This window comes from Oncorhynchus tshawytscha, linkage group LG20, assembly GCF_018296145.1.
Source record: "Oncorhynchus tshawytscha isolate Ot180627B linkage group LG20, Otsh_v2.0, whole genome shotgun sequence".
Lineage (NCBI taxonomy): Eukaryota > Metazoa > Chordata > Actinopteri > Salmoniformes > Salmonidae > Oncorhynchus > Oncorhynchus tshawytscha.
This window is the reverse complement of record NC_056448.1, coordinates 23405695-23466642: the sequence shown is the minus strand read 5'-3', so window position 1 is coordinate 23466642 and position 60948 is coordinate 23405695. Positions and strand designations below refer to the sequence as shown.

The window sequence follows — 60948 nt, the reverse complement described above, 5'->3', positions numbered from 1 at the left end:
ATGCAGGTGTAGAAGCACGTTGGCTAGGAAAAACTCCCTAGAAAGGCCAGAACCTAGGAAGAAACCTAGAGAGGAACCAGGCTATGAGGGGTGGCTCTTCTGGCTGTGCCCGGTGGAGATTATAACAGAACATGGCCAAGATGTTAAAATGTTCATAAATGACCAGTAGGGTCAAATAATAATAATCAGTTTTTGTCGAGGGTGCAACAGGTCAGCACCTCAGGAGTAAATGTCAGTTGGCTATTCAGAGTATATCTACTGCTCCTGCTGTCTCTAGAGAGTTGAAAACATCAAGTCTGGGACAGGTAGCATGTCCGGTGAACAGGTCAGGACCCATAGCCGCAGGCAGAACAGTTGAAACTGGAGGAGCAGCACGGCCATTAAGAAGGAAAGAAATTCCATTAACTTTTAACAAGGCACACCTGTTAATTGAAATACATTCCAGGACTACCTCATGAAGCTGGTTGAGAGAATGCCAAGAGTGTGCAAAGCTGTCATCAAGGTAAAGGGTGGCTACTTTGAAGAATCTCAAATATAAAATATATTTTGATTTGATATGAATATGATTTGTTTAACACTTTTTTGTTTGAACCCTTGAATGAGCAGGTGTGTCAAAACCTCTGACTGGTACTGTATATCATTCAGTTAAAGTCCCATACAAACGTTCTCTTTTTTGCTTTCTTGTGTAAGGCAGCTCCAAAATGCAGGTGTTTCAGCCTAACTCAGTGCTTTCTGTGGTTGTGGGGCAGCAAGTGAAAAATACAGAGTGTAGGGGTTAGTAATGTTCTCTAGTTGCTCCGTGACTGGCTTGGTGTTTTGTCACTCATGGGGACCCTATGTCAACGCAGAATCTATGGGTAGAGCTCAAAAATTCAAGCCCCTTGGGTGCTGCCATACAGTTATATTACGATTGCCCATCCAAGAAGGCTCGAGGTCATTGGCCACAGATAAAATGATGTCAAATCACGTTACATCTACAGTAGCTTTGATTGGACAGCGTCAACGTCATACTTTCCAAATCTTAGCTAGGAGTCATCATCATGAATCAAGTCAACAATCTACTGGCAAATCCTTTTCAATCCTTGTCATATGAAGGGAAATAATGAATCATTGGACATAAACATTACCAACAACAAGTTGGAAATCGCAAAATCAACAGTGACTAGTTTGGAAGGAATCAGTGGCTAACTTCAAGCATTGGAAAGCAATCACTAGCCTGCTATTCAGTTGAGTGGGTGTGTGGTCCAAGTCTGAGGTTATGGGTCTCTTTTCCAAGCTTAAAAGGATAAACATTCGACATTGGCCTTGCTGTCAATCCAGCATGACTTCTGCCGTGCTCAAAACAACTGGAAACTCGGAACTGGGACATTTCAGACTTCAATGAGATCAAGACAACTGGGAACTGGAAAAAGAAAATAGCTCCGACTGGGAAAATAGGTTTTGAACGGTCATCCAACTCGGAATTGCAGGTCGGGAACTCTGCCTCTGTCTAGAGCTCCCGACCTGAAGATCACTGACGTCATCGTGATTCGACTTTGTTTTTTCAGAGTTCCCGCGCCACCTTCCTGTTCAAGTGAGAACAGAACAACAAGGTGAGTTCAAAAAAGTATTCTATGCTGCTGCATAAATGATGTAATATGCCAGGGAGATATGTATACTGTAGCTAAGAAAGTAATACTAAGTGTATGTTCTGTAGTAAGCAGTTAGTAGCCCATGTGCCTCACCCTAATAATTTGGTCCCTTTTCCCCACATAATTTAACCTACTGTTCTGACTTGGTGGAGCACATGTAGCCTATAGCCTTTTATTAAGAAATGTAATTATCTAATATTGTAAGAGCTTTCATTGTCTGCTTATGTGCCCCTCTTATTTATCCTACGGTTCTAACTTGGTGTACAGGGAGAATACTGTAAGAACGACCCATGTTCTGAATTCTGTCGCTGTACATTTCAAAAGTGCTGAACAAACAGTTATATTGACTATGCCCGTCCAAGCTCGCTCCTCAATTTCTTAATTGAAATTACGGATTGCCTCTTATGCGCTCGTCGTCACCTTATGCCATAGTTTGTACATCTCAATTGACCGTAGAAACCACATTTGTTAAAGCAAGTCAGTCATATCAGCTATGTTTTTTTTAAAGGCAGCAAATGAGGCTGAATGAACTGTTTTGCTACCAGTCAAGGCTCAGCTGATAGCCAGGTCTAGTAGTGTTGGGACTGCTGTTGGGACAGCTTTATGTTGGCCCTAACAGTTTGTGGGCACCGTTTGTCACCGTGAAAGTGCAATGAATGTATTGTTTAGTGTTGTGTAGTGGCTTTGCTGGCATGCATAGATTTTTTTTCCTGTTTGCCCCAGCAAGATTTACATGCTAAAATCGTCACTGATGATAGACATTTTCGCAATCTAAAAGTCATATTCCTATTAACTTCCAGTGTAGTGAGAGAGACTTTATCATGGTGATCCCTCAAGCATTTCTCCATGCTTGAACGCCAATAACTCAGATACACATGAAAACATGAAATGACCCAGGGAATCGATAGAACATCACTCAGATGCACAAAAACATTTTAACGTTCAAAATGGGTGAACCTTTTCTTTAAGCATTAAGTGATTTCGTCCAAACTGGTCTTCTTTCAATTCTATGAAATTACTTAGTATTTGTTCATGTGGAAAGCTCTAAGTCCGGCTAAGAATATCACATCGAGATGAAACCACGATGGCTGGACTCGCTAGACTGTCATCATTCATATGCAGTCTCCCTGGGCCAAAGATACTTTTGAGGAGATGGGAAACTCCATTGGAATCGTATTAACGGTCATTGTGAACCTTACCCATTCGTTGTCAATGGGCCGTGCGGTTCATTCTGGGCAATTCTGGGACAAGGAGTTCACTCCTTCAAGAAGTGAATGTGAGTCAATTGGACGCTAGCTCAATAAACCAACATTAGCATGAATTACGTGAACAAGTACAACATTACAAATATTTTCAGCAATGTGAGATAATTAACTTTTTCTCTGTAATATTGTATAGCATTGAAATCGTGACATTGCATACCTTTGAGGAAAATAGGCAGATTTCTCAACTAATACCCTAGGCGTCTTTGAGAGGATCAAAACTGTAATGTATAATGGGTGAATTGACTGACTGATCTAAAAATGATAATGTAGTTATTTATGATGCCATGCTCTAGATAATTGCCAGATAACATGTTAATTTCTCTAGTGTAAGCCGCCTCTAATGTCATTTTAGAGAACGTGGCAGTACGTCCAACCGGCATCACAACCGCAGACCACGTGTAACCATACCAACCCAGGACATCCACATCTGGCTTCATCCCTGAGGGATCGTCTGAGACCAGCCACCCAGACAGCTGATGAAACTGTGGGTTTGTGCAACCGAAGAATTTCCGCACAAACTGTCAAAAACCGTCTCAGGGAAGCTCATCTGCGTGCTTGCCGTCCTCACCAGGGTCTTGACTTGACTGCAGTTTGGCGTTGTACCCAACTTTAGTGGGCAAATGCTCACCTTTGATGGCCACTGGTACTCTGGAGAAGTGTGCTCTCTACGGATGAATCCCGGTCTCAACTATGGCAGACAACGTGATGGCAGATGGTTTGCTGATGTCAACGTTGTGAACAGAGTGCCCCATGGTGGCGGTGGGGTTTCGATATGGGCAGATATAAGCTACGGACAACGAACACAATGGTAATATTATCAATGGCAATTTGAATGCACGTGACGAGATCATGAGGCCCATTGTCGTGACATTTATCCGCTGTCATCACCTCATGTTTCAGCATGATAATGCACAGCCCAATGTCACAAGGATCTGTACACAATTCCTAGAAGCTGAAAATGTCCCAATTCTACCATGGCCTGCATACTCACCAGACATGTCACCCATTGAGCATGTTTTGGATGCTCTGGATTGAAGTGTACGACAGCGTGTTCCAGTTCCCGCCAATATCCATAATCGTTGAACAGCTATTGAAGAGGAGTGGGACAACATTTCACAGGTCACAATCAACAGCCTGATCAACTCTTTGCGAAGGAGATCAATCTGCATGAAGCAAATGGTGGTCACACCAGATACTGACTGTCCCCCCCTACTTTTTTTAAGGGTATCTGTGACCAACAGATGCATATCTGTATTCCCAGTCATGTGAAATCCATAGATTAGGCCCTAATGAATTCATTTCAATTGACTGATTTTCTTATATGAACTGTAACTCAGTCAAATCTATGAAATTGTTGCATTCATATTTTTGTTCAGTGTAGTAACCAACGCCAAGGCGGCCCGTAAAGTTTTTCACAGAGCCAGCTTGTCTGTCTGATATTATTATGATGCTTACACAGCATCTGGGTGCTCATTATATACACACTAACTATAGCTAAATAACATAGCAATATTTAATGACGTTTTGCCAGCAAGATTGATCTGTTAGAATATCTCATTTTAAGTCCAGAAGATGGACAATCAAGACTAATAGTGAGAGGTGGAAATGCATTGAACCAGAGGCAGGTAGGCTACAGGTAGCAGGCAGAGGATTAACCTGTGCCCCCACACATTGACTCTGTACCGGTACCCCCTTTATATAGTCTCGCTACAACACCCAAAAGTACTCGTTACATTTTGAATGCTTAGCAGGACAAGAAAATTATCACATTTTTGCACTTATCAAGAGAACATCCCTGGTCATCCCTACTGTCTCTGATCTGGCGGTCTCACTAAACCCAAATGCTTTTTTTTGTAAATTATGTGAGTGTTGGGGTGTGCCCCTAGCTATCTGTAAATTAAAAAAATTAAATAATAATAATGCCATCTGGTTTGCCTAACATAAGGAATTAGAAAATATTTATACTTTTACTTTTGATACTTAAGTATATTTAAAACCAAATACTTTTAGACTTTTACTCTAATAGTATTTTACTGGGTGACTGTCATTTTTACTTGAGTCACTTTCTATTAAGGTATCTTTGCCTATACTCAAGTACAACAATTTGGTACTTTCCGCCCCTGTGTAAATGCAACAAGTACTGATACTGTATCATATAATAGTACTCACAGCTTTCCGAGAAAAACGTGTCCGGAAGTTTAGCAAGCGTGCCCGGAAGTCTTTCAATGTTTTTAATTTTATTAACAGTAACATGCCAAACATAACAGCCAGAGGGATTCCACAAAGAAATGAGAAAAAAATAAAAATGATCCCCATTATTTCAATTCAAATACAGACATGTAGCGAATACATTTTTTTAAACATTTTGTTTTGTATACGTTTTAACGACTCTAAATAGTTTTCCAAATCAGATTTAAAAATTCAGGAGATTTTTCTTGTGTATGAAAATTGTTCCTAATAAAATAAAGAGATTTATAACATACTCACGTTCAATTGTGGAATCAGTGTAGTAAAATGTCAAACTTTGAAATTTCAATGTTTGTATGTAATTTGAGGCCAAGATATAGTTTTACATCAGTCCAGAACACTTCACTATATAAACAATGACAGAATAAGTGTTCAATAGATTGTTTCTAGTTCACAAAAACTGCATTCACTGGTAACATCAGGTATATATTTAGCAATCAAGCTATTACATGGAAAGAATCTATGGATAATCTTAAAGGAGATCTCCTTTACTTTATTGGTCACCATAAATATGTGTGGAGTGAGCCAAGCATGGCGCCAGTTTACATCAAACACTGAAGCCCAACAAAATATCGCAGAGGGAATAGACTTCCTGTAGAAAATATACCTTAATAAACGATAGTTGAATTTCGTATCTAGTAGACCAATGCCATTCACATGGATATCGCTTACAAATCGGAGATGTTCCAAAATATGCATTATTCTGAAGTAAAGTTTTTATCCCACTAGGTATAGCTTTAATAACTGTGTCATATTCCTTGCTTGAAACCTCAACCTTTATCTTTCCATAAATTCTCTCCGTGTAAATAGATTCCCACTAATATTAACTAATTGGCTGACAAGGACAATGTTTTTTGAGAACCAGGAAGTTTACCCACAATATATGGACATTGTAGTAAAAAATTAAGCCCTCTGAACTAGAGTTCGACCGATTAATCGGAATGGCCGATTAATTAGGGCCGATTTCAAGTTTTCATAACAACCGGAAATCGGTATTTATGGGCGCAGATTTGATGTTTTTTTTTTTACACCTTTATTTAATTAGGCAAATCAGTTAAGAACACATTCTTATTTTCAATGACGGCCTAGGAACGGTGGGTTAACTGCCTCTTCAGGGGCAGAAAGACAGATTTTCACCTTGTCAACTCGGGGGATCCAATCTTGCAACCTTACAGTTAACTAGCCCAACGCAATAACGACTTGCCTCTCTCTCATTGCACTCCACAAGGAGACTGCCTGTTACGCAAATGCAGTAAGCCAAGGTAAGTTGCTAGCTAGCATTAAACTTATCTTATAAAAAACAATCAATCATAATCACTAGTTAACTACACATGGTTTATGATATTACTAGATATTATCTAGCGTGTCCTGTGTTGCATATAATCTGACTGTGCATACAAGTATCTAAGTATCTGACTGAGCGGTGGTAGGCAGAAGCAGGCGTGTAAATATTCATTCAAACAGCACTTTTGTGTGTTTTGCCTGCACCTCTTCGTTGTGCATCAAGCATTGCACTGTTTATGACTTCAAACCTATCAACTCCCGAGATGAGGCTGGTGTGACCGAAGTGAAATGGCTGGCTAGTTAGCGCACGCTAATAGCGTTTCAAACTTCACTCGCTCTGAGCCCTGGGGTGGTTGTTTCCCTTACTCTGCATGGGTAACGCTGCTTTGATGTGGTGGCTGTTGGTGTTGTGTTGCTGGTTCGAGCCCAGGGAGGTGCGAGGAGAGGGACGGAAGCTATACTGTTACACTGGCAATACTAAAGTGTCTATAAGAACATCCAATAGTCAAAGGTTAATGAAATACAAATGGTATAGAGGGAAATAGTCCTATAATAACTACAACCTAAAACTTCTTACCTGGGAATATTGAAGACTCATGTTAAAATGAACCACCAGCTTTCATATGTCCTCATGTTCTGAGCAAGGAACTGAAACGTTAGCACATATTGCACTTTTACGTTCTTCTCCAACACTTTGTTTTGGCATTATTTAAACCAAATTTAACATGTTTCATTATCTACTTGAGGCTAAATTGGTTTTATTGATGTATTATATTAAGTTAAAATAAGTGTTCATTCAGTATTGTTGTAATTGTCATTATTACAAATAAATAAATAAATACAATGGTTTTTTTAAATCGGCCGATTAATCGGTAGCGGCTTTTTTGGTCCTCCAATAATCGGTATCGTCGTTGAAAAATTATAAATCGGCCGACCTCTACTCTGAACTTCTGAAAACAAAACAAGGTATAACATTCCAGAAACTATGAGGATTTTTTATGTACCTTTTAATCCAGTTGACCTTTGATATCTGATTGAAGAGAGTGAAGTCTAAGACATTTAGACCGCCATCACAAACCCTGTTGGTGATCTCTTTTTTTATCTTATGTGGCTTGTTTTTCCATATGAAGTTGTACAAAAGCCTAAAGGTACAGCAAGTGGATTTGGGAATGTCAATAGATGAAAAAAGATAGGATGCACGATATAGCCCCTCAGCTTTGGATAAAAGCGCCCTTCCTTGAAGAATTTTTTGTTTTGTGACAGATTCAGTTACAGGGTTCAAATTAAGATCACCAAAAATCTTACGGCTGTGAATGATCTTTACACCGAGGTAGGTTACAGTATCTTTTTCAGAGATGTTACAATCTGATGGATTGACAGCTCCTTTCAAAACAAACATCTCACATTTGGAAAGATTTAATGCCAAACCTGAGATTTTGGAGAACTGCTTCACAATATCCAATGCTAATCTAGTTTGTGACACATTTTATTTTAATTTTAAATGGTGTCATCCGCCAGTTGGGATATCTTGATCTCTCTGGCCTGGAATGTAATGCCTTCAAATGGACTTTTATGAACTAATGAGCATAAAATTTGAGATACTAACAAAAATATAAAAAAAGGTGAAGTTGGACAACCTTGTCGTATTCCTTTGTAAATTTTAAATCTTGAGGATGTTCCATGACAGAGTTTGATACAGCTATTGCCACCATTAAATAGAGTTCTAATAGCATCAACAGCAAAAAACGACCAAATTTCAAATGCTTAAGACAATCAAAGATAAAATTGTGACTTACTGTATCAAATGCTTTCTGAAAATCCAAAAATAGGATAACAGGGAAGTCATCCAATAGATCACAATACTCAACCAAGTCTAACAGCAGCCTCAGATTATTAGATATATGGCGCCCTTTCATAAACCCTGATTGACATTCATCAATCAGATCATTCAAGCAAGACTTTAACCTTTTTTCAAAGATTATGGCTATAATTTTGCAGTTGTTATTTAGGAGTGTGATTGGATGCCAATTATCAATATTTAAGAGATCCTTGTGTGGTTTAGGTAGAAGAGTAATAACCCCTTGCTTCAGAGAGGTAGGTAGTTCTCCCTTCTTTATAGTCTCCTTAAAGGCTTCAAGTAAAAATGTTGCTAATTCTTCAGAGAAGGTTTTTTTCTTCCCAATACGATGAGAGACATCCACAGCCATATCCATATATCCATCGGAGAAGTCCTGTGCCACACGGTTACAGATGTCTCTTACTAAGCACTTCACATTCTCATCCTGGTCCTCGGGGACACCGTAAAGCCGTAGCCCCCACCTTCTCTGGTATCGCTCTGCTTCCGATAAGGGCTCTTGCATGTCTGTGATGGTCTTCTCCTGTGCAGTGCATTTCTCAGAAGTAGCCGTTTTTGCAAGTTTAAGCTCTTCGATACTCTTGTATGCATGACTCAGAGAGGTCTCGAGGTCAACTATTTTTTATGTTTTCGCATATCATTTTCTCCAGACCATTGGCTCTTTCGTTTATCTTTGCAGAGACAACATCGACTATGTTAACCTGTAGTTCGCGCAAAGACAATTCTTTCTTTCTCTTTTTGGGTGCAGGACTATTGACTGGATTTTCAGAATCAACCGAATGTCCAGAATCCTCCATTTCTTCTCCCGAGGTATCAGATGGCGGTTTTTCTCCAATGTATGAGTGCTCAGCTAGAAACTGCCTTCTCTTTGCTCTTTCGCACATTTTTTTCTTACATTTCTCAAAGTTTCAGATCAAATTAGCGGTCAACTAAGCGTTGTTCTCTATTGTGTTTACTATAAGCCAAGTTCTGTTAACTTTTATCCCTCTCAAACGTACTTAAATGTAAGGTTACTCGGAGCAAGCTGAAATCTCGTCTGCACTCGCCGCCATCTTCAGCACCCCCAGTCTCGCGATGTTGCTCCTCTGGGTTTGGAAGCTCTGCGTCACATAGAACCATATGGTATTCACCGGGTGCTTTGTACACCAAAATGTCAGTCGGAACCGGTCCAGACCCGCACTTAATTTCTAAGAAATAAAGTAATGAAAATTGAATTGAAAATGAAATTATTTGCCTTTATCGTTTCTGTATGCTTGTCTATGTGTTCTTGCAAAGACGAGACAGACATTTACAGTGACACAATGCTGCGTTCGAATGGTAGAACGTTCAGATACGTTTATATTTCCCGCCACCGGAGCAACACATTATGGTTGTCATGGCAACGTTGTATGGTAGTAGTGCATGTCCACTAAGGAGAGTGAAAAGGGAAATAAATCGTTGTCGGTAGTGGCTGTGGGTAATCGGTGTATTTTTATTTTTCCTAGCTGTCTCGTTAAATTGTTTCTAAACTTTGCATATTGTGGAGGTGAACAATCCATTTAACCGGGAACGTTTACGATAAGGGGTAATGGCTGCACGATTATGCATGCGGATAGAATGACCTGTTATTTGTTAGTCTAGCTAGCTACTATGTAGCGAAGTTAGCCAGCCAGTTAAAAAAAAAACTGTCGTGTTGCTAGCTAACCGTATAGTTTAGCTATGTCAGGCAACAGTCTTCCGCCTGTGCGAAATCTACCCCACTGGTCCCGCGTTGGATGTCTTGACAAGCCTTGCTTTCCACAACCACGTCCTTTCCCGTTTAACCACCTTGAACCGCTGTCCGATTCACCCCGAGGGGACAGAGGGGGAGAGGTCTCATCTCACCGGGACATGGATACTCGCGTTGCATCGCTTCAGAGGAATATTCAGTTCCTGCAACTACAGCACAAGGACACTCTTCAGAAGCTACACGGTGAAATAGATGACCTCAGACGGGAAAATAAAGGTTAGTCAAACCTGTCCTCGTGTCTTTGCTGATGTTTTTGATTTCCAAAAGCGTCATCATAGGCAGCAGATTTGTTTGTCATGGTTTGAGCACCATCATTTTCATCTTTGCACAGTAACATTATACATCATGTTACTAAGTTAAAATAGCATATACAATGTATGGCCTTTCCCCTTAACTATACCAATGCCACAATTTAAGCTAGACTACTGCCTTTCTTTCCATACAGCCTAATAGGCCTACATTTTATGGGTAGCCACTAGCCAGCAATAATTTGTATATGATAAAGTTCTTTAGTGGAAATCTGTATCTGTAATACATGTTTGTTTGCACGTTTTTTAGCATGATAATCACACAGGGATCTGAGGATGAGGCACTGCTGACAGAGGTGACACACTATAGCCTAGCGCTAGTGGTTGCATAGTGATACAGTTATTGAATGAGGAAAATGAAAGGATGGTGAGTATCTCACCGTGGGAGGCGGTGGAATGCAGTATCATTTTACAGAACAGACAAGCTTCTCTATATCGCCTCCGCATCCTATCCCCCCACAAAGAGATATTTCAATCCAGTTAAAAAGAATCACATGGGTCCTCTGTCTTCACTCTGTCAGAGCAGCGAGACACATAGTGCCAAGGTTGCTCAAAGGACCTTGTTAGAAGAGCTTATAAACAGCACGGCAGTTGAGGTCTGTTGTTGCTGCCACCTGTCATGTCTACTTCTGTTCTGTGTCATGTCTTCTACATGACCTCTCTTTGACTTTGATGTTACAGAGCTGCAGTATAAGCTGATCATGGAGCCTTCAAAGTCTTGCAGAAAAGGTAGGCTTCAATCATCTTTGCTGGAACAAGTGGGCTAGGTCTATTGGGACCAAGAAAGCATTGGCTCTTGGACTTTCAGATCTGTGTTCGTTAGATATTACTTTTCACAACATCTCTTTAAGTTTCCCATAATAGAAATCAATGAACAATGATTGTGTAAGCTTATGTGGCGCATATGCCTACCTATTGGGGAAGGTATTTCTTTAGGATCAAGCCACCGGAGCACAAGGCCACCGACACAGGGCAGTGAGGCCCAGACAGAGAGAGTGATCTACCTGGAGCAACCTTTACAAGACACACGCCCATCTCAAGACCCATGGCTCAGGTAAGCATCCATACCTCTACCCCCTAGTTCATCTTCTCCAAAAGTGTCTCGTCTAAAAACACTTGTTTGACCCCCACGGAAGCAGTATAGCGGGGGACGGTTGTGTGGCTCACGCCTACACTGAGACCACTGGAGTGGCAAAGCTTGAACACGAGTCAGAGTTGAGGGGAGGCCTCATCACCTCTCTACAACCCCTCCGGATCCACAGCAGCCCAGCCCATCCCCCCCGACCCCCCACCCTTCAGGAATGTGAGGTTATCATACGGCAGCTCTACAACGCCAACAGCCTGCAGTCTCAGGAGGTCAGATGTCTTCCTCTGACACATCGATGCTATTGCACAGTCCCTTAGCATTGGCCAACATAACTATGGTTTAGAACAGTGGTAATCAATCTTTTCTGAGTCAAGATCACTTTCACAGTCAAAAAGCAAGTGGCGATCTACTGCTCAGATTGAGCTTTTTTTACATTAACCTCACAGTTTTGTAGGAATTCGGTTTGGGCAGTAGGCCTAAAACATTATCACAGCATATTGGCTATATGATTGGCCTGCCAATATTGTTAATCAGACCATATTATATTTCAAAACTCAAGCTTTGATAATAAAATATATCATTGGTTTAGCACTTGTGAGGCACTGTGGAGCATGAATATGAAATAATTAGGTTTTTTATTTTACTGGGCTGATGGTACCTGCATCTGATGGTCAACCAGGTCAAATCAGGACGATGACCGTTCAAAACTATTTTTCCCAACTGCCTCTCACGGTCCCTGCTCTCTCCTTCCTTTCCTCCGGTAAGACTGACCAGAGAGAGGGGACACCATCTTCCACCTGATGGCGAAACTCAAGTCGCACCGCATCTGCCTCATGCACAAATTCATGTTGTTCCTATGACCAGAGAAAGTTAAATATCCCTTAATATTAAATTTGACACATCGAGCTGCTAATAATAATAAAACGCAGGGCTATCGATACTTGGCTACTCATTCATTGCAGTTGCAGCCTGAAGAATCGTGTTTTATAATAGTGTTGAATATAGACTTAAAATCACTCATAAAAACAGCAGCTCTTGGCTGTATTCGTTGACAGTCTCTCTGTGGTCATGGTTTTAAAAGTTATTAAATCTTACGTAGGCTAGTAGCCTATTAAACTTGGCTTTGGCCAGGGTCATGGAAGCTCTGTAACCACAGTGATTTGAGCTATCCGACTGGGCAGCGCAGTAGGTGCACTCGATTTAGTCACAGATTTGCCGGTCCGCCAGGTAGGCGGAGTTTGTCTCATGGGAACACTTTGCTTACCCGATGCGCAGGACTTTTGAATCAAGTGCACCTGCCAGCAACAGCTCAACACATTTTTTTTTAAAGGAGCGCAAGCCTTTATTGTTCGTTGACTTTTCTACAGAAATATTTGGTGATCGACTAGGAATGCCTTGAAGATCGCGATCGACCGGTTGGCAACCACTGGTTTAGAATGATTCTACTAAAACCGGTAATTTTGTGCAGCAGACAATTAAAATAGATTGTCACATTGTAAAACCATAAACTACATTAATATGTCTTACATTTACAAAGGCATGCATGATTTGTCATTTGCCCAATAGCTAGTTGTTTTCTGACCATGTTCTCCATAACTCAATGTAAAGTTTACATGGAGAACTGAGTGTTTTTTCAGTGAAGTATCGCTCTCCCTGATGGTTTGTTTCATATAGATTATACGTGTGAAGGCTGTCCTCCGAGACATTGTGTTCAGCAAGAAAATCACTCCTGAGAACTACATCATGACAAAGGCCTACCTTGCTGACAGCACCAGGTAAACAGCAGTTTAGTAGGCATCTTGTCCACCTGAATAAGTCATTTATATAAAAAAATATATAAAAAATACAGGTAAATTGTACAATACATTTGATTTCCCCCTCAGCAAGGCAGAGAAGTTTCCCCAACTAGCACTTCAACCACTTCCCAAGAGAATGTAAGTGAATCTTTCCTAATCTCTTATACAGAAACATTAACCTTGGTAGTGGAACAGCTATCATCCATGTCCCTGTACCCTTTCCAGGTCTGGGAACCAGGCAGGGGTGACAGAGAGGGTGATCCTCCCAGCCCTCAAACAGCACCTGAGCTCCAGCATCGCAGAGAGGCAGAAAAGGACCCAGGCTGTACAGAGGAGCAGGCTGAGGAGAACAGTGCATTGATAGGGACAAACAGTACAGCAGGCCAGCCAGCACCGCAGAACCAAAGCCTCTTTAAATAAGATCAGGACCAGCTCCTATTATGGCCATTGAAGGACTTCAATTACCACTGAATGAATGTTAACAGTACCTGTCAAAAGTTTGGACACACCTAATTCCAGGGTTTCTTTATTTTTACTGTTTTCTACATTGTAGAAATACATCTACATTGTAGAAAATAGTGAAGGGAAAAGGGGATACGTAGTCAGTTGTCCAACTGAATGTATTCAACCGAAATGTGTCTTCTGCATTCAACCCAACCCCTCTGAATCAGAGGAGCTACCTTAATTGACATCCACGTCTTCGGCGCCCGGGGAACAGTGGGTTTACTGCCTTGCTCGGGCAGAACGACTGATTTTTACCTTGTCAGCTCGGGGATTCAATCCAGCAACTTTCCAGTTACTGGCCCAACACTAACCACTAGGCTACCTGCATATGGAATCATGTAGTAACCAAAAAAAGTGTTAAACAAATCAAAATATATTTTATTTGAGATTCTTCAAAATAGCCACCATTTGTCTTGACAGCTTTTCACATTCTCTTAACAAGCTTCATGAGCTAGTCACCTGGAATGCATTTCAATTAACAGGTGTGCCTTGTTAAAAGTTCATTTGTGGAATTTCTTTCATTCTTAATGCGTTTCAGCCAATCAGTTGTCACAACACAAGGTAGGGGTGGTATGCAGAATATAGCCCTATTTGGTAAAAGACCAAGTCCATATTTTGGCAAGAACAGCACAAATAAGCAAAGAGAAACAACACTCCATCATTACTTTAAGACATGAAGGTCAGTCAATCTGGAAAATTAAGAACTTTGAAACTTTCTTCAAGTAGTCGCTAAAACCTTCAAGCGCCATGATGAAACTGGCTCTCATGTTGACCACCACAGGAAAGGAAGACCCAGAATTACCTCTGCTGCAGAGGAGGTTAGAATTAACTGCACCTCTGATTGCAGCCCAAATAAAAGCTTCAGGGTTCAAGTAACAGAAAAATCAACATCTCTTCAGAGGAGACTGTGAAATCAGGCCTTCGTGGTTGAATTACTGCAAAGAACCACTACTAAAGGACACCAATAAAAAGAAAACACTTGCTTGGGCCAAGAAACATGAGCAATGTACATTGGAGATCTGTCCTTTGGGCTGATGAGTCCAAATGTGAGATTTTTGGTTCTAACCGCCATGTCTTAGTGAGACATAGGTGAACCAAGGAGGAGTGATCACCCGACCTCAACCCAATTGAGATGGTTTGGGATGAGTTGGACCACAGAGTGAAGGGAAAGCAACCAACAAGTGCTCAGCATATGTGGGAACACCTTCAAGACTTTTGGAAAAGCATTGGGATGGCAGGTAGCCAAGTGGTTAGAGCATTGGACTAGTAACCGAAAGGTTGCAAGATCGAATCCCCGAGCTGACAAGGTTAAAAATCTGTCGTTCTGCCCCTGGACAAGGCAGTTAACCCACTGTTCCTAGGCTGTTATTGAAAATAAGAATTTGTTCTCAACTGACTTGCCAAGTTAAATAAAGGTAAAATAAAAAAAATACAATTCCTAATGAAGCTGGTTGACAGAATGCCAAGTGTGTGCAAAGCTGTCATCAAGGTAGCTACTTTGAAGAATCTCAAATATGTTTTGATTTGTTTAACACTTTTGGTTACAACATGTGTTATTTCATGTCTTCACTATTATTCTACAATCTAAAAATCAAGAAAAGCCCTGGAATGAGTAGAGCACGTTTAAGCTTTTGACTGGTACTGTATATAAAGTTAATATTTCAATGTACATACATTTTTTATTTCTCCCTATTAAACTTATTTTGGTGTGCGGTTGTTGTTAGGTTGGTCAAGTCAGTTGAATTTCGTCTTATGGTAAAGGATGATGGGGATGGATCTGGTTAATGAAAACAGGTGAGCAGAAAAGTATTTATTCTTGATAACAAAAAGACAAATTCCCTTATGAGCACATATACACACTTCAAAGCTTTACACAGAAAAGTGTTTAGTTATTGGTTATACATATTCTCACCTTAGAATTCTTTACAGAACACACCCCAAATGGACTTCCTCATAATACCATTTCGTGTGGAAGCCTCAACAGCACACCCTAGTGGTGGTAGGGGAGAGCTGGCGTTCCAGGGTGAGGTAGCCCACCCCTTTCAGTTTGCACAGTGTGATAAGTTATGTTGTCTCCAGCAGAGGTTTGATGAAGAGGTGAGCCTCTTGTCTACGCTGCAGAAAGACAGGCTTGTCTGACACTCTGGGCCCAAGTATTGAGCAGTGCAGTCACAGAGTGCTTGTCTGGGAGCTGTAGGAGTTTGGAGGTCATGTTTCTATGAACGTTCTTTAGGAAGGGGTTGGCACCTGGAGAGAAAAACAAAGTGATGCATTAATCAACTAGAAAATGCATGAAACCTGAAAAGACTAGCTACTGACATGGCAGTATGGTTCAATTATCATTGTTATTTTGCTGAACATTTAATTTGTTATACATTTTAAACTGTAGGTAATATTGGGCAACATTTCATTACAACCAAAGTTAAAGTCAATTTGACTAAAACAGGCTACATAGTTGAGTATGGGTACAGAGAGAGCCAGTGTGTCTTACCATACACTTGCCCATCGTCTGCCCACTGAGGGCTTTGGTCTGGGTAGTCTGCAGGGATGCTGAGCTGGAGAGGTGGCACACTTGGCAGGTTCTTGTCGTCTGGAAGAGAAAAGCAGAGAATAGCATCAGACATCAATTAACTTTATCTTTGAGGGAGGATAATGTGATTTTCCCCAGCCTTAATTTCTTAACGCCCTAAACCAGGGGTCGGCAACAGGCGGCCCCGTAAGGATTTTAGTCTTGTAAAAATCAGGAATTCAGCTAGAAATTAGTTTAATTTAGGAAATCTGTTCCCACGAATAAAAAAGAGAGACGTGATCATGTCTCAATGCAACCGTGGCTGGATCTAGTTGCCAACCTCTGCCCTAAACTCACCTAGTTTACAGATTAGATGCACCGTGCCGTTGTTACTGCAGAATGAGGGGTCCAGGTTAACCAGGAACTTGGCGTTGAGGCGGGCCACCTCCCCCTGCAGGATGTTGGGGATGGTCTGGCGGTCATCCTCCTCGTGTTTCCTCTTCCGGGCCACGATGGTGGGGCCTCTGTGGAGTGGAGTGGGAGAAAATAGAGATGGGTGTCAGATGACGGCCTGATCCCACTGCTACTGTACTCTTTCACACACTTTCTAAATGCACTGTAGGGAAATGAGGATGGTCTTGTATCAATGATAGAGACGTGGACAGATCTAAAGCAGGGTCGCGCCAAGATATCAGCTGAAAATTTGTCCACCCTGTAGGGTTTCTGGACATGGAGTGGTTAGGGTCAACTCACGTGATTGGAGGCCCGTGGATGGCGGTCATGGCTGGGGCAAAGGTACGGTACAGGGAATGGTTGAAAACAGGAGAGCGGATGTTTGCCATGACGGCATCCAAGAGGGGCTGGCACAGGTACTGCTGCTTGGTGCAGGGCACAGGTGGAGGGGGTGGTGTCGGCTAGAACAAGTTTAGAATAAAGTCTTATTAATATGCTAAATAGGGAAACATTTAGTTAAATAGTTGATAGGGTTTTAGGTTCTTTACAACTAATGATTCACTTTCAATGGGTAACCTTTATGAACTCACAACAGAAAGACATTTTGAGAGCCAAAGAGCAATATAACAGCACAAAGATTTTCACCATGATTGAAAAACGGGGTCTCACGCTTACCACAGCCATATCATTCTTCAGTTTCTCCAGTGCTATTTCACACTTCTGTAAGGTCCTGAGAGGACACCTGCAAGTCAGGGAGAGGAGATACATTCTATAACCATTGTTAAGACCAACATGGATGGGCACTGACACACTCATAAGCAACACACTTGTATTATTTTACCTTGTGCTGGGGTCAGTGAGAATGTTCAGCAGGCTCTTCATCTTACTCAGGTCCTTTTTCCTATCTGTTGGGAACACAAACTCCCTTATGTGAGTGGGAACAGCCGAGAGTGGACATAAAAGTAAGAAAGAGCATGGCATGAGTGTATACCTTCGTTTTTGTCTATCTTGTTGATCATCCTGCGCAGCGGCTCGATGTATTTGGAAAGCTGTTTGAGTTTCTCCATGTACTGTTGGTCCTCCAGTTGAGAGGCCCCGACTGGACTTATCACTGAACTGGGGTTCCCTACACATCACCAGACAACCACATGGGACAACAATCAGAATACTCATATACAGGTGAAGTCAGAAGTTTACATACACCATTGCCAAATACATTTAAACTCAGTTTCACAATTCCTGACATTTAATCCTAGTAAAAATTCCCTGTCTTAGGTCAGTTAGGATCACCACTTTATTTTAAGAATGTGAAATGTCAGAATAATAGCAGAGAAAATTTGTTTTTTTTCAGATTTTATTTCAATCATCACATTCCCAGTGGGTCAGAAGTTTACATACACTCAATTAGTATTTGGTAGCATTACCTTTAAAATTGTTTAACTTGGGTCAAATGTTTTGAGTAGCCTTCCACAAGCTTCCCACAATAAGTTGGGTGAGTTTTGGCCCATTCCTCCTGACAGAGCTGGTGTAACTCAGTCAGGTTTGTAGGCCTCCTTGCTCGCACAAGCCTTTTCAGTTCTGCCTACAAATTTTCCATAGGATCGAGGTCAGGGCTTTCTGATGGCCACTCCAATACCTTGACTTCGTTGTCCTTAAGCCATTTTGCCACAACTTTGGAAGTATGCTTGGGGTCATTGTCAGTTTGGAAGACCCATTTGCGACCAAGCTTTAACTTCCTGACTGATGTCTTCAGATGTTGCTTCAATATAGCCACATCATTTTCCTACCTCATGATGCCATCTATTTTGTGAATTAAACCAGTCCCTCCTGCAGCAAAGCACCCCCACAACATGATGCTGCTACCCCCGTGCTTCACGATTGGGATGGTGTTCTTCGGCTTGCAAGCCTCCCCCTTTTTCCTCCAAACATAACGATGGTCATTATGGCCAAACAGTTCCATTTTTGTTTCATCAGACCAGAGGACATTTCTCCAAAAAGTACAATCTTTGTCCCCATGTGCAGTTGCAAACTGTGGTCTGGCTTTTTTATGGCGGTTTTGGAGCAGTGGCTTCTTCCTTGCTGAGCGGCCTTTCAGGTTATGTCGATATAGGATTCGTTTTACTGTGCATATAGATGCTTTTGTACATGTTTCCTCCAGCATCTTCACAAGGTCCTTTGCCGTTGTTCTGAGATTGGTGCGAAAAGTGCAAATCAAAGTATGTTAATCTCTAGGAGATGGAACGCGTCTCCTTACTGAGCGGTATGACAGCTGCGTGTTCCCATGGTGTTTATACTCGCGTACTATTGTTTGTACAGATTAACGTGGTACCTTCAGGCGTTTGGAAATTGCTCCCAAGGATTTTTTTTTTTTGATTCTCCCATGATGTCAAGCATAGAGGCACTGAGTTTGAAGGTAGGCCTTGAAATACATCGACAGGTACACTTCCAATTGACTCAAATTATGTCAATTAGCCTATCAGAAGCTTCTAAAGCCATGACATAATTTTCTGGAATATTCCAAGCTGTTTAAAGGCACAGTCAACTTAGTGTATGTAAACTTCTGACCCACTGGATTTGTGATACAGTGAATTATAAGTGAAATAATCTGTCTAAACAATTGCTGGAAAAATGACTTTTGTCATGCACAAAGTAGATGTCCTAACCGACTTGCCAAAACTATAGTTTGTTAACAAGAAATTTGTGGAGTGGTTGAAAAACGAGTTTTAATGACTCCAACATAAGTGTATGTAAACTTCCGACTTCAACTGTACATTCAATATGTGTATACATATACAGGGGCACTGAGAATGGGTTTGATTTGGCATAACAGGCAAATGGGAAACTAAAGATGCTCCATACAAATCAACATCTTACATAAAGATAATTAAGAATGTCAACTTTAGTAAGGAAAACAATCATAGGTGAGGTATGAGGTTTACGGGCTTAGAACCGCACCTCTGCTCCAGTGAGGAGTTGGGACAGTACCTGGAGTGTTGAGAGGTCCTGGGGAGGGGACACCATAGTTCTGCGGGGTGCGTGCGGTGGCTGGGCTATGTGAGGGCTGGGGGGACGGGCTAGGCTGGAAGCCCCCCGGCGACGGTGTGGGACCAGAACTGCTGTGAAGAAACACAATACAGGGTCACAGTTGACACCAGAGAATTTCATTTCAAGACTACACCTGAAATAAAACTTTCAAATGCCATATTCCAGTCAATAAGAGAGTGAGCATGCCAACTTTGCTCACCTGACTGAGTTTGGCTGGGAGGATGGGGGCTGTGGCGATGGCTGTGGCTGGGGAGGGGGGGGCATGGACTGGGGTGTCTGCACCTGTACCGGCGAGGGCGATGACATCATCTGGTGCTGCTGCACCTTTGGAGGAGGTGAAAAGAAAAGGGAGCTCACATCAGAGGAACCCAAGCAACTGTTCAGCTGGTTGGAAGCTGCATCACATTACCATCCAACCTTAATAGCAGGGGGAAAAACCTGCTTCAAGCCATTACGCCGATCAGGGCCTGAGTGCCTACTGAGGAAGATGGGAAGAAAATATAATTGAGTGTCTTATTGGTACTTACCAAACACAACAATGAATACTGGCCAGATGCCCTAATACTTAGCAAAATAATACACTACATTTCCAACTAAATCTATAGGCTTACTAGAGCTGGGCAATATGGACAAACATACATATTGCGATAAATTGACCAGTTGTTTGCGATATTGATAAATCATTACTAAATTATTATTTTGTGGGGAGGTGCTAGAGTTGGTGATATGTACAAAAGTCATTGTGATAAATGTAACTATTTTGCTGGATAATAATAAATACAACTATTAAAAAAAGATGTCATGGACAATTACTTTACATTAGCGGTAGGACTCCAGACAAATTTCTTCCAGTACCCAGTAAGACAATAGATGGTAGCTTATGATAAAAAAAATAAGCTATTTCATCTAACATATCCAGGGAATGCATGATTGTTATTTTGATATGCAACCTGTCAAAATAGAATCCAGCATAGGATTAGCCTATCAGATTTAATTTGGCCTCTTTCTGCACATCGGACTACAGGCTAAATATGATATTGTTGCCATGTAGACTAATTAATGAATCTATCAGTAAATGTAGGCTAATGATCTACAAAAACTTTCCAGCGCTAGGCCTAGGCTACTTGATGTAGGCCTATACACTGCAAATTGCGTGCTCCACTCTTCGGGCGCATCAAAACCATACTAGGCTTACAGCCTACTCCAGTTATAAAGTGGTGCCATGAACTCAGTATTAAGAGGTGAGAAATAAATGATATACTCACAGAAAGCTGTGACACTCATCTCTGGAACTGGAACAGTAGTTGCTTTGAAAACGGTATTTTTCCCGCAATTGCATTTTGAGAAACGGTCATATACTTGTGCTTCTCAGAATGCATCTCTCCCTCCTCCGTGCACACAGTGGGGAGAGGGAGTGGCTCGCTCACAGCAGCCAACAGCAAAACAGGGACAGGCAGATACTTTCATAACAGATAATGCATAGGCTATTACTGTGGGAAAAAATTGTTTCAGAGCCATCTACAGGAACGTTGTGTTGCAAAATCACAAAAAAATACAGAGGTACACAAAATGCTTCAGTAAGAGGAAGGCAATGTCGGTGTCGGTAATTTTGGGGTTATTGTCCCAGCTCTAAGGCCTACCCTTCATGGGTTCCAAATTAGAACCTGCTTGTAGAAGGTACAACTCTCTTTTCATGAATCAACTACATACTGAGCATGAGAACAGACATTCACTATCAGATCTAATTCCAATGGTCTGTGTAAGGAGCAGGAGAGGTGGTTTGGGTAAAGTGGGGAGGAGATTAGAGGGCTGCACTGAAGGGTAAGAGTTGGCATAAGGAAGCACACCAGAGGGACATGGTTTTAGGAGAGGTGGTCACCATAGAGGTCAGGGTCAGAGTACTGCCTGGTCACTCTACCTTGGCGTAAATACCTGTGGTAACTGCTGTCCTCCCACGGCAGCAGAGTTTGGAGGTATGGCGGGGTTCGAGGCAGCGCGGGGCAACCGGGGCGGAATTTGCATCCCAAGGCGGGGCATCATCATCTTGGAGGAGGACAGAGGGGACAACAGACATATCACAAGCAAAACAAGAAATGCAATGCATCAGCGGAGATGAGGCGCATGCATGCACAACGCATTTGCACACGCATATGCAAGCAAGCTCCCAGGAACAACACTTGTAAGGTACACAAGAACAAACATATACACGTACACACACTCATTGACACACAGTAACAGTTAGTCATATCTTTAACCCTGGTGTGAGACACACAGCCAGGCAGTGTTACCATGACAACAGTGATGAGGCCTTCCACAGCCAGTGGGAACATGCTCCCTCTGTCAAATGACTACAAATAACAGATAATCATTTTTGGTAATCTAGTATAAATAGCTTTAAGTATTTTAAGTGACCGCCAATGGTGGAACCCCATTGTTCCCCCCAGTAAGAGGTTTGGCAGTGATTTCCCAACTGTGTCTATTGGTCAATTGGATGAGATGGTGGGGGTCCTTCAATAATTGATGATGCCATGTCTTTGCATCTAAGAGTAGCGCTAGTAGATGTAGCAGCTGAGTTAAAGGATGTATTTGGTTTGCAGGACAGAGTAGGCATGCAGTTATAGCATTCATTGCACGAACAGCACACATGCATGAAGGGGGAACAAGACATTCTAAAGTAGGTCTGAGGTATAATAAAGAGACATCCTCTGGGAGAGAAACTTTCATTTCCCTCAGCAGCCCACCCATGGGTTTCATTCTGAGAAACCTTCAATAGGGAGGAGAATTAGCGTTGGGGTGAAGGGGTCTCCATTAATTCTCGTTTGGTAGAGAAAGAAGGGATGGGGAAGTGTCCTGTGGAAATGAATCCTAGCTCTATCACTCCTTTGCCGGGAAGCGATAAGATGAGTACCAAGCCTATCAGGAAATTCTCAAAAAGCACCATACAGCGCCTTCAGAAAGTAATCATGCCCTTTATTCAACATTTTGTTGCATTACAGCCTGAATTCTAAATATATTAAATATATTACTCTACACACAATAATGACAAAGTGAAAACATGTTTAGACATTTTAGCAAATGTATTGAGCATTTTATACCGACATATCTAATTTACATAAGTAAGTATTCACACTTGAGTCAATACTTTGTATAAGCAGCTTTGGCAGAGATTACAATGTAAAAATGTAACTCGGACACTCAGGAACATTGATCCACCATCTAAAGTGTAATGAATAAATTTACCATGCTCAAAGGGATATTCAATGTATTTTATATTTTTACCCAATTACCAATAGGTTCCCTTCTTTGTGAGGTATTGGGAAACCTCCCTGGCCTTTGTGGTTGAATCGGTGTTTGAAATTCACTGCTCGACTACCCCACACATACAGATAATTGTATGTGTGGGGTAGAGATGAGGTAGTCATTCAAAAATCATGTTAAAGAATATTATTGCACGCAGAGTGAGTCCATGCAACTTATTATGTGACTTGTTAAGAAAATTATTACTCTTGAACGTATTTAGGCTTGCCATAACAAAGGGGTTGTATACTTATTGACTCAAGACATTTCAGCTTTTCATTTTCTATTAATTCGTAAAAATGTCAATAAACATAATTCCAGTTTGACATTATGGGGTATTGCGTGTAGGTCAGTGATAAAAATATACATTTATTCCATTTTAAATTCAAGCCATTCCAAAATAAAATGTGGAAAACACAAGGGGTGTGAATCTTTTGAAGGCACTGTACATGCAAATGACAACCAACTAAATTGATTCCCTGTGTTACGTAGGAGATTCATCATTCTGTTCAAACCAAAGAACCCCTGAGCCATTAAGCAGAAAATTTGCCATTATATGAATCAATGCAAACTTAAGTCTCTCTAGCTAATGCTATGTGATATAACAACCACTACTACCTTCTGGCTATGGCAGCAGCTTAAGTATGGCAACAGGCAACACAGAAAACTAAATATGGTCAAAACAGTACTGCCATAACCAAGCAAAAAGGCAGTAACTGCTTATTTCGTCAAAAATGTGTTAATGTCATTTTTACTACATTAAATGCTTAATAATGTGGACAAATATCCTGCCTCTATTGTATTGTGTTTTGGAGAAAAGAATGGAGGTCATGTTAGCAGTAACTGCATAAAGTTACTGTGAGACCAAGGTAAATAAAAGCCATTTTTCTCAGTTCCACACTATGAGCAGTTAATGCCTTTTTGGTTGGTAGGGCAGCATAGAGTTTGCGACCCAAAATTCAATCAACCCTGTCGTCACTCCAAACAGGTAAATCTGAAAGCATGCACTCACTCCAGGCCAGAATCAGTGACCAGTGGCAGTCAATCAGTCCCACCACACCAGCTTGCAGTGCTCTTACCTGGCCAGGTACAGCTGCCGCTAGCTGGGCCTGAGCCGCCGCCTGTTGGGCTTGCTGCGCTGCCTGCTGGGCCTGCTGCTGCTGTTGCTGCTGCTGCTGCAATGCTCTAGCCTGGCCACACACAAAGCACACACACATACAAAGAACACACGGTACATACACACACATAGGGAAGCAAGCAAGCAGAGGGGTGTGTAAACAAGTTACTGGAATATGTGTTATCCCAGATACTATAGATTATGAATTTAGAGTGGACAACAAAGAGTCACCACTATTCTACAGAGATTTAACTAAACTTTAAGTTAATCTTTTTCAATAACACCACCTCTGCTTTACCTGCAAGGCTTGGATCTTGAGCTGCTGCTGTTGCTGCTGCTGCTGCTGACTGAGCGAGCTGATGGGCACATGCTGTGTGGGGGCCATCTGCCCAGCCAGAGACTGGGGCACCATGCCCTGCTGCTGCTGCTGGGAGTGGGGGGGCAGCTGGGTCGGCTGGGGCTGAGACTGAACCTGTTGCTGCTGTTGTTGCTGGACCATGTGCTGGATGGACTGTGCATGCTGCTGTTGGAGTTGTAACTGAATCTGCTGTTGCTGGTGCCTTGATGGGTGCATCTGAAGACAGATGGGGGAGGGTGTGTAAATACTTAAGATGCAGATTATTTTAAACCAAAAAAATATTTTGTCGTCATGTCATACTTGTTTACCAAAAGATAAACCAATTAAATTGCCTTCTTGCATGTCTCTGTTTGCTTTTAATTGTACATCTAGGCAGGCTATCATGGCAGGGCTTTTAAGCTTTTTTTAAAGCTTATACCTGGTTCTGTTGTTGCTGGTTTTGGGCCTGCTGCTGCTGCTGGTTTTGGTGCTGCTGTTGGAGCTGTTGGTTCTGATGGTGTTGCTGCTGTAATTGTTGCAGCTTCATCTGCTGCTGGACCTGAAACTGCTGCTGTTGTATGGCTGTCTGTTGTTGCATTGCTGTCTGCTGCTGCATGGCCGTCTGTTGCTGTTGTTGCATGGCTGTCTGTTGCTGCTGTGCCTGGAACTGCTGGAACTGGATGGACTGTTGCTGGGCCTGCTGCTGGGCCTGCTGCTGGGCAATCTGCTGCATCTGCATCTGCCCTGGACCTCCTACTACAGGGAGGATGTGGACAAAACAGACATCCTCCATCTGAAAACTTGGGGAAAGCCCTGGAGGAAAAGCCCTACACCTGAGCACACAGAAATGAGAGTCTGGAGCAGTGCATGTAAGCAGAGTTGGGCAGTTGGACACCCTGTTCATCTCACAGAGCGCTCCACGTCTTTTCCCACGCTCCAGTCAAACTGTGCCCGCTCAGCTCCCACTCATCTCCGCTCACATGCTCTGAGCCTCACGGAGGACACAGAAATATGAGTTTGGAGGTCCCTGATACAAAATCAAAATGTCATGACTGGTAAGCTATTGATCCAATTGTTTCTGTGTGCTAACAGACAGAATTCAAATAAGTAAGGGATAATCAATGAGGCGTTCTATGGAAAATATTGAATGATGTGGAAGGTGTGTTCCTCATTTCAAAGTTGCATCGTACTGCAGCACCACATGCAGGATGCCTCGGTATGGTACAGCATGTTACAGTGCATGACGTCATAGTATTTTACTGTCAGCCATTGTTGCCGTTAATGCCCTTAATGCTTGTTGAAGCCACCAGAGGGCATCTTTGAGGGCGTCTTCATGAAGCTTGTTGGTGCTTGCTTTCTTTCCTAAATAATCCTACAGAGGTCCATGCAGGCCAGACATTTTGATTGCTATACCCTATCTGAAAGAGCATAACAAGTTAATTAATTTTGTTGACATTTTTTGTTGACATGAAGCAACCATAGCCTCAGCTACTATAGCACAGAGAAATACATGCTATTCTGTTCTTTTGAAATAAATTGTCTTAGTATTGTGTTTTTTTTAATGACCTTAAACAAAATATTAATGGAATACTTTGTGATTGTGTATATTAAATGTATTTATAGACTGGCAGCTATTGGTAGGCTACTTGTCGAGTCCTGGATATTCTACTGTTAATATGCATAGCGCACAGCAGACCTTCATGGTACTTTGATGATATGCTCAGTAAGTTGTCTTTTATAATATTTATCTTAATGTAGGCCTACTACTTGAGTGTAAAATACACATATTTCAGTAAATTCAGGGACAGGTGGGTTTAAGGTTTTTAATTAAATAAAGTTATTGAAATGACATGGAGCTGTAAGCCTACGAGTCCTGTTTACTGTAGCTGTTTTTAGCGTAACTTACTTATTGGCATAAAGGCCGACTTCAATATACAGTACATCAATCAATCATTCCTGCATGTCATCACACAGCATACAAGTCATCCATGTACTTAAATAACTAAGGGACCCTTGAATATTTAAACAATTAATAAACCGCAACATGTGGCTAAAGCGACTGAATTCACGATCGCATTTGACTGTTTTTAATATTGGCTATACTAGAGACTAAAACATTTTTAACTATATGGGATTGATTATAATTTGGTTGTAAAGTATTATTGTATTTGATGTGTTGTTTATACTGTTAGAAATGTAGCTTCATTAAATTGATTCATATTATGGTGTTTCTATTCCAAGAAAAACGAAAATGCATTTTACATTAGCCTATGTAGGCCTCAGGGTTTCCTTTAGGACAATATGGCGCTGTACGACCGGTCGAGAGTAGGTCTAGGCTACTAAGTGACTGGAAGAGAAGAGCAAAATAATCCTAACATTCCCACAGTCTAATTGTAGGCTAACTAATATCCAAATGGAGATATGATTGATTTATCAAGACCAGTCCCCATGCATGTCTAAAAGCAGCGTGAAACGGTGCGGAAATAGTTGACCACACGTGGGTAGGCTATTGCTTCAAATCCTATTATAACAGTTGGATAACTTTGGGTGTTTCAGTATGCAACAATGTTGCTTTCAATTGCATTATCCTTCTTTATTCCACTATTTCTCTCATTCAGTGATTTATTCCCATAGTAATTCGTTATGGATCCATCCAGATGTGGTTAGAAAACAGTGCATGTGGTGGGCTATGCAAAGAGATGGGTGAAGTGAAATGCTGCGCAAACACGCATTAATAAATGTAAAGTCCCTAAACTCGGCAAGAGTCTATTGTCCTGCTAAACCATTTACACCTGGCCCACAGCGTTATTACGTACTTACAGTGCAGTGCACTTTCACGCCATTCTCCACCTGACTCTCTACCAATGCCACCAGAATATTCTTTCTATTGTTGTTCTATTCGGTAACATTCCACAAGTAAATGTAATAAATTAAACACCTACATTTAATAGCTCTGGTTTTCGACATCAACTTGTTAATTTAGCAGACATCACTTGCGTATATTCAGTAAACACATAGTTTAAGAATATAAGACCATTTTCATTTCTATTAGAATAAAAACCGTACAGTGTAACAGTTTTAGTAAGTAATAAGCTACGGTCCAGTTACAGCTTTTTCTGACAAAGTAGAAACAAAAAAAATGTTTTTTTTGTATGTGCGCGAGGGACAGAGGAAGAGCAATTCTTACACTATTGTTCTGAATTCAAACACTTTTCATCAATCAGCTCATTAAAATTCAACTCCAAATCGCTTTTGCATGTGCTCCAAAGGGATAACATGATATAGGTTCATTAAATAATCCAAAGGAAAAATGTGATAATGTATTAGCCTAGTGGATATACAGTACACCTACCCATTCAAGTTGTATTTTCACTATTTTCTACATTATAGAATAATAGTGAAGGCGTCAAAACTATGAAATAACACATGTATTCATGTAGTAACAAAAAAAGTGTTAAATCAAAATAGATTTTAGATTCTTCAAAGTAGTCACCCTTCACCCTGATGACAGCTTTGCACTCTTGGAATTCTCTCAACCAGCCATCCCCTCTGAAGCCATTCTTCTGGGATATAAGAGTGCAGTGAGATACCCTATGGGTTGGATGATACTTTTCTCGTCAATCATCTTGAAAAAAATGTATTCTTACAAATTGAAAATCAACCAAAGTCCGCCTTTAAATGCTTTATCTAAATGTTGAAAGTGCGTGGGCAACGGAGAGAAACAAAATAGTTTGAGGCCATGTGGCGGAGAGTGATACAGGCGCTGGAGATGGGGATGTGAGCAGGTGGGTCTGGGCAAGTGTGATGCAGTTGTCGTTTGTATGTGCCGAGGCTATATGACTGCACCATCAACTTGTTTATTTAGCAGACATTACTTGCTGCTTATATTCAGTCAACAGATATTTTCACTTAGAATAAAACCTTAGTTTAACAACAGTTCAAGTAAGTAATATGCTACAGTCCAGTTACAGCTTCTTCTGATGAAGTAGAGACAAAAAAATGAGATTTTCTTCAGGTGTGCGTGTGGGACATAGAAATAGCAATTCTTACACTATTGTCCTAAATGTAATCGCCCTCTTCTTCATCCTCATCATTCAGTTAATTCAAATTTAATTTAAGTCATGCACAATTCAGTTTCAATTTGGTTTATATCACCAAATCATTGACAGCATTCATTCAGGTAGACACACATTAGCGCCTTGGGACCAGTCTGGAGCAATGAAGCAGTGGCGCAGGGTAATGTACTAAACCACAAATTACCTTTAAGTCCCGCGGCATAATCTCAAAAGTTAATTGAGGAACCACTGTTACCTTCCACGGGGTTGAATTATTTTCCAGAGAACACAAAGAGCCCCGAGTTGATTATCCCTTATATAGCATGGCTTTAATTTAAAGTAGAACTCGCAGCATTTTAGCAACACAAAATCTTGTTAAAATCTGTTCATATACACCCCTGGGAAGAATATTACATTTTCAGACAAGTGAGAATTTAGATATATTCATTTTCATAAATCCATAGAATGTTTGGGAAAAAAGTATAGCATTTGTGAACATTATATAGCAATATAGAGTGGTAAAGCGGCCGTGCGTTTGGGCAATTAATAGACACTGCAGAAAATAAAACCTAAAAAACATCTGACTAAGCAAACTGGTGCGCTATAGCCAATCTGAGCTACAGTAGGCCTATATGCAAATAACCCATTTGCCAAACGGGCCCAATATCTTTCACTTTGAAATGGACTGTTTACAGGCAGCAGCAACAGCTAAACAACATACACCTGAATAGATTTCACAGTCCTATTGATCAAACAACCATGAAAAAATAGTCTCTCTCCCTCAGTTGCCTATGCACATCAACAAGATCAACAACTAATGCTAGCCAGTGCGAGATTAGCTCAAATCTAGAGGGAACATTAGATAAACCCTCTCAAACGTTTTCAGCTAGTTGGCCGTCAATTTCACAGATAAACGATGGGGAATAGTAGCGTGGAATAGTCGCTTGCTCGTCCTGCAGCTTGACTGCCAATGCATGCTTGTCCCAACCCACATTTTGACTACTGAATGGGAACTTGCCAGCCCACCCATTTGATCGATGCCAAATACATTTGATTGATGCCAAATACATTTGGTTGACAACTAAGAGATATGCCTACTGTTGTGACGACCCTCCCACTCTGTCTGCCGAATTCTTTCTCTTTACTTTTTATTTTCCTTAATAGGATGTCGGTGGGCAGAGCCGGGAGGGTCGTCAGCGAAATGGGACACACCTGGGCTCGAGTGTGTCCCAGGATAAATGCACCTCTTTCCCATTCATTGAAGAGTCTCTCTCCGTGCAGACACAGATTTTGGTTGTGGCTGTTTGCGTTGGCACCTTTCAACAACCCTCATTATCACGTATGCAAGAAACCACTCACTTACACTACTGACTACACACACCATTGTTAATTATATTTAGTTTACTTTAGTTATATAAATATATTTTGTTATTCCCCATCTCCACGTTGTCTCCTTGTTTGTTACATGCTTTGAGCTGGTTCGTGTCAAGTGGGGGCTTGCCCGGGATTTCATAAGGTTGGTTCCTAGACATTTTGGTGTATAGCACTTTGTTGCATTATGAAGGACTAATACTAGTGTAATTTGGCTTACTAGTATGTGTGTTGTGTTTGGGAGAAAAATGAGTTAATGTTAAACTCTGTAGGTGCTTAATTTGCATATTTTGTTACATCTTGTTTTATTTGTAATGTTTGGTGCCTAGTACTGGTTGCCTTTGTTTGGTTGGTTGGTAAACTTGCCACTGCAGTGGATAGTTCGTTGTGTGCTGCATTGGAGAAAGTACATTGGTTTGTTCGTCCTCCCCCTCCCCTCTGTTAGGCTTAGCGACGTGTTTCACTTTGGAATACGTTGGGCATGGTTATTTTGTTTTGTGTGGACTGAACAATTGTCTCGGGGGCACATCCGTGGCTTGGGGGAATCTGCCAGTGTGCTGGGTGGTTTATTTCCTTGCCAGCGGGCTACAGTGCGTAATTACCAACCGCAAATCCGCACGAAGCCTAGGGTTGAGTTACTGTAGATTTTGGGGAAGCTCCATATATATCCTCTCTCTTCTGTGGTGCCCAGTGTGATTGTCATCTGGTTGTGGTCTGGTGTGCTCAGCAGAGGGGAAGAGCGAGATCTTTTAATTTTTTTATTTTCTGTTGACTATGGCATCTTACGTAGAAGAGTTCATTCGCTTTCCATCAGAGGAACTGTTAGAATTATGTACTAAAGAACAGCTGTTGAAAGTTGCTGAACACTACAAGGTTGAAATTTGTGATAAACGTCAAATTCTATTTGGTTGATATTTGAAGGCCAATCTGATGGAGTGGTATTCTTGAAGTTACCACTGGGGCAGCCTCTGCTGAGGACTCGCTGTCTCCCCGTATCGTTACAATGACCGCGCCACCGGTTAGTCCTAGTAGTCTTCTTTTTGAACTGCTTCGGTTAGTTCGAGCATGATCGTGAAAAGCTAGAGCATGATTGTGTAAAGTATGAAAAGGAATTGGCGTTTAAACCGGATTTGGAGCGTGCTAAATTCAAGCTGCAACAAGAGTGGTTAGAGTTGGTTAGGGAAGGAAAGCTCTCAGGGGAGAGTTTGCTCTGGGAAGGTGACCCAGATTTACCTAGGGTTCATTCCTCTTTTGGTCGTGCTCCGGACACATTTGATGTTGTTGGGAACTTATGGTTGTTGCCTCAATTTAATGAAAAGGACCCTGAGACATTCTTTTCGTTGTTTGAGCGTGTTGCTGACGCTAGGACTTGGCCTGATTCTGACCGCACTTTAATGTTGCAGTGTGTGCTGACTGGTAAAGCGCAGGATGCAATATCCAGCTCTTAGTGTTGCGGACAGTGTCAGTTATGATAAGGTTAATTTACGAATTGGTTCCTGAGGCTTACAGCCAACGATTTAGAACTTTAAAAAGGGATGATACTGACTCATGTTGAATTTGCACGAGTATTATTGCTTATGTTCCACCTCTGCAGTTATGACTTTCCAAGGGCTGTGTGATCTGATTCTGTTAGAGCAATTAAAGGACACAATCACTGATCGTATAGCCACGTACATTAATGAACGAAAAGTAAAAACTGTTGCTGAAGCTGCGGTTAGGCGAACGAGTATGTTTTGACTCACAAGTGTCTTTGCAGAGCCACGTATTTGGAGAGAGTGGGAGCGTTCGGAGCGATTTGGGCCTCACTCATCGAGATACTTTGGTTCACGGGCAGAGTTTCATTCAACTAGGAGCCTGACTCCCGTGGTAAAGCTGACTTTGGTCAAGAGTGTCACTACTGTCAAGGTTCAGGTCATTGGAAAAACTAATGTCCGGTTCTCAGGGCTAGGGGTAAATTCAGTACACGTGGAATCTGTGTTACCTTTCTCTGTGGAGACTGATTCGGGGAATAGTGTTCTAATTAGGGGAATAGGTTTGAACACTCTTGTCAGTTCCATTGCATGAACTGATGTTGGATTGTGGACTGGTTAAAGGTGAGGTTGTTGTGGGGGTTTGTTCTTCGCTGCCTATTGAGGGTATCGACGTTATCCTCGGGAATAAGTTGGTTGGCGGGCGTGTATGGCCTAGTGGTTTCCACTAAGCCGTCATTTGTAGGGATTCCTGATGAGAGTGAGCAGAGTTTCCCAGAGGTGTTCTTTGCGTGTGCAGTGACGCGTTCTATGAGCCGTGGCGACCTGGTCACTGCGCCGGCTAACGAGAATACCACAAAGTCTGTCACTGCTTTCCCTGTTATCCAGTTCTGTATCCCGCTCCGATCTAATGAATGCGCAACGGGATTGACCCCACATTAGAAGAGTTGCGTGACCAAATTGTGCCTGTGGAACAGTTGGGAGATGTCGCCCATGGCTATTTTCTCCAATGGTATTTATTTTATTTTTGGGTGTGAGGAGAACCTACAATCGCATATTAAGACTATTTCTTTTGGCCTAGGTTAAAGAGGGATGTTTAGGAGTTCATCAAAACTTGTCACACCTGTCAATTAACTGGTAAACCTAATCAAGCCGGTAACACTGTTTCCTATTCCTGTACTCAGCCAACCTTTTGAGTATCTGATTATTGACGTTTGGTCCTCTGCCTCGTTCTAAAAAGGGTAGTAGTTACCTGTTCACTGTAATGTCAGACCACTAGGTTTCCTGCTGCCTATCCTCTCCGGTGTATCACGACTAAGTCTGTGTTAAAAGCTTTGACTCAGTTTCTCTCACTGTTTGGAATCCCTAAGGTCATTCAGAGAGAATAATGATCTAATTTCACCTCCAATCTGTTTGGTCAGGTTCTCCAACAGCTCCATATTAAACACAATTTGTCTAACGCCTATCACGCGCAAAGTCAAGGAGCACTGGAACGTTTCCATCAAACACTTAAGTCTTTGTTGAGAGCTTATTGTACGGAGATGGATAAGGATTGGGAGGGGTTGCCTTGGTTACTGTTAGCCGCTAGGTAGGTTTCACAGGAGAGCACGGGTTTCAGTCCAAATGACCTTGTGTTTGGACATAAGGTGCGTGGACTTCTATCTGTTCTCCAGGATGACTGGAAGTCCCCTCAGTCCCTGTTTATTGTATGCTTGTGATTTCCGGTGACGCCTGTACGCCGCTAGTGAAATGGCTAAAGAGAAGCTGTCATCTTCACAAGAGAGGATGAAGGGCATATTTGATCGGCGAACTGAGTCTCGTCACTTTAGTCCAGGTGACCAGGTTCTTGCTCTGCTGCCAATTGTTGGTTCTCCTTTTCAAGCCAAGTTTCAAGGTCCATATACGGTGGTGCGCCAGTACACTGAGCAAAACTATCTAGTTGCCACTCCAGAATGGAGAAAAGCACACCAACTGTGCCATGTAAATTTGTTAAAACTATTATGCACATTCCTCTGAGACTGAACAGTGGGAGTCAACAGGACAGTAAACCTGTTATTTTGGCCGATACCGTTATTTCCCTAGGTTCTTGTCATGCTAGGTTCGTGCATGAGGAGGAAGATGTTCCTGGTCTTGACGTTTGTAGATTGAAAAATTCAGAGACACTGGATATTTTAGACAGCCTTCTCGCTCATCTACCTGTTGATGGGCAGAAAGAGATGGTTGGTCTGATTCTGAGATTTCCATGTTTGTTTTCTGATACACCTACCCATACAAACTTAATAGAACATGAAATTGACATTGGAGATGCTGACCCCATTCGTCAGCGGTTCTATAGAGTTTCTTTAGAGAAACGGTGTTGTCTGGATGCTGAGGTCAGGTACATGCTGGAGAGTAAGAAGGCAGAGCCTTTCTCCAGTTGGGCTTCTCCCTGTATCTTGGTCAGTAAACCGGATGGGACAAACAGATTTTGTACGGACTACCGGAAGGTAAAGTGTCACTAAGCCAGATTAATTTCCTCTTCCTCAGATGGAGGACTGTGTTAATCAAGTCGGTGCAGCTAAGTTTGTGAGCAAATTTGACCTGTTAAAGGGCTATTGGCAGGTGCCACTGACAAGTAGGGCACGTGAAATCTCTGCCTTTATTACAATCTCTGGTCTGTACTCGTATTCAGTTATGAGTTTCGGCCTGCGTAATGCACCTGCCACTTTTCAGCGACTTATGAACAGGGTTGTCTCCGGTCTGGCCGGGGGCACTCTTTATCTGGACGATGTAGTGATATATGCAGATACTTGGGAGGAACATCTGTCCCGTATTCAAGCCTTGTTCAAGCTCCAAGTCGCCTCACGATCAATCTGGCTAAATGTGAGTTTGCTCAGGCGACCGTTACATACCTTGGAAAGGTGGTTGGGCAGGGTGAAGTGCATCCTGTTTGGGCTAAAGTGGTAGCTATTGATGCTTTTCCACCACCAACTACTAAAAAGGAACTGATGCGTTTCTCAGGAATGATTGGTTATTACTGTAGTTTTTATTGGAACTTCTCTACTCCCTTCGTCGCTCCCTTGACAGTGTTTTATTTTGTGTCTGGTATTGTCCTGTTCTGTCGCTCCTGTCTGTTCCCTTTTGGTCTCATTTTATTTCCTCTTAAAGGTTACTTCCTGTCCAAAGGTTGCTGAGGTCTGGGGAGGACGAGGTTGGCTGGGGCAAAAGGACGCAAAGGCTGGATTAATTTGCTGTGTGACTGGTATGGTGTTCCGGGGTCTTTGTTGGACCCCGGTTTTATTGGGGAGGGGGGGCCAACCCTCCCACTGTCTGCCGAATTCTCTTTGCTTTTGTTTTCCTTAATAGGATGTCGGTGGGCGGAGCCAGGAGGGTCGTCAGCGAAATGGGACACCTGGGCTCGGGTGTGTCCCAGGAAAAATGCACCTCTTCCCAATTCATTGAGACTCTCGCCATGCAGACACAGATTTTGGCTGTGGCATTTTTGTGGCTGTTTTTGGTGTTTACACCTTTCAACACCCCTCATTATCACATTTATGCACGCAACCACTCACACTACTGATGACTGATTACACACACCATTGTTCATTATATTTAGGTTACTTTACTTAAATACATATATTTTGTTGTTCTCTATCTCCACGTTGTCTCCTTGTTTGTTACGTGCTTTGAGCCGGTTCGTGACACTGTGGATAAGTCGTTCTAAGTTCAGCTTAAATAGCTAGCAAAGCGATTCACATTTCTTGCTAGCTAACCAAATGCCACCTGCATCTCTAGCTGTACCTACCCCAAAACAATGAGACAATCACTCACCCACTCCTCCAATGACATGACATCCTCCTAGAAACTAGCTAATGTTAGGCTTTGTGATTTTTAGCTAGCTACAAAAATAAATATGCTAGCCCAGGGGTGTCAAACTCCATCAGCGAACAGGCCATATTAAAAAACAATGAATTTGCGGGCTAGACATAGCTTCTTTGTATTTTTTTTACGTGCAACTTCGACCCAAACTGGCCAAAATATGGCCCTTTATAATGTCCACTTATGTACATAGGATGCCGTATATAGCATTTTGACTTATTTAAACAAAAGATAAATAATATTTGTCCAGCTTTGCTGCTATGCCTGCAGGTGTTCATAATGTTGTGACCCTAATCAAAAAGTATTTAATTACTCCAAATAACAACCTATCTATAGGTTGTTGCAACATTTAAACTTAACATGGATTTCAATTTTTTTGTACTGCATGAATCCCCGGTGCGTTTGAAGGCAGCATTGCTGTATGGTGCACTTAAAATGTATTGTAGTTGTGTAGCCAGCCTAGGCGACTGCTTAATATGTTGCTGTAATAGGCCTGCATATTTCTCCTTTGCATGGTGTTTTGTTGCAGGTTTAATTTTGTCATTCATTGTCCAGCTTTAAAAACCGAAACCAGACTGCAACATTTTAGCAGCCTAGCTAGGACTGTGTCATGTGTCTGTCTGTACAGTTTCCCTGCACTGTAGGCTCTAAATGGGACACACGAAAGCAGCGCAGTTGAATTTGAATTTAGTGATGCAAGCACATCAGCCTGTAGTTTCATAAAGTAGATGACTTAACTGTTGACTCCTTTATACTAGCTTGTGTGCCCTAGTCGGCCCACGGGCTTTGTTTGTTACACATGTGAGCTAACCTATTATCCACCTTGACTGACTTGAGATCATTGCCCTTGCTAGTGTGATTGTAGTTACATTTGTCCATTTCTGTTCAAAATATTGAGTCATTGAAACAAACGGTGAGCCCCGATTGTGTGGAGGTAGCAAACAATGTACCAGGCCATTTGATTTACAACCTGATAGCAATATTTTTTGCACTACCAAGTATTGGTGAATTATATTAATCATGTATTGAACTGCATCCATCTATTCTGCCAACAATGCCTTACTGTATGTCATGGAATTTTTTTGTCAAATATAACCTATTTTTAAAACCTCTTAAAGTTGGTTTTGAAGCATAAACTGGGAATTTTATTGACTATGATTGTTTGTCTCATATCTGCAAAGTATATAGTTAAAATGCTGTCAGTTCCACTTTAACACATTTGCTGAAATAAATTTTAATTTGCAGGTAGAAATGTGTTCAACATCCACTGAAGTAGCTAGCAAGTTTACTAGATAGCTACAGTAGTTGCCTTGCCAACCAAACAGACTTGCTAGTTTAGCTAACCAAACCATCAGTCCTAGCCTGCTATTATGAAAATCTAATTCAATAATACCAATGTTTTAAATTAAACTTTTGCTTTCAAAAGCAGCTCGAACATGTGAATTCTACCGTACGTTATAGTGATAATGCAGGCTCTAGAATGCCCTTCAAGCCAATCAGAAACGAGTATTCAACAACACCATGGTATAAACATGAAATAAAGTGAGAAAATGAAATAGCTTCAGAGATACTCACTCGATTGAGGATTTCCAGCCACTCCTGCCATGGCATGCTGACTCATTTGCATCTGCCCCATTCCACCCATGGGCGCACCAGGTGGCCGAGGCCCCATACCGATGCCCCCTGGAACCCCTGGAACCCCTGGGAGATTTGTCAGGGCATTCATGGGATCTGGAAGAGAGGAGGCAATGTGTACATTTACACATGTACACAAATATGTATATATTCTTCTGAAAGTATTTTAGTAACAGAGAACATGTTTTGCAAAATAATAACACACCAGGACCACCTCCTTGCGCCTTTTTATCTGCAAAACAAAAAAAGTCCATTACGTGACTTGACAGATTAGCCGTCTCGAAAAATATGAATGTGAGCTAGACATACATAGTAGATAGAAAAAGTATGTGGGGTACGTACGAATGTCTCTGAAATGAATGATCAACCTTGCTACCAGGGACAAGTATTCTTCCTGTTCAGAAGTAAACAATAACACACTTAGATGAGAGATGGCCATTATTTACCAATAATTCCAGTTACTCATATACAATGTTAAGAGTTTGATGATCCATGATGAGGTTACTAGGTGTGTGTAAATTAAACCGTTCACTCACTCTAGATTTGGCTTTGACATAGACATGGTTCTCCATATCATTGCTGGACTTTGTGTGTGCAGTCCCAGCCTTTCTCATCGCCTCTTCACTGAAAGAGAAGAAGCGATTCAGATAGATTGCCTGCTGTATTTTGCTAGCACACATGTCAATGATATTCGTTACATTCCTGGCAGATAAAGTGCATTTTATTCCAAGTGAGGCCAAGCAGGAATGTCACTGGGGTCTGTGTTGTAGCTAGCATCTTGCTAACTAACATTAACTAACGTTAGCTGGCTAAATAGTAGGGGAGGATCCAGGAGCATGGATTATGTGGGGACAGTCAAGTGTTAAAAGGCTACAGAGACAAGTGGGAACAACAGGAACTTATGTTATGAGTGTGGGGATTTACTGCCGCTACCAAAGTTGCAGGAGACAGTCTTCTGTTTTTAGCTGTGAGGAATGGAAGAGGAAAAAGAGGAAGGTGTTCAAGAGAATGAGGAAAGCAGTGGTTGAATTTGATGAAGATGGCAATAGAAAAGGAGATAGGGGGTGAAGAAGACTGGTGCCAAGTTGAGTGCTGGAGGTGAAATGGAAGTGAGTGATGGCGAGTTAAGTGAAGTAGAAGGTGTGGTGTAGTGGTCGGAGCCCGAGGTATGCATCGATGGACATGAAAACGAATGATCTGGTCCAGTAGGAGTGAGATTTGTCCTTTTGGTGGATCCATTTGTGGTTTCAGGTTGGGTGAGAAATTATTTGAGTCAGTGATGGTAACACATAGTGGGCTTGAGACATTTGTGTGCGTTTCTTCCAACCAGAGAGAACAGGCACTACGCGTCACGCAACTATACTGTTACAGGTTTCAAACTTATGGGCACGTGGCAGCAGTGTGTAAGAGGTTAGTTCCTAGGTGTGAGAAGTGTGCAGAAAATCATGATACAAAGGAATGTGTAGTATTGGGAAAATAATTGGTATGTGCTAATTGTAGGAGTGGACATGGTGCCGGAGATCATCAGAAGTGTCCGGTGCAAGAGAGGCGGGTTGAGGTTACCAGGGTTAGAGTAGTGTTGCTGAGGCAGTGAAAGATGTAGAGGAAGATGGATCCAGGGTGAGGGATACTGAGACAATCCCTGCTAATTAATAGTAGATCTGTGCCAGCACAGAGGGATAGGTCAATGAGTGAAATGCTTCAGTAAACTTGGATTCTTAGCGTTCATAGCTATGGTTACCAACTGTACAGCAGAGAAATATGTGTGAATACGAGATTTGACTTCAGGAGAGTTACAGGGTGTGTTGAGGTCCTGTCCTCGCAGGCCATTGTCCTGGGGTAGGGCCAGATAGGGTTAAATCGTGTAATAGGGTGGTGGGTTTTAATGAGTGTAGGTTTTCATTTCCCCCATTTTGTGCATCAAATTATAATGGATTTTATATCCCAATCTAGTTGGTGGGTGTAATGCAACATAAATTGAATGCCAACCGCCGATAAACCTCTCCGAAGAAGTTACATAGCAAGCGAAGCAAAGACAGCGAAGACTAGTTAAACTAGCTAGTTTAACTAACCATTAGCTGAAAGCCCAAATAGCTAAACGTCTCAAAACTTCTCGGGAAAAACACTCTAATTAGCTAAGTCTTTATGGCAAATACGGACACATGTAGCTAACTACATCAACCCTGATTAAGCTTGGTTTACGGCCTCATAACAAGCATGTTTCATAGCTAGCTGGCTAATAACCAGAGGAGCCGCCAATGGGCTGATCCATAAAGCCAACTAGCGGCTGCCCCAGCTAGCTGCTAACTCGTTAGCGCTGACTGAAGTTGTGGTGAGCTAGCTAGCCACTGTAATGATAATAGCGGAGTAACTCAAATATCACAACGTTTACAAACAATATTAATAAAACATAATTGTCTCACATTTGTGCAACAACTTTCTGTCGGAATGCAGGGCTTCTCCAGTCGCTATCTGGTCCTGGGACCTCCATTGCAGAGTCTTCTTCTTCGTGTAAATTTCCGGGAGACTAGACGCTGTGTTGCGTATTGCTGCCTTTCGCAGGTCGGAGTGCGGATTGCACATTTTGGTCACTGGGGAATCGGGAAATCTTACATTTCTCTACCATCTAACCCTGCACCTATACACTATCCCCCAAACCCACCACCTCATTCCAATACTTGGACCTAAATAGTTGTGCCAGGCTGTCGACCTGGGATGATGGAACCCCTTCTCTCAACTTCCTGTATATCTTATGCACTTAAACCTCTCACATCCAAAATATGTATCTGCTGCTGCAACCTTGGAGAGGTTGCTCACCATAATAATACATAGTTTTATTAGACACGTTTAATAAAAGATTGACGTTTCAGCCTACAATGGCCTTCTTCGGAATAATAACAAAGGGAAAGAACAAGTTCATATAGGGCATAGGTAAGGCCATTAGGGGAAAACTATGCTGCTGCAACTACCACAGCTATCTCCTGTGACTCCCACTCCATCAGTACAGTGCAGTTGATCACCATGGCTATAAACACAAGAAATCCAACCTTACTAAACCTTACTCTTCAGGCCTACTCACTGGGGGGGGGTGACCCTGGGGTGACCCTGAGCCTACGAAGGCACTGGAACCGGGCCTTGAGCATCCCAGTGGTCATCTCTACCCTGGCTCGTGTCCTGCAGTGAGCCAAGTTATAACGTTGCTGAGAGCCGGGCTAAGGATCAGGGTAAGGGTAAGGGGTCAGCAAATAGGGCTGGCAGGGGTACCCTCTGTCACCAAGCAGGTAACCATCCAACTCTCCTATGATAATACGAGGATATAGTCGACATTTTCAGTTGCATTAGGAGGAAACAATTGGATATAGCTATATATATATATATAACTCACCACAGGCAAATCTAGCGCTCAGTGTATACACAAATGTGCAAGTCATGCACAAACCCAGGCCACTTTGCTTCCACGTGGCTGATGTGGGCTGCATCACATATGATCTTCACAGTGCAGAACAGTAATTAGCTGCAGTAGCTGTATTCTGATGTAACTTTCATTTGGAATGCCAAAGGCTACTATTTAAGCCTACCTGCACATTAATGCTGTGGAAAGACTTCCTATTCACATATTCTTCTTCATTTACTGAAGGAGCTGTGATAGGAATATGAATGCCATCTATGCAGCCAATCACACCTGGAAATCCTAAAATATATCAAATTAACTGATTAGTGCATCAAGTCTCAAAGCTTCATACTAAATTAATTAATTGTTGCTTAGACTGATACCTGCAATTCTGTGGAATTCTTGGAGTCTTGTGGGTCTGTGACTTGGGAACACCACAAAAGTGTACAGTAAACGTTTCAGTGTAAGAGTCACATTTCTGACAGCCCGACAGACGGTTGCCTTGGAAATATGCTCAGCGTCACCGTGGTTATATAGAAACCCCCCATGGCAAAAAAAACTAAGTGCAACACAAAGAATTTGTTCCGAACTGAGAGCATGTTCACGATGTGTCACATGAACAATATGAGGCCTGAGAAAATCGTTCAGATGAATGATCATTTGGGCAGAAAAACGGAAAAAACGGAAATGCTCAAACAGATAATCATCAGGGAATGAGAAAACATCCAAGCGGGGTCTAATCACCCTCTTCCCGACTGAGATTTCTGCTGAGTATTTGTACTTCAATATCAACTGGCTCTTCAAGAAAAGGACACACAATGTCTGAGTAGATGAAACCTTCTTCAGTAGATGACACCTCCTGTCTGACACCTCCTTCAGTCTGCAGGCTTCAGCTAAAGAGGAGGAAAACTCAGGGTTAGTTGAAGAAAACCTGCCAGTGAGCAGGTTAGCTCTTGCCATAGTAACTGACTCAGAGTTAAGCTGAACTGGCTTTGTGGAACCGAAAACCCAAAGTTTCCTTAAACTCTGAGTCAACTAACTCTAAACCCGCTTTCTGAAACAGGGCCCAGGACCTCCTCCTTGCGCCTTTTTATCTGCAAAACAAAACACAGTCCATTGCGTAACTCGACTTGACAGAATAGCTGTCTCGAAAAGTCTGAATGTGAACCAGAACTACATAGCAGATAGAAAAGGTATGTGGGGTTCGGATGAATATCCCTTAAGTGAATGATCAACCTTGCTACCAGGAACAAGTATTCTTCTTTTTCAGAAGTAAACAATAACATACTTATTAGATGAGAGATGGTCATCATTATTTACCAATTATTCCAGTTACTCATATACAATGTTACAGAGTAGTCTGATGATCCATGATGAGATGTGTGAGATTACTAGGTGTGTGTGTAATTTAAAATGTTCACTTACACAAGATTTGGCTTTGACATAAACATGATTCTCCATATCATTGCTGGACTTCATGTGGGTAGTCCCAGCCTTTCTCATCTCCTACTCACTAAAAAAGAAGAAGCGATTCAGATAGATTTTGCCTGCTGTATTTTCCTAGCAACACATGCCAATGATATTCGTTACATTCCTGGCAGATAAAGTGCATTTTATTCCAAGTGAGGCCAAGCAGGAATGTCACTGGGGTCTGTGTTGTAGCTAGCATCTTGCTAACTACCATTAACTAACGTTAGCTAACTACATAGCAGGGGCGGATCCAGGAGCATGGATTTTGTGGGCACAGTAGAGTGGAAAGCGGGAACAACAGGAACATCTGTTATGAGTGTGGGGATTTACTGCCGCTACCAAAGCTGCAGGAGACAGTACTCTGTTTTTAGCTGTGAGGAATGGAAGAGGAAAAGGAGGAAGAAGGCGTCGAAGAGAATGAGGAAAGCAGAGGTTGAATTTGATGAAGATTGCGGAAGAAAGGGAGATGGGGTGAAGAAGATTGGTGTCAAGTACAGAGTGAGCAGTATGCCAAGTTGAGTGTTGGAGGTGAAATGGAAGTGAGTGATGGCAAGATAAGTGAAGTGGAAGGTGTGGTGAATAGGTCGGAGCCCAAACCTGGCATCAATGATAAAGTAGAATCTGGTCTAGTAGGAGTGAGATTTTTGGAGAAAGTGGATCCTTACCTTTTGGCGGATCCATTTGTTGTTTCAGGCTTGATGGAAAAAGAGTTGAGTCAGTGAAAGTAACACGTAGCGGGTTTGTGATATGTGTGTGTTTCTTCCAACCAGAGGGAGCAGGTGCTCCATGTCATGCAACTCAGGGCAAGATCAGTTTAATGCTTTGCTCTTAGGAACAGGGCACCATTGAAAGGAGTGATTATTGGGGTAGCAGTAAATGTGAAGGTGGACCAGCTGAATGGGAAGATTCCCAGTGTTTGTGATGCTCAGTTGGTGCAATGTAGGCACCGCGGCGCGTGTGGTGAGACAGAGGAGTTGTTGTCTGTTGTTTTGAGTTTTGATGTTGATTCTTTGACTGACAAAGTGATGTTTAGATATTTCAGTTATCCAGTAGGAGTTTTTGTGCCAAACCCATTACATTGTTACAGGTATCAAGCTTATGGGCATGTGACAGCACTGTGTAGGAGGTTAGTTCCTAGGTGTGAGAAGTGTGCAGAAAATCATGATACAAAGGAATGTGTAGTATTGGGGAAATAATTGGTATGTGCTAATTGTAGTAGTGGACATGGTGCTGGAGATCAGAAGTGTCCGGTGTGAGAGAAGCAGTTTGAGGTGGCCAGAGTCAGAGTATTGCAGAAGGTGTTGTATGCTGAGGCATTAGTAGATCTGTGCCAGCACAGAGGGATACGCCAACAAGTGGTATATGCATCAGTAATGTTGGCTTCTTAGCGTTCATAGCAATTTAACGTAAATCACAGACAATAGATGTTGTGGTGTCAGACTTCAGAAGAGTTACAGGGTGTGTTGACTGGTGGTGTCCTGTCCTCCCAGGCCATTGGCATGGTGCAGGAGCAGATAGGGTCAAAGTAGTGGAATGGGGTAGTGGGTTTTTATTGAGTGTAGTGTTCTTTGGAAGTTTTTTTGTATTTCCTATAGTCCAGTTAGGGGCTACTGCAACATATTGGATGCCAACCACCATTGTTTTACAAACATACACCCTGTGCCATGTGTTTTTTACGGGTTATCAGTACCAGCTTCAAAGCATCATCATGTAATTGGAATGAGACTATATGCTGAAATATCTCTAATAGTAGCTATAGTTTATGTTCAAGATTTATTGTCAGTGAAATGCTTAACTCGCAAGCTCTACCGAACAGTCCAGAAATCAACATCAACATAGTATCAACATAGTATCATATATATATATATATATATATATATATATATATATATATATATATATATATATATATATATATATACCAGTCAAAACTCATTCAAGGGTTTTTCTTAATTTTTTACAATTTTCTATATTATAAAATAAAAGTGAAGACATCAAAGCTATGAAATAGAACATATGTAATCATGTAGTAACCAGAAAAGTGTTTAACAAATTTAAATATATTTTATATTTGAGATTCTTCAAAGTAGCCACCCTTTACCTTGACGACAGCTTTGCACACTCTTGGCATTCTCCCAACCAGCTTCATGTAGTAGTCACCTGGAATGCATTTCAATTATCAGGTGCGCCTTGTTAAACGTTAATTTGTGGAATTTCTTTCCTTCTTAATGCGTTTGAGCCAATCTGTTGTGTTATGACATGGTAGGGGTGGCATACAGAAGATAGCCTTATTTGGTAAAAGACCAAGTCCATATTATGACAAGAATAGCTCAAATAAGCAAAGAGAAATTACAGTCAATCCGGAAAATGTCAAGAACTTTGAAAGTTTTTTCAAGTGCAATCACAAAAACCATCAAGCACTATGATGAAACTGGCTCTCATGAGGACCGCCACAGGAATGGAAGACCTAGAGTTACCTCTGCTGTAGAGGATAAGTTCATTAGAGTTAACTGCACCTCAGATTGCAGCCCAAATAAATGCTTCACATAGTTCAAGTAACAGACACATCTCAACATCAACTATTTAGAGAATACTTAGTGAATCAGGCCTTCATTGTCGAATTGCTGCAATGAACCACTGCTAAAAGACACCAATAAAAAGAAGAAACTTGGTTGGGGTAAGAAACACGAGCAATGGACTTTAGACAGGTGGAGATCTGTGCTTTGGTCTGATGAGTGCTGTGTCTTTGTGAGATGCAGAGTAGGTGAACGGATGATCTCCGCATGCGTGGTTCACACCATGAAGCATGGAAGAGGAAGTGTGATGATGTGGGGATGCTTTACTGGTGACACTGTCTGTGATTTATTAAGAATTCAAGGCACACTTAACCAGCATGGCTACCACAGCATTCTGCAGTGATACGCCATCCCATTCGGTTTGCGCCTAGTGGGACTATCATTTGTTTCTCAACAGGACAATGACCCAACAAACACACTCAACATCTGTGTAAGGGCTATTTGAACAAGATGGATAGTGATGGAGTGCAGCATCAGATGACCTGGCCTCCACAATCACCTGACCTCAAATGATATTCCTAATTGAGATGGTTTGGGATGAGTTGGACTGCAGAGTGAAGGAAAAACATCCAACAAGTGCTCAGCATATGTGGGAACTCCTTCAAGACTGTTGTAAAAGCATTCCAGGTGAAGCTGGTTGAGAGAATGCAAAGAGTGTGAAAAGCTGTTAGGTAAAGGGTGGCTACTTTGAAGCATCTCAAATATAATATATATTTTGGTTTGTTTAACACTTTTATCGATACTAATCGAGTGTATGTAAACTGCTGACAAACTGGGAATGTTTCACATTCTTAAAATAAAGTGGTGATCCTACCTGACCTAAGACAGGGCATTTTTACTAGGATTAAATGTCAGGAATTGTGAAAACTGAGTTTAAATGTATTTGGCTATGTAAACTTCCCACTTCAACTGTATATATACACACACACACACACACACACACACACACACACACACACACACACACACACACACACACACACACACACACACACACACACACACACACACACACACACACACACACACACACACACACACACAGATTGTATAGAAAATTAGGAACACCTTCCTAATATTAAGTTGCACCCCCTTTTGCCCTCAGTATAGCCTCAAGTTGTCAGGGCATGGACTCTACAAGGTGTCGAAAGCATTCCACAGGGTTGCTGGACCACGTGGACGCCACTGTTTCCCACAGTTGTGTCAAGTTGGCTGGATATGCTTTGGGTAGTGGACCATTCTTGAGTCACAATGTAAAGTGTTGAGTGTGAAAAACCCAGCAGCATTGCAGTTTTTGACAGACTCAAACAAGTGTGACTGCCACCTACTACCATACCTTGTTCAAAGGCACTTAAATCTTTTGTCTTGCCCATTCACCCTCTGAGTGTCACACATACACAATCCATTTCTCAACAATTAAATATCCATCTTTAACCTGTCTCCTCCCCTTCACCTACACCGATTGAAGTGGATTTAACAGGTTACATAAATAAGTGATCATAGCTTTCACCTGGATTCACCTGGTCAGTCTGTCATGGAAAGAGCAGGTGTTCCTAATGTTTTGTACAATCAGTGTATATATAAATAAAACACGAGAAATAAGAAGCGAGAGGAATCTATATATAGGGTTAATGTGATATATGATTTAAATGTTCACTCATGTTAATATTCACCCATGTTAATCCAAGTCTCTCCTCCAGGGATCTCAGTCTATTCAGAATCTATTTCAGCATCATGTGACCTCACTGTGGAAATAATGAAAGTTCTAAATAAATAAATGAAGGTTCATGGTGGTTTCCATTACCCACTAGAGGGTGTTGAAATCGAGGAAACCAGGTGTCTTGCATTCCAGCAGAGTCACACAAACACAAAGATTGCATCTCCCAAATAGCCTAAATGCATACATTTTGGCATTACCAGTTTTAACATAAATTACACGGTATATTGCATGGGTGATTTGTTATTTGTAAAGGGGAAGTGTATTTCAAAGGGACAAAGAAACAGGTCTGATTCTGATATGCATAGGCCTACAGTATATCCATTTTTGTCTGTCCTTACCAACACTTATGACTGCCGTAGCAGTTGTTTTTGTGTGTGTGTTTTATTGTTTTTACAGAATCATTGGTCATTCCAGGAATTATTTTTTTTTGATAGGGAGTCAATGCTGAGACCAATGTCTCTTTTCCATATGAGCCCTGTTTAGCATAACATTACACATCAAAATGCAATATACACATTAAATTACACATCCATACACATTAAAATACATTTTATTATACAAGACAATACACGAAAGCAAAACACAATCATAAAAAACAGACACACTGAACATTCTTCCTTAATTGAAAATTAAAATGAAACAAATAACTTAGAAGGCATTTTTCAAAGAACCATAATGCAGAAATTATACATAAAAACACTAAAAATAAATCAGTAGGTTTGCAGAAATTCTGTAAATTCATCTTTATGGTATTTTCCATCTTGGTCAGTGAAGAGAACAAATGCAATGTGCAATTTGTATAAAGCATCCTAGGCCTATACCTGTAATCCTGAGAAGGCTGGTGAGAGGAGCTATAGGAGAAGATATCGGAGGACGGGCTCATTATAATGGCTGGAATGGAATCAATGGAATGGTACCAAACACATCAAACACATGGAAACAACGTGTTTGATTCCATTCCATCTATTCCATTCCATCCATTAAAATGAGCCTGTCCTACAGCTCCTCAGACCAGCCACCTCTGGTGAAATCAGCAGATATTATACATTCACATAAAAACTCCTGATTGTTTTCATCCAATTTGTTGCACCAGTGAGCCTTTGCGGGAATGTGGGAATTGGCAGGCATTAGCAAGAACCAGTGGGTGCAAATCTATTAACATTCAGACTGTGTTGCAGTGATGAGACCAAACCAGCTGCAGTCTCAAGAGGTGTGGACCATGACAACTCTTCTATTTCCAAACCAAGAGAGGAAGATACAATCTCAATGTGGCCCAATGTTATACTTTTTGCTCTGTTCTATGTGGTTGCCTCATAAAGTCTACAAAACAACATCTCATGCTAATATTAGTCCTAATACCATGCATGAACTCATTTGCTTTATGGTTTGCAAGAGGGGTCTTGGGTGGCAATGTTTCCTGAATTCAAATGCAGCCTGTCCCTTTCTAGAATGTGGGGAGGCCCAAGTTGATCTGTCACGGTTCTGTGCCAGATGACACTTCAGAGAAGCTTGAATGGAGGGGAAGTTGAGAATCAACAGGAATTGAAATAGGGAAATATGCTGCTGGGGACATCTATTCATGTGTAGACTGAATAGTGAATAGCATACACTAGGCTAATAATCTACTGTCAACAGTTACCTGTGCTGAAGATGTCTAAATCGGTCCACTAATACAGGACTAGTAAAGGCCCAGTGCACTACTTTAGTATAAAAAAATAAAACATTAAATGTATTTGAATGTTTACCAGCATTTGTAACTTGAGTCTGATAATTATCTGTACAAAGCAGTTCACCTGATAATACTGCAACTTATTTCTATGTGAAAACTGAAATGGTCAATTGATTCCTTTTTAGTAGACACTCTTATCCAATGCAACTTACTAGTGAGTGCATACATTTTCATACTGGTCCCCCGTGGGAATCAAACCCACAACCCTAGTATTGTAAGCGCCATGCTTTCCCAACTGAGCCACATCATCACATCACATTGCCACAAACCACTAGACTTCTCAATGTATTCAATTACTGTATTATGCATAGTTTTCTTCATGGTGATGGAAAGTCTAATGGTACAAATCTAGATGACCAGGCTATGTAAGATCCAGTAATGTATATTTACAATAAGTGGTTTGTAAGGATGGTAAATTAATACTGCACAAAAAGGGTTTGTTTTCCGTGTTATTTGATCAAGAAAAATATCTAATTTGATGTGGATGTTTTTTGTCTTTGCCCATAACTTTGAACTGTTTGATGTAAATATTTGAGGACATGGTTTTGTTATTTCTGGATTCCATTAGAATTACAATTGCAGAGAAAGGGACAGGGCTTAAAATTCCAACTATTGAATCCTGCAAGATACTGTCCTTAACTATACAACTATTGTACCTTTTTGACAAAGCAGATATGCTGAAAAAAAGTTTTGGCCCACGCTACAGACATTTATATCAGTCTGCTAATACAAGTAATAGAAGCGTGATGTATTGCTGTCTCCACCTTCTTACCCTTTGTGCTGTTGTCTGTGCCCAATAATGTTTGTACCATGTGTTGTGCTGCTGCCATGTTGTGCTGCTACCATGCTGTGTTTTCATGTGTTGCTGCCTTGCTATGTTGTTGTCTTTAGGTCTCTCTTTATGTAGTGTTGTTTTGTCTCTCTTGTTGTGATGTGTGTTTTGTCCTATTTTTCTTTATATATATATTTTTATCACAGGCCCTGTCCCTGCAGGAGGCCTTTTGCCTTTTGGTAGGCCTTCATTGTAAATGTAAAAAAATTCTTAACTGTCTTGCCTAGTTAAATAAAGGTTAAACAACACATTTTAAAAAGTAAAGGCCCCGTGTACTACTTTTTCTTTAGCAAACAATATTTGTATAATTTTTTCATGGGTGCTACTTCCCGCAGTACAAGTTGCCTTCTGAATCAAAGTCCATTTGAAAACTATACATTTGTACAAAGGACCACCATCAAGGTCTTCCTATGATCTGGATATGAAGTTCTCCTATGTTGTCCACATGATTGGATGCAGGCCAAGAACCTGTCTTTACCTCCACTCATTATCAGTGGGGGTTTTCAGGCAATTAGATAAGCCTCAGCCAACTAATAATAAAATCCACTGTGTCGTTTCAGATAGACATCTATTTCATATAGACAGCTGTAGTGATTTTTTTCTTCTTCTCAGAAACCCACATTGTATTTTTTTGTCGCGCCGGGGTGGAGCACTCGCTCGAGGCGACAGTGACGTGCAGATAGACTGGGAGCGCGCAGATCCGCCCTCTATCCGCCATTTTTTTTTGTCTCAGACTCAATCAGGTTGGAGGTGTGGAGCCGAGTATAAACAAGGGAAAGACAAATACTAGTGAGACCTTATTATTGAAAAAAATCAGGGGACAGAAATATACTCAAGAAATTCGACTGTTTTGGGACTCTATACACATGCAGGGGAACCGAGATACTCTTGTGATTTAAATTTGTGTGGAGACGTGTTGCAGGCCGCCATTTTTTGTTACTGCCTCAAAAGTCTGTCGGGACTCAAGAAAAGGATTGAACATATATATTTCGTGCCTTACAGTTCGACCAAGAAGATACAAAGTAACAATTTGGGCTTCGGCGCACAGCTATTTGCAACATTGTATCGACAATGGAGACTCGTTTAATCAAGTAGTGAGGCGACCTTTTCCGTTCTCATTTACTGACAGGGACTGGATATACATTATATTGTTTCATGAGATGTATGTTTGCTTTTTCGGAAGACGGAACTTAAAGAGGAACCTTGATTGATCATTGTTGCAGTCAGGCATTCTGTATATGTATAGCTTCTACTTTTAGACATTGAGAACTGGCATTTGTCATTGACAATAAACGGATAACCGTTACGCTTCAGAGTTGTCTCAGGCTATTCACAGTCTCTGAAACGTCAGGTTACGTTTGTATTGGATTTAACTAACTGAAGCCTGCAGCCTTCGACTTGAAAATCAATTTGGGCGGCTGATTACCCTTCCCTGGATCTTCAAAATCGTTATCTAGCTTATTTAGTTCTGTGTTTTTGTTTATTTATTGTTTTAAACTAATATTTGTTATTTCTATTTTATTTATAGAAGTTAATTTTGATCAAATATGTCATCTGCAAGGTTCGATCCATCGGACCGGTCCAGTTGGTATTTTGGGCCGGTGTCAAGACAGGAGGCGCAGAATAGATTACAAGGACAGAGGCATGGCATGTTTTTGGTTCGGGATTCTTCAACCTGCCCTGGCGACTATGTGCTGTCAGTATCTGAAAATTCCAAAGTGTCCCACTATATCATCAACTCCTTACCAAGCATGAGGTTCAAAATTGGAGATCAAGAATTTGATCACCTCCCAGCACTTTTGGAGTTCTATAAAATCCACTACCTGGATACGACTACACTGATAGAACCTGCCCCCAGGTAAGGAACTGCCAGAGGCTGCGCCTGCGGCCACATACCACTCAATGGAAATAAGTTAAAAGCTCTTATTTAGGCCTCAGGTTTTCAAGATCTTTAAAATTCGAATGATTTGACACATTACCTGCTATGTGATGGACCTCTCAGAAACTGAGTCTGAGGGTTGTATCCCATGTCAATCATAAACTTTACCAGTCTTCTACTTATTGAGTAGTGACTGCATGTAATGACAGGTTTAACAATGACTTGCATAGTTCCTGTCTGGCTAGGGCTACTGTCTTACACCAGTTTGAGTTATTTATATGTTTCATAACAATTTTAACCTTGACTGGTGTGGTATGTTCACAAAGGGGGTGTGACACAAAACAGTAGTGACATTTGGGGAGAGGAATGTATGTACTTTGATCTAGTCCAGCGTTTCCCAAACTCTGTCCTGTGGACCCCAAGGGGTGCACGTTTTGTTTTTTGCCCTAGCACTAGCAAACATTGATTATTTGAATCAGCTGTGTAGTGCTAAGGCAAAAACCAAAATACTGGGAAATACTGATCTAGTCAGATGATTTCAGTATTTCAGCAGTAAAACTTGTGTTCATATTATATTGAAACAGTCGTGTGATAATCAATACTGAACCAAAATACACTTCATGACAAAGTATGTGGACACCTGCTTCTAGTCGAACATCTTATTTCAAAATCATCGGCATTAATATGAAGTTGGTCCCCCTTTGCTGCTATAACAGCCTCCATTCTTCTGGGAAGGCTTTCCACTAGATGTTGGAATATTGCTGTAGGGACTTGATTCCATTCAGCCACGAACACAAGCGAGGTCGGGCACTGATGATGGGCGATTAGGCCTTCCTCGCAGTCAGCATTCCAATTCATCCCAAAGGTGTTCGATGGGGTTGAGGTCAATGCTCTGTCCAGTCAAGTTCTAACACACCGATCTCAACAGACCATTTCTGTATGGAACTCGCTTTGTGCATTTGGCCAATGTCATGCTGAAACAGGAAAGGGCCTTCCACAACGTTGAAAGCACAGAATCGTCTAGAATGTAATTGTATGCTGTAATGTTAAGATTTCCCTTCACTGGAACTAAGGGGCCTAGCCCAAACCATGAAAACAGCCCCCAGACCATTATTCCCCCTCCACCCAACTTCACAGTTGGCACTATGCAATCGGGCAGGTAGGGTTCCCCTGGCCTCCGCCAAACCCAGATTCGTCTGTCGGTGAAGCGTTAGTCATCACTCGAGAACGTGTTTCCACTGCTCCAGAGTCCAATGGTGGCGATCTTTACACCACTCCAGTCGTCGCTTGGCATTACGCATTGTGTGGCTGCTCGTCCATGGAAACCCATTTCATGAAGCTCCAGACGAACAGTTCTTGTGCTGACGTTGCTTCCAGAGGCAGTTTGGAACTCTGTAGTGAGTGTTGCAACCGAGGACAGATGATTTTTATACGCTACGTGCTTCAGCACTCGGTGGTCAGTGTTCTGTGAGCTTGTGTGGCCTACCACTTTGTGTCTGAGCAGTTGTTGATCCTAGATATTCCACTTTACAATAACAGCACTTACAGTTGACTGGGGCAGCTCTCGAAGGGCAGAAAGTTGGCGAACTGACTTGTTCGAAAGGTGGTATCCTATGGCGGTGCCACGTTGAAAGTCACTGAGCTCTTCAGTAAGGCCATTCTACTGACAATGTTTGTCTATGGAGATTTCCTGTCTGTGTGCTTGATTTTTATTTACCTGTCCACAACTGGTGTGAAATACTGCACAAAAAAAATAGCCAAATCCACTAATTTGAAGTGGTGTCCACAAACTTTTGTATATATAGTGTATAAATGCAACAAGAAACAATTAAAAAAAGATTTTACGGAGTTAGTTTGTATAAGAAAATCAGTCAATTTAAATAAATTAGGCCCTAGTTTATGGACTGGAGAAACAGATATGCATCTGTTGGTCACATATCTTTTTTTTTAAAGTTGGGGGCGTGGATCAGAAAACCAGTTAGTATCTGGTGTGACCACCATTTTCTTCATGTAGTGCGACACATCTCCTTCGCATCAATCAGGCTGTTGATTGTGGCTTCTGGAATGTTGTCCCACTCCTCTTCAATGGCTGTGCAAAGTTGCTGCATATTGGTGGGAACTGGAACATGCTGTCGTACACGTCGATCCAGCATCCCAAACATGCTCAATGGTTGACGTGTCTGGTGAGTATGCAGGCCATGGAAGAACTGTGAAATGTTCAGCTTCCAGGAATTGTGTACAGATCCTTGCGATATGGGGCAGTGTATTATCATGCTAAAAGAATGAGATGATGGCGGCAGATGAATGGCATGACAATGGGCCTCAGGATCTCGTCACGGAATCTCTATGCATTCAAATTGCCATCAATAAAATGCAATTGTGTTCGTTGTCAGTAGTTTATGCCTGCCCATAACATAACCCCACTGCCACCATGGGGCACTGTGTTCACAACGTGGACATCAGCAAACTGCTCGCCCTCACAAAACCATACACTTGGTCTGCGGTTGTGACGCCGGTTGGACATGCTGCCAAATCCTCTAAAACAACTTTGTAGGTGGCTTATGGTAGAGAAAGGAACATTCAATTCTCTGACAACAGTTCTGGTGAACATTTCTGCAGTCAGCATATCATTTGCATGCTCCCTCAACTTGAGACACCTGTGGCATTGTGTTGTGTGCACATTTTAGTGGCCTTTTATTGTCCCCAGCACAAGATGCACATGTGTAATGATTGTGCTGTTAAATTGACTTATTGATATGCCACACCTGTCAGGTGGATGGAATATCTTGGCCAAAGAGAGATTCTTACTAACAGGGATGTAAACAAATTTGTGCACAACATTTTAGAGATGAGCTTTTTGTGCCTATGGAACATTTCTGGGACTTTTTATTCCAGCTCATGAAACATGGGACCAACACTTTACATGTTGCATTTATATGTTAATCTGTTTTTTTTTTTATGCTCCCCCTCCTCCGGCCCTCTTCCTCCCCAGGTACCCAAACACAGCTATAGGCACCAGCCCCATTCAGACGATGGGCGGCCCAGAAGACAACCTGGAGTATGTGCGGACTCTGTACGACTTCACGGGCAGCGATGCTGAGGACCTGCCCTTTAAGAAGGGGGAGATCCTGATCATCCTGGAGAAGCCTGAGGAGCAGTGGTGGAGTGCCAAGAGCAAGGAGGGCCGCATGGGCATGATCCCTGTGCCCTATGTGGAGAAGCTGGTGCGACCCTCCCCTCATCCTGGCCAGCCTCCTCACGGCTCCCGCAACTCCAACAGCTATGGCATCCCCGAGCCGGCCCACGCTTACGCTCAGCCTCAGACCCCTTCGCCCCTTCCCCCTGGCACCCCCGGAGCGGTCATCACCCCCCTGCCCTCCATGCAGAATGGGCCCGTCATGGCTAAGGCCATCCAGAAACGAGTGCCCTGTGCCTATGACAAGACGGCCCTGGCTCTAGAGGTAGGAGTCCCTCACTTTCTGTCCCAGCATGGCTTTGTGAAGGGAGGCCTCAATGCCTAAATGTTCCCAGTTGTCTTCTATGCTTGTAGTTCACTAGATTCTGTACATTTCATAAGATTTAATGAGCTGGTAATGGGAAAGTTGTGTTGTAATTTGTCAGGAACTTAAGCCTGCAGACACAGTACCCATTAGCTACACTGGGCCCAATAATGGACTAAAGGAGCCTAGCGTTACTCCTTATAGTCCAAGGACCTTACATGTTCTGTTTGAAGGCGATTTGCTATGTATACCAAAACAACCAAATACTCTATCTAAACGTGAATCGATTCTTAATTGTGGTACGGTTCTAGAAACATAAATCCCTCTACTTTCATATCACATCAAACTAGTTTCACAAATGTAAAATACACACTAACTGTACACTTTTTTAACCCATTTTAACACAGTTGCAGCCAACAGTATTTTTCAGTGACAACTCGTTTAAGGCGTCCATCTTCCGTTTACACACAGGTGTTGTTAGACGCAGATAGCTAATTAGCGGAGGTAGTCCACCTTGTCTCCCATCTGTTTTACATAAACAAGAGCTGTAACATGGAAATATGGGAACCCTAACCCTGTAAAGGTGTAGTAATTTAACCATTTTTTTCTGATGCATGTTAATGTTTAAAGCAAGCAAGAAGATACTATCATCAATAGGTGCTAAAGCAGTTAGGGTCTGAATGCGGAAAGTCTACACAGGCAGCCCAATTCTGATATTTATTCCACTAATTGGTCTTTTGATGAATTGCATCAGATCTATTCACATCAAATCTTTTTCAGAGCTGATCTGATAGGTCAAAAGACCAATTACACAAAAAAAGATAAGAATTGGGCTGCCTGTGTAAACACAGCCATTGTGCTAAATATTATGGATCAAGTCATTTAATGACAGTTGAGGTGACGACAGAATATGCTTGCGGCATCAGAACTGTCTTGCATCCCTCATATTTAGCATTTGGGCTCCCAAGTGGCGCAGCGGTCTAAGGCACTGCATCTTGGTGCTAGTGGTGTCACTACAGACCCTGGTTTGATTCCAGGCTGAATCACAACCGTCCCATAGGGCGGCACACAATTGGCCCAGCGGGATCTGGGTTTGGTCGGGGTAGGCCGTCATTGTAAATAAGAATTTATTCTTAACTGACTTGCCTAGTTAAATAAAGGTTAAATAAATAGCTAGTCTTTTCTCCTCCTCGCCGCCTTCTGTCCTTGCCAGTGGTATCAGTCTGTGTTGATTTTTCGAGAGGAAGTACAAAGTACTCAGCTTTCTGTGGAGTAGAAATGCTGAGTAATCAGTGGCGGCAGGTGTCTCAGCTCTCTCGAATCATCTCTATTTGTTAAGCTAGCCTTCAGGGGCTCCCGCTGTCCCAAAGACCACCCCTGAAGGACAGGCACCCCACGGGGAGGCTAGGGCTGATGACGTGCCAAGTGAGTGTCAAACAACACTACAAGAGCTTCACCTTTGGTCAGTGGTTTAAGCATTGAAGTAAATTCAGGCTTTATTCTCTGTAGACCTTGCTCTGACAGAGGGTAGTATCGAAAACCCGACCCTTGATTTTTGGACATAAGACTGTAAATTCATTAGGAATTCATCTCAAAGTATTTCCACTCATAAATCAAGAGACATATGTCATTGAGGATCAATCTCGTCAAGGTTTGCAAATACTGTATCTGTTTGGGATTCTTGAGTACAAATGATATATACTTATGTTCTGTCCCACCGACCATCCTCTGAAGAAAAAAATGGCCCACAGCTGAGCCTAGTTGATGGCCGCTGGCATAGAGGAACTACGTCACTGCCTACTTCAATACTTTGTCCAATTTGAATAAAATACAAAATAGTAGCTAACAAGTTGGAGATCACTGAGGTTATTTTTAATGAGTGCATTTTGCAAGTGGCTAGTTTGCGTCAACTTGAAAATAAAAGAGCTGCACACTCTAGGAGCTCAGATGCAAAAAAAAATGTAATACCAACGTTTCGACAGCAAAGCTGTCTTCATCAGGGTATAATCACAAACACTGCGGGATGACTCGTTTATATAGTGTCAAAAGACACAGGTGTCTGTAATCATGGCCAAGAGTGGCCTAATATCATTGGTAAATAATCAAATATTAAAATGTCATACAAAGAACAGCATACAAACAACAAATTGATAGCATACGATCATAGATTAATTTGACTACACAAGTTTACAAACAATTACAATGGCAACGAGTCATCCCGCAGTGTTTGATTTTTTTTTGCATCTGAGCTCCTAGGGTGTGCGGCTCTCTGGTTTCTATTCCGCTAACCAGCACCTCGTCTGAATAGGTGTGCGTTTCTTTTTCTTCTAGATAGTTTGCGTCAACTACCTTAAATACTTGAATCTAGGGGGCACTATTTTCATTTTTGGAAAAGTAACGTTCCCTAAGTAAACGGGCTATTTTGTCAGGACAAGATGCTAGAATATGCATATAATTGACAGCTTAGGATAGAAAACACTCTAAAGTTTCCAAAACTGTAAAAATATTGTCTGCGAGTATAACAGAACTGATATTGCAGGCGAAAGCCTGAGAAAAATCCAATCAGGAAGGGACTCTTATTTAGAGACCTCTGCGTTCCTATGCGTCCCTATTGAGCAGTGAATGAGATATCAACCAGATTCCTTTTTCTATGGCTTCCCTAATGTGTCTAGTGTCACAATACATAGTTTCAGGCTTTTATTTTGAAAAATGAGCCTGAACGTCAACATTGCGTCAGTGGTCAGCTGAAGTCTCTCAGAGTGTTTTGTGCGTAAAGGACAAATGCGGCCATTGTTTCTCTCTTTCCTACTAAGAAGCCATCTGTCCCAGGTAGATATATTATCGAATAGATATTTGAAAAACACCTTGAGGATTGATTATAAACAACGTTTACCATGTTTCTGTCGATATTATGGAGCTAATTTGGAATATTTTTCAGCGTTGTCGTGACCGCAATTTCCGGTCGAATTCTCAGCCAAACGTGAAGAACTAACGGGGTTATTTCGGCTAAAAAATATATATATTTTTGGAAAAAAGGAACATTTGCTATCTAACTGGGAGTCTTGTGAGTGAAAACATCCGAAGCTCATCAAAGGTAAACGATTTAATTTGATTGCTTTTCGGATTTTCGTGACCAGGTTGCCTGCTGCTAGCTAGGCATAATGCTATGCTAGGCTATCGATAAACTTACACAAATGCTTGTCTTGCTTTGGCTGTAAAGCATATTTTCAGGGTAATTAACAAAAGGCTAAGCTGTGTTTCAATATATTTCACTTGTGATTTCATGAATATGAATATTTTCTAGTAATATTTATGTCTGTTGCGTTATGCTAATTAGTGTCAGTTGATGATTACGCTCCCGGATCCGGGATGGGTAGTTACAAGATTAACTAAACCCACTGCAAAATTAGCTTTGGAATCGTGACTTTCTTGCATGTCTGCCTCAGTCTTTTCCCCTTATCAACGTAGGCAGTGATGTAATTCCTCTATGCAAAAAAAGTCTATTATTGAAACCAGCCACTGTGTTGCTGAGGGTCGGGTTTTCGAGACTAGAGAGCGGTTGCAAGAGAGAGAAATCCTGAGATTATTCATTAATCAGAGGGGACGTGTTTTGTGCATCAGATCAGTTTGTTCTCATCGTGTATCCACCAGAGCAGACGGCAGCTTAGTGCTTCAGATTTCCATCTGTCAGAAAGAAAGTCTGGGGTTGTGTGAATAGCACCACCTCTTTCACAAACTAGAGCAAGGCTGACTAATGCCTTGGATTACCAGCATACCCCAGAACACAGCCACAATTTGGTCAGTTAATGTTACTGTAGCCTTCACCACCTTGGTTTAAGTCAAATCTGACTTAATCATGGAAACTGTGGGGGAGGGGCTTCAGAGTACTAGACCCCCACACTATTGTAAACCGTTTCTCATTTAAGCATTGTTATTATGTTATAATTAAGTCTAATTTGATAGAGCAGTCTGATTGAGCAGCAGCAGGCCTGTAACCATTCATTCAAACCGCACTTTTGTGCGTTTTGCCAGCAGCTCTTCGCAAGCACACCGCTGTTTATGACTTCAAGCCTATCAGCCTAATGGCTGGTGTAACCAATGTGAAATGGCAAGCTAGTTAACTGGGTGTGCGCTAATACTGTTTCAAACGTCACTCGCTTTTAGATTTGGAGTAGTTATTCCCCTTGCGCTGCAAGGGCAGCGGCTTTTGTAGAGCGATGGGTAACGATGCTTTGAGTGTGGCTGTTGTCGATGTGTTCCTGGTTCGAGCCCAGGTAGGGGCGAGGAGGGGGACGGAAGCTATCAAAGTAGGTGAGAGAGGGTGGCGGTGAGGGGACACAGGAGGTGAGCAAATGTAATTGAGAAAAAAGGTGTCAAACTGTCAAACAATTATTTTTAAGTTAAACAAATTCTGTTGAGAATTGTTCTCATATTTGCGTATTTTTATAGCTTAGACCCTATTTCGCATCTGAGGTTTTTGTGTTGTGCCTGCCATCGGTTGAGATATGACATGCTCTTGAATACTCTTAATTTCAATCATAGAAATACAATTAATAGAATGGACGTATCCCATCATACCACTGCAATTTAGCTGCTACACCATTGAAATTTTAAATTGAAGTTAACTTCTAATTACAACCACAAAAATGATCGCCGGTCCACCCACATTCAAATGTCAACTTAAATGATCATGTCTATTCTATTATTTATGTTTCTATGTTGTCAATAGGTTCCCTGTGGAGGATTGACAGTATAATTTAAAACAACATATTCCCATTCAAGTCAACATTCTCTGATGTGTGAACTCCAACCTTCTTTGTAGTACTATTTGAGAGTTAAAATGTCTATTTTAGTACACAGACAAAACATGACACACACGCTGTGTTCAAGAGTATGCTGTATCTCAACCGATGGCGTGCACAACACAACCCCAGATGATGTAAAATAGGGTCTAAGCTACAACATACAATAATATGAAAAAAATCAGAGTTAAAGTGTTATTAAATCATTGACGTTAACAGTAAAAAAAAAAAATGTTTTTCCAATTTGACAACCCTGTTTGTAAGCTTTTAAATGATATCGAACTCAACTGTTTTTATATTTTCCAGTAATGAAGATATGTATGTCTCATGGTATGGTGGGGTATGCAAAATGGGTCAACTTTGAGCACGTTTATCTCCTTTAATTTTTTTGTCATTCAGGTCCAAACTGTAATTTTCTGAGCACTTCTACAATGGAAAAATATGTATGTAAGGTTTTGTTCAAATTCAAAAGGGGTGCTGTCAAAAAGTGATTCAAATGGATTCAATCTAATACTATCTCTGTCACTCAGAGTAGGTCATGGCCAACAGCAAAAACCTACAATTTAGCAGGCTATTTTGGGATCATCTGTTTCAGAAAATGAACCTCAGTCATTATATAAAAGTTCATCTGAAATTAGGAATATTTTTTATTTACTTTTATTTAACTAGGCAAATCAGTTAAGAACAAATTATTATTTACAACAGCCTACCGGGGAACAGTGGGTTAACTGGCTCGTTCAGGGGCAGAACGACATTTGTACCTTGTCAGCTCAGGGATTTGATCTAGCAACCTTTTGGTTTCTGTCCCAACACTCTAACCACTAGGCTACCTGCCTCCCCCAATATACCCTGTGATATACCGCACCACCCAGCCCCTTCATAACAGAAAACGGCTACTGAAGTATAGTTATTACCAGCCAAATGTTTGGTTATTGAAAATATATGAACATTTGCGATGTCCATTTTAGAATATTGTATCACCACACAACAGGATCATTACTTATATAAAGAAAGTACAAGTAGCCTATACACACAGTGTACGAACACCTTCCTAATGTGGACTGCACCCCCCTTTGCCCTCAGAACAGTCTCAATTCGTCGGGGCATGGACTCTACAAGGTGTCAAGTGTTCCACAGGGATGCTGGCCCATGTTGGCTCCAATGCTTTCCACAGTTGTGTCAAGTTGGCTCAATGTGCTTTGGGTGTTGGATCATTCTTGACACACAAGGGAAACTGTTGAGTGTGAAAAACCCAGCAGCTTTGCAGTTCTTGACACACTCAAACCGGTGGGCTTGGCACCTACTACCATACCCTGTTCAAATATACGTATATCTTTTGTCTCGCCCATTCACCCTCTGAATGCCACAGATACAAATCAAATCAAATTTATTTATATAGCCCTTCGTACATCAGCTGATATCTCAAAGTGCTGTACAGAAACCCAGCCTAAAACCCCAAACAGCAAGCAATGCAGGTGTAGAATACACAATCCATGTCTCAATTGTCTCAAGGCTTAAAACTTCTTTAACCTTTCTCCTCCCCTTCGTTATTGAAGTGAATTTAACAAGTGACATCAATAAGAGATCATAGCTTTCACCTGTATTCACCTGGTCAATCTGTCATGGAAAGAGCAGGTGTTCCTAATTTTTGTACACTCAGTGTGCATTGGATTTTCCTGAGAGGTTATTTCAGGACCCATTCACCCATCACTTTGTCATCCTTTCGAAGTAGTCCAATTAGTTATATTAAATGTTGAGTACATCAATGTTCTTTCATTATGCGAGGTGAGGATTATGGTTATGGATGGCACGTCTATATGACTTCAATGTGCTTGATGCCTCATTCTGATCCATACTTTCTGCTACATCTAGAGCCTGCCCTCCACGTTTAGGTTTTAATCTTCCTCTTAACAATGACAACTTCCCACATTTAATCCTGAGTGAATAGCATATGGTCTGTGCAGATAGGGGTCATGCACAGTGTCGCAAAGCACCAAAGTTATGGCTTTCTGCTCGACCTGTCACAACCATATTACGGTGTCAAATACATGGAGGGTTGAAGATCAATGAGTCTGTCAGTACTTTATTGTGTGATGGAGGCTCTTACACTTATCTTAAATTGTCCACCTCATTTGTCTGTGGAATTAAGGAAAACTTA

The 60948-nt window shown here is 41.6% G+C and overlaps 3 protein-coding genes and 1 pseudogene across 9 annotated transcripts in view; 2 read left to right on the top strand and 2 right to left on the bottom strand.

The window, feature by feature from the left end:
• The first annotated feature begins 9651 nt into the window (after positions 1–9651).
• On the top strand, positions 9652–13836 carry si:ch211-222n4.2 (uncharacterized protein LOC101885505 homolog). The gene is made up of 7 exons (XM_024382253.2): positions 9652–10266; positions 11040–11087; positions 11283–11412; positions 11498–11714; positions 13120–13220; positions 13329–13379; positions 13467–13836. Exons 1-7 carry the CDS (start codon positions 9981–9983, stop codon positions 13600–13602), a joined length of 969 nt encoding a protein of 322 aa, XP_024238021.1. The 5' UTR covers positions 9652–9980; the 3' UTR covers positions 13603–13836.
• A 1704-nt stretch (positions 13837–15540) lies between these two features.
• Positions 15541–39539, bottom strand: LOC112220383 (mediator of RNA polymerase II transcription subunit 15). 4 transcript variants are annotated; one of them, XM_024382257.2, is made up of 18 exons: positions 39315–39539; positions 37428–37515; positions 37234–37285; positions 37097–37123; positions 36832–36987; positions 24943–25259; positions 24465–24740; positions 24129–24239; positions 21685–21795; positions 19952–20076; positions 19693–19820; positions 17699–17833; positions 17549–17612; positions 17383–17449; positions 17008–17168; positions 16612–16778; positions 16237–16335; positions 15541–15992 (listed from the first exon to the last, which is right to left on the bottom strand). In XM_024382257.2, the coding sequence occupies exons 1-18, from the start codon at positions 39380–39382 to the stop codon at positions 15856–15858; spliced, it is 2289 nt and encodes a 762-aa protein (XP_024238025.1). In that variant the 5' UTR covers positions 39383–39539; the 3' UTR covers positions 15541–15855. The 4 variants fall into 4 exon arrangements, with proteins under 4 accessions (XP_024238025.1, XP_024238023.1, XP_024238022.1 ...); XM_024382255.2 differs by having other exon boundaries at positions 19693–19823; positions 24943–25256; XM_024382254.2 differs by having other exon boundaries at positions 19693–19823; positions 39315–39538.
• A 423-nt stretch (positions 39540–39962) lies between these two features.
• LOC112219948 lies at positions 39963–41761 on the bottom strand (annotated as a pseudogene).
• A 7535-nt stretch (positions 41762–49296) lies between these two features.
• Positions 49297–60948, top strand: part of LOC112220384 (crk-like protein) — a 13822-nt gene continuing 2170 nt past the window's right edge. The window contains exons 1-3 of one of the 4 annotated variants that reach the window (XM_024382258.2): positions 49297–49703; positions 50138–50467; positions 53481–53949. In XM_024382258.2, coding sequence (XP_024238026.1) covers positions 50157–50467; positions 53481–53949 — 780 coding nt within the window. In that variant the 5' untranslated portion in view covers positions 49297–49703; positions 50138–50156. The remainder of the gene's footprint in view (positions 49704–50137; positions 50468–53480; positions 53950–60948) is intronic. The other 3 variants (XM_042302383.1, XM_042302384.1, XM_024382260.2) reach the window with 3 other exon arrangements.

Bases quoted from the DNA above. Each gene is read 5' to 3' on its own strand.
- si:ch211-222n4.2 (XM_024382253.2), top strand. From the start codon at position 9,981: ATGTCAGGCAACAGTCTTCCGCCTGTGCGAAATCTACCCCACTGGTCC. The intron at 11,413-11,497 runs GTAAGCATCCAT...CCACGGAAGCAG, and splicing joins TCTCAAGACCCATGGCTCAG to TATAGCGGGGGACGGTTGTG. The intron at 11,715-13,119 runs GTCAGATGTCTT...TGTTTCATATAG, and splicing joins ACAGCCTGCAGTCTCAGGAG to ATTATACGTGTGAAGGCTGT.
- LOC112220383 (XM_024382254.2), bottom strand. From the start codon at position 39,382: ATGGAGGTCCCAGGACCAGATAGCGACTGGAGAAGCCCTGCATTCCGA. The intron at 17,834-19,692 runs GTACTGTCCCAA...GGTGATGTGTAG, and splicing joins AGGACCTCTCAACACTCCAG to GGAACCCCAGTTCAGTGATA. The intron at 17,450-17,548 runs GTAAAATAATAC...CCTGACTTGCAG, and splicing joins CTCACTGACCCCAGCACAAG to GTGTCCTCTCAGGACCTTAC.